Below are 62,342 nucleotides of genomic sequence, written 5' to 3'. Positions count from 1 at the left end.
GCTCCGGGCGCCAGATTTTGGGGGCGCTAAACTGACTAAATAAATGCTTAAATTTAATTTTTTAAAAAAGGACAAGTTATAAGAAGACTCCCTCCCACTCCCCCCCCCCCCCCCAAAAAAAAACACGCTGTGCAGGCGCTGGCAGAAAGTTTGCATGGTTTAATGTGGATAAAGAGTGGGAAGGATAGAGAGAGAGGGAGAGTAGGAGGGTGCAGTAAATAGCATGAATGTGTTTTCTCAGAGTGACCAATACTTGTTATATCTTATCTAAGAATTGTCCTCTCGGAGGAGGAATATGGGAGCTAAGATGAGGGAAGTACACACCAATACAAAACAGCGGAAATGCTCAAATGTCCTTTTTTTACAATTAAACGTCATAAAGCTGTCAACATGATGTCTTCCTCTCAGGTTTTACAATGACGAGAACTTGTCTACCCCACCCCAAGGGCCTAAAGGAAAATCGTTACACTGTTCCCTTAGCCGTAGCCCATGGCTTAGGAATTGGAGCCACTATCTTTATCCAACAGAACATTTCTCTAAATACATGAAATAAACCGCCAGCTCAGTCAATTCCAGCCGAGGACTGCAGTTTCATGCTTATTAGCACTCATTAGCCCGGCATAGGACTAACTGAGCTGGAGGTGGAAAACACCACTGACTGAGCTGGCGGTGTATTTCATGTATTTCTGCCTTAGCCCTGGCTATAGGACGGTATCTTACTGAACATTTCTTTAAAGTCTAAAGAGTATCTTCTCTAGCTCGTACCACGAACTTTTTTTCTGCTTTTTACTCCGTTCTCAAGATATTTTTTGCTCATCTTGTATAGTTTTAAATCAATTTTAAGATATGTCGAAAAAACTATTTGAAGCTAAATTCAGAAAGAGAGCGAAAGACCACGAAAAAGAGACCCCCAACAATCTTAATTTTATTTATCATCGTGGTTAAATGCTAAAGACGTTAGGAGAGCAGATAAGGCATTGTTTATATAATTTGAATGATGAAATACAAATTTGTTGAATTTTATAATTTTTCTCATTCTTGGAAAAAAATCTCGCATTATAATAATGGAGATTCAATTTAAAGTTCGGGAGGCTGCCAATTTTTCTTTAGAAAATACTAGGGTTATTTTGAGGATAAATTGGACTAAAACGATAAATTTTCGACTTCAATATATTTTTTCCACCCACACAATATTTTAAATATGCTTAAACGATCAACGTCAATCAATGTGTCAGAAATCAGCTATTTTTTACGGCTCTAAACTTAAATTTTTCTTTGGTGGATGCGTATTTATAATTACAGTTGAACCTCGTTTATCTTGCTCCCATTTATCTAGATCTCCAGCTTATCCAGATCAAATTTTTAAAGTTAAAAAATATATTCACTGAAATGATATAATTCTAAATTATGATAGCCGGAACGAAACTGTCAATGTACCAAATATTTGCTCTTTATTTTAATTAAGCGCACAACTCCTGCATTGCAGGTGCAATAAATTATACTGCCGTGTGCAGGTAAAGGGCAGTAACTGCAAATTTTTCATTTTTTTTTTTTTTTTTTGCATTTTTGTCATCTATTGTATATTATCTTTATTGTAGAAGCTCGCTTATTTGGTTTCCACTGAAAAAAAAAGGCACGAAAAAAACGTCTAATTCGAACATTTTCCTATTGTTAGTATTGAAACCACCTCATATTTCTTCAAATATCTCGAAAACTTATTTCTGCAGATACTGTCGTTTACCTGCACACGGCAGTATAGTCATCTAATAAACAACATGGCATATTTGGGGTGTCATTCCTACACCACAGCAGCTGAACTATAAATGATTAAGTGTTTGCGAGTAACAATCGTACGCAATTTTGTTACAGCGTTTTTTGCTGTTATAAAAGATAAGTGTATTTACGAATGTGTTTTACAAATTACCCGGATTGCCTTTGGTCCCCGCTAGTTTGGAAAAATGAAGTTGTACTGTAAATGAAAATAACCTGAACGGAAGAGCACTGAAAACATATAATATTTAACATTTTTAAGATATGTGCTTTTTTTTTAAAAAAAAAAAGGTTAACAGAAAAAGTTTTGATCTCAAGCACATTAGGTTTCTGTTTTTCTATTAATTGTTTCTCAGACGTATACTATATACCAGAGTCAGGGGACGTGCGTCCTTTATAAAAATTAGCTCTTGTAATAATTAATATTTAACTGTACAGATTGCGAACATTTAAAATGTGTTGCACATAAAAGTATTAAGATAGAGTTAAAATAAGATAATCTGTCCTTTTGAACTACAGTAAGATGTCAGTTTAAAGTCAAGATAAGCCAAGTATAATAATATTCAATTAATTTCAAGTAAGAAACAAAAACAAACAACCAACAAATTTTTTTATCGGATTTAAAATTATTTCCCGCATTATTGCGTTATGTTGCTCTTTTGTAGTTGAATATTGTAATTTTTCCAATTTTTCTTGCGAATTTCCTCATAGTAGTATATTAAACTGCTGAAAAATAAATAATAGAAAATCTTTGTTTTATTGAAGTTATAATTTTTAATTAATTTTTTTAAAGCAATATTTGAATAACTTCGCATGTAAAGTAATAAATAAAATACTTAATTATTTTTACTTTCTATCGCTATTTTTTAAAAAGCAATACAGTGATAAAGCTATACAAAAACTTATAATTACGTAAAAGTCGCATTTATAAGGCTTATGGCATTATAGGCAGCGGACTCCTTTATCACTGCCTAATTCAAATATGGCTTCCAGTGGTGAAACGGTTCAAAAATGATACCAAATGGAGTGTTATTTATCTAATTGTTCTACTGGTTAAAGAGTACTCCATTACGGTGTAACGAAAAGTTACATTACAAGACATGTATAAATTGCAAATGCATTTTGTGTAAAATTCGTCCTTAGCTCATATGAGGCAGTGAGAAGCAAAAGGGATGTAAGTGGACATTTTCAAGTTTTGAGTAAAACGCTTATAGCCTAGGAAGGCTTTCATTGATTTTTTTTTTCTAAATCATGCTATACAGCAGCACCTACCAGGGCTACTAGTACCCCTCTTGCCCCAAGACAGAGGAGAGGTTCACCTACAATGTGTACTGGTTATCTCCAAATTTTTAATTTTGCCACTTGCATTGCATCCCTTTGCTTCTCACTGCCTCAAATGTAACCGTCTCCTCCGTGATTCTGTTCCATTTGCGTTGAAATTTGATAGTTAGAATTAAATTAAAGATTTATTTAAGATCCTAATTTTAGATTTAAGTTCTTGTTTATTGTATATAGTTTACCATGTGGTGCGTTTAGCCCAATATGGTATTCTGTCGTGCATATACTGGAGCTTAAACACCCTCTTTTTAGTTTGTAGTTTAATTTTTTGGTCTTTTGACCATACGTAGGGGAGGGTGGGGCAAGATGAGACACTTAACCAAAAAACAGTTGTGGGGGCAAATTAAACTCATAAATCAATTAGAAAACTATATCATTATTATCTCTCAAGTATTATAAAAGTATAAAATTTTACTCAATATCCTATTTCCAACAGAAAAATTTTGACGCATGTTTAAATTAGATGAGTCAAAATCCCATCTTACCCTACCAGGTGGGGTAAGATGAGATTCAATGTTTGCCATAAGCCACAAAGATGAGCAGCTTCATCGTCCTCATCCTCCTCTCCTGCACATCAATGGGCCTATTTCTTGCATTCGCAGCACCTAATAAATCCTGCTTTCGATTGGGAATATAGTAAATGTCCACAGTAAAGGCATTCGACATCAAAAGGTTCAGACGACGAAGACTCGGATGGTTTCCCTTTAAGTACAGTTTTTTGTTTTTAATTTTCCAGTCTGTATTCTTTTGTTTTTATCTTTTGACTGGCCAACTTTCATTGCTGTACGAGTTGATGGGGTAAATGAAATAATGTCATCCAAATCCCTTTTTCACGTTTCGTTTCTTCTTTTTTTCCTCGATTTTCTCCTCTTCCTGCTTAGATTTTTCCATTTTATTCTCTTCTCTCTGCTTAGATTTTTTTTTATTTTCTTTCGTTCCTTTTGAGCCTTCACCACAAAAAGTTCCTTTCTTTTAGTCCGCAAGAAGGTCTCCTTCTTCCAAAGAAAAATAGTTTTCATGGGGAAAAAGGCTTAACTAGATCTAAACTTGTGGCTTCTTTATTTGAATACATTTTTCCAGTTGTCGAAACCGTAAGAACACCTCTGTCCAATTGTTGTTTTTTAGATTCTTTCACTTTTCTATGAAGTGTAGCCCGTGGTATATTATAAGTTCGGGATGCTTTCTGAAATCCCATTTCTCCACTCACTATACATTCAATAGCATGATGCATCGATTCTAGTGACCAAATTCCCATATTCGTCTTTCTTTTCACTATCTTAAGAAATCTCAAAAGAATAAAAAACAAATCGCAAGACATGTGGGGGTAAGATGAGATAGTATTCCATCATGCCCCTCGTATAATATCTCGTCTTGCCAAACTGACGCCATTTGGCGTGTTCACTGTCGACTCAAGTTCAGGTTATAAATAAAATTACATTAAATAACTGTAAATTTATCCTTTAGAGTTGCGGATTACGATTATATGAGAGTACAAACGATTAGTAAAATCGTACTCACCAAACTACACTTGGAAAGGTGTTCGAACAAAATAAGAGCACGGCGGCGAAACGCACGAAAATTGAGAGAAAAATTTTATGCACTACAAATGCAGAGCACAACCAGGTTGATTCGACCAACGTGGTTTCTGCTTCACCCAACGCAACAACTTGACTACTTTTCCGCTAGATATTAGCACCCACCTTGCTAGGAGCTTCAGTATCTCATCTTACCCCGCTATTCCATATTGCCCCACCCTCCCCTATTGAATCCTCCACGGCTGATGAGCTCTTGATTCAATCTTGAAACTTTTTCTATTAACTGCTGCTTGTATTTTTCTTCTTCTCATCATTATTATTCTTAAAAATTGTTTAAAACTTATTTGACTCGTATATTTTATATATATACTCGGCTTTTTAGTTTTGCTGCGTTGAGCATCTATGGACTTTTGGGGGGTTTGGTCTTGTCAATATTCTTCACTTGTATCATAATTATAATTATATATATATAGGGAGTGTGTATTTTCTCTGTAATGTACGTGAGGGGCCCTGGTGTTGACGTTAAGAAGTTTCTTGGGGATTTTTTTTTGCTTTGTTTTGTATGGGGGGGGGCGCCGAAACGAGGTCTTGCCCCCGTTCGAAAATGATCTAATTACGTCCCTGATAGCACTTCCAATTGTGCATTGATTCTTTTTTTCACAATACCGCTCCGATAATTTTCTGCATGTTTCAATTTTGAAAAGCAAAAGAAACAAGCGGATCCTGAGCTTTTCATTGACTGACTACAGAATTTCTGGAAGGAACGCCGCGGTGTCTGCGTGTTTAAAAGTTGAATTTTCGTGACTTTTTTGCCGTTGTGGCGTTTATGATCGACTTTTCTTTTTATCGCCCCGACTTCAGTCCTACTGTTTTAACGAACTAGAAAGAAATAGACACTGGCACATTCCAATGCAATTATATATTATTTACCCTTCAATTAGAAGCTTCAATTAAAGTAAATCGCCGACGGTTCAAAAAGTGCTGGAAAAGCCGAATTTCCTATTCGCCAATTTTTTGTATAGATGATTATAAGTGAAATGAAGCTCTATTTAAACAGAAAGGCAATGTAAAACCTTAAAAGGAACGTAAGGAAGCAAAAAATGAAAAACCTGTACAATGTACATATTTTATTGATGTTAGTACAAAATAAAAGCAACAGATAACAGAAATTTGCAAAAACGGACCACTTCAAAAATATTCGCGGAAACTAGAGACGTACCGAGTACTTGGTAACTACTCGGTACTCGGCCAAATTTTGATCAGATACTCGGCCAATACTGAGTAGTTGTAAAAAAATTGAACATTGTTCAAGACAGATTTTACAATTAATAAAAAAGTGCAAGCATGTGATATACTGCAATCATTTACAAGTCAAATTTAAATTTTGCGAATAATGAAGTTTGTTTTGCTTCATTCAGTAAATCTTTATTTTAATGTCCCCAAAGTTAAACTTATTTATTGAAAATGGGGCAAAAAAGGTTTGTATAGAAAACGAAATTTTTACATTATTAAATGGATTTTTGGTACAAACAAAAATTTATAAGAAATATAAAAATACCTTTGTTAAAAAAAAAAGCAAATAATACAACGTTAAAAGCACAAATGTGCAGGAACACTGCAGACACGTGTTTTGGCGTTACAAGGAATGCCTTTTATGCACAAAATGTGAACTTATGGATTTAAAGACATCTGACAAATTCGGATTTTTTTATCGGATGTCTTTACATTCATTGGCTCACATTTTAGGCACTGAAAAAGACGTTCCTTGTAATGCAGAACTACGTGTCTGCAGTGCTCCTGCACATTTGTGCTTTTAACGTTGTTTTATTTGCTTTAAGAAGTTATTTATGCTTGGCGGACTAGAAATTTTTTAAATAACTTTTTTTGTAAAATTTTTGACCGAAACAATTTTTTTAAAAAAAATGCGTAGTTAAATTTCAGCTGGTATTTCGTTTTAGGAACTTTTTTTGGACATGGAGGTCTATACTACTATTCCAGTGAGTTCAAAATTCATCACGTGCGTGTCGGTGGTTCTTCTTAAAACACATTGGAACTCTGTACTCGGCCAAAGTGCTACTCGGTACATCTCTAGCGAAACTAACTTTTATCATATATAATATGATTATTCTTCATTCTAAATCAGAAACATGATTATAAAATTTATAAATTTCATTTTCTTTCCTTGCAAAAAGTGTATTTACAAAAAAAAAAAAAACCACGGAAAAACCTAGTTGGGCAAAACGTTCCTGATATTTGGAGAAAAATTGGAAATCAATATAAATGCGAGATTCCGTTTTCTTCTCCACATTTTCAAAAGTGTGGGGGATAGAGCCACATTCGAATATGTACTGTGTTTTTTTTTTCTTTTTAATGGGTATTTTCTACTCAGATATATGATCAATATCGAGGAGTTGCTCATCATTTTCATGTGCAGCATTTATGGCAATGCAGCATTTCTGAACATTTAAAATTTTTTTGACAGACTCGTATTCTTTTCGGGGTGCGGCAATTATACCAATGCGGCGTATCTACTTAAGTTATCGTACTCAGGGCGCCTGATCAAAGGGAGGGGGGGGGGAGAAAAAGATATATGCAGGCATTTGATGCCAGGTGCTCCCCCTCACTCTCAATTTCGTGAACAATTTCCGAATGAAAATGTTTGTTGTATGGTGAGGATGGAGAGAAACTTCATGCCTTCCCTTTTATGCACAGAGAAACATTAGTTATTGTTTTTTTTTTTTTGGTTTCGGTAAAAATGTTATGTTTGCCATGCATGGATTTTTCCTTTTTTCCATGACAAAAATTTTGGAACAAGGAGGAAAAACATCATCAAACCAATAAAACAATATTTGTTCTTATTGCTTGATTAAAATTAAAACTGGCCCGTCATTTTGATTTTTCCCCCGGGGGGTGGCTAGTGAAGGATGTATATTGAATGCAAATTTTATCTGAAAACAAAAACTGCACAAACTTGTATAGTTAAGCATTAATTTTCCAAAGCCAGGAAAGGGAGAAATTGACCCCACTGACTCCCACAAATGACGTGCCTGAAACAAAAATTTGTTGAATGCTGAAAATACATAACATAATACAAACTCTTTAGTTTACTTATTTCGTTATTTATTTAGTTTAATTATTTTATTATAAATTTTATTTCCCATATTTAAGAATAAATTTATTTTAATTCTGAATTTTCAGTCTTTTTCCTTTTTTTTCAAATTTAAACATCTGCCCCTGTTTATGCAAGAATGCGTGTCAGCTTCTGATTATTTTTAGCTAAAACTAATTTAATATTTGTTTTGCCAACTGATAAATGGATGCTCTGGAAGGAATGTTTTTGACAAAACAAATCTTTAACAAAAATGGTTTTATTGCACCAAAATATGAGTTTTATTATTATTATTGTTTTTTTTTCTTTTTTTGCGATCGCTATATTGCATTTTATTCTTTCACACTTAAAATTTTTATTACTGTATTGTTGAAAAGTGCTTCTTTGTTTGGATTTTATTTTCATATTTTTGTAATTAATATCTTGGTTTCCACGAGTTTATTTTTCATACTGATGATTTTCAGCTTGTTTCTTTCATTGTGTTTCTGCGACTCAGTCTTTCATTAAATCCCTTTATTACTTCAAAAGTACAGTTAGTTTATTTTTGGAACAGTTTTAAATAAAAAATACTGTTAGTTTATTTTACATTAGAAATAAAATTTAAGCTAAATTCGTTTCCTCTTGATGTGTGTGTAGTCCTATCTCTTCCTATTTTTTCCTAATTTTTCAAGTGCTTTTTTTCCTACTTTTTTAATTTTCGATTCCTTATTTCCTACTCCCCCCCCCCCAAAAAAAAACCACTTAGGGGTCTGCTATTTTTACACTACAAATTCAAAAATTGTTTTCCAGAAAAAAAACTAATTTTAATGCAAGCATCCTTTATATGCAATAGAAAAAAAAACTGATGATTATTTGCATTGGCTTATGATCAACGGATGTTTATTTTTTTAATATGCATTATATGGTATGCTCATCAATGCAACAAGTCAAACATATTTATACTGAAAAATAGCTTTGTACTTTGCTCAATATGTATTGTGTTACATACTAATAAGAAAATAAAAAGAATTGTAAATCAAAAGCGGAGAAAGATTGCTGCACGATTACAGCAAAACGCTAATACGCATGACAAGAGGCATCAAAGAAAAGCTAAAATAAGTTGAAAGTACTTTGTTTTCAACAAGTAGTAACCAAATAAAAACAATTTTGAACAAAATGTTTTTAAAAAAAACTTAAAATTGTGAGAAATTTTTTTTAAAAAAATCAATTTTTTTTTTTAAATCTATAAGTGGAAAAGTTGCAGCTCATACACATTGCTACTTTAAACAATTTTGATTTTGAAAATATTTTTACTTAAACTTAGTTTTGAATGAAGCAAGTAACCTGGAACGTTCGAAAAAATAAAATGAAAAATCTAGAAATGTCAGGGGATTTTTTTTTAAAACCACAAGTGTATGAACCCTGTGTATGGTGTTAAAAAAATGTATCTAAACCAGGGGTGAAAGTTCTTTTTAAACAATTTTGAAAGAGAATAAGGCTGAGCAAGATAAAATTTAAAAGTCTGGCAAGTTCCAGAGCATGGTCTTAGCTTTGTAACATTGAATGTCCAGCCATAGGTTGGGCACCACTGCCATAACGGAAGCTCTAAACTTATGTCATGCAGATATAAAAGTCTCGGCATTTATAAATACTGCCCAAAATTATACATTTTTGAAATATTTTTCTTAAGTAATATAACTTGGCAAAGTTTTACTTTGAATATTTATTGTCAGACCACCTTTGAATATGTATACTAGACATACACCCACCCACAAATGAACAAAAAGCACTTTAATTAAGGATTTTTTCCTTTTATATTTCAATTCCTCCAATTGTTATGTAAACTGTACTTTCTACTTGAAAGTTGATGAAACTAGTAACACACAACATTTTGACTTGATCTTGTACAACTATGATGAAAAAGACAAATAATTGTCAAGAGTATTTATAAGAAATAGGCCAGCCAAGCTTTTTAGGGAAAAAAGGGGGGAAACAAACGATTGAAAAATACTTATTATACTAATAAAACATTTTCAAATGAAGATTTCCAACTTTTATTATATTTTTCAATGCAATTGTATACATATAAAAATAATTAAATAACATGATTTAACCTTTTCATGTGCTTATATAAATTGTTCAAATGCAAACATACATGCTACTTAAAATATAAACCAGTATATAGCAACAAGGTACACCGGTATTTTTGTTGCATTTTAACATTTGATGCTATATATATATATATATATATATATATATATATATATATATATATATATATATATATATATATATATATATATATATATATATATATGATAGATATGAAAGATATTAATGCACACATGTAAATGAGAAAAAGTTTCAAGAGAAAAAAGATCCATCTAATTACTGGCCGAAATATTAGATTTATTATTTTACATAAACTCATTATATATACTTCTATAATTTTAATATCGTATATGACTTTGATTTAAGACAAGTTTTTACACAACTAGTTTTTTGAAATAAAACCAGCAATGTGTAAGTGTAAATTTATATACTACAACCATTAAAAAATAGTAATTTTCTTAATATCAAATATTATAGAAACAATTTAACAACATATGCCTGTACTACAAAGTAATACACCTTTTATAAACTGAATAAAAGAATTTGAGCACATTTCATAACGTTGAATTGATTTTGTATTCATTGTAGAAGTTTTAAGGGACACCAGCTTTGTCTTTTTCAGATAGATATTAGTCTTTGAAAAGCAACATTAAAAATAAAGTTTTAGTTCTTTTTGAAAAATGCACCCTGAAAATTAAATTTTATACATATGTTTAATATTGAAATTCTATTTGAGGATGCATAGTGGATAATGAGAGGAGTTCCAATACTTGTACACATGATGGTTAAAATAGTTTTCACAATTTTAATATTAGGCCAATTTGGAATTGTCCTGATTTAGCTTTAAAAAATTGAAATTTTCGAGTATGCCAAAAAAAAAAAGCATTCAACACCATTGGAATAAATTTAATACTGAAAATTACTGAAACACAAAGCTCTCGGGAAAAAAACAAGAATTTTTCCTTGAAAAACTTACTAATTCGAGAAAAATAGTTAATGCATTGTCTATATAATTCTAAAAGAAACAAAATACCTTCATTTCTGCTCCATTTTGTACAAAGGGAGATTGAAGTAAAAAACGCAATAAACGTGTGAAGTAATCGGCTCTCTCTTTCAAAAACATATTTTGTTAAATGCAAATCTGAACATTAGTTCAAAAGTTTTAGTACATTATTTTTGAAATTTGCAATGTTTGGGTCATTTTATAGCACTTACAAGAAGAGAAATGATAACTTTTCAGCCAACAGTAATCTAATGATAAGTCCTATCCTTTTTTGATTATGATTTGCATACAAGTTTGTGTGCGGCAATATTTCATACGTATGTGCAAACTGCATGCACTTTCAATACAAGAAAACTAAAACATGTAAGGGACAATACAAAAAAATGAGTACCATAAACTGTATAAAATGTAAGTGGCATTCCAACTATGGAATTCATTTTTTTATAGATTAGATAGTGACTAGCAGTACCCGCACAGCGATACCCGTGCTAAAAATTTAATGGAAGTCTGTTAAATTTTAAAAAAAATGACGTCCCCTCCCTCTCTGATGTGAAATGATCATTTTTCTTTGTATAAAATGTGTACACAACTATTCAAAAAAAAACAAAAAAAAAACAAAGTTTCTTTGGAATTTAAAACTTTTAGTCGAATCATTCAATTAGATTTACAGTTGCTTTTAAACACTATTTAGCGAGTGAAGTGGTTTTTACTGTAATTTAAAATATTTCGCCAAATAAGCAAAAAATTACATCAAATAATGTCTTTCAAATGTAAAAATAATTCCGCAACTCTATTGTTTATCGCCAAACTCGCCCAGCAACCACGCTATGACAATTCATCCGTCTATCACCTTTTCTAATGGTGTCAAAAAGAAAACTGTAGGACAATTCCTTCACTTTTTATTGATAGATTTAATGAAGAAAGTAGTGCCTAAATTTCAGCTAAGCCAAAAGTTTGAGCTAAAAACGCAAATTACTCCCGCCGTAATTAAGTTAGAGCATTGAAACAAATTGTTTAAAACTCGGATAATTCAACCCTTTTCAACGATATATAATATTAATATGTGCAAGTAATTTTTCACTCCCTTATACGGGAATTTATGTGAAATTTGGGCCTAAATTGGAATAAAAAAAGGACTCTTTATCGGATTTTTTCGAATTATAGCCTACATGTCACTCAGCAAGAAAGCACTTTTTATATAGTGAAGGAATTTTTCAAATAGGTGCAGTGGTTTCGGAGATTACCTCGAACATATAAACATACAAAAATCCACCCTCTCTCTTTATAATATTAGTGTAGATGTGAAAAATATTTTTAAATGAAGTTTTAATGAGCATGAACTTTTACCTGACAATTGCAACTTATTCTAAATAACATACATACCAGCTAATGATGCTACTATGCTAATAAATAAATAAAACAGCCAGTTATATTTGATATGCAATGTCAGGTAATTAATCAGCCTATGCTACAACCTTCTTACAAGATCACAATTAAATGAATAAATGTTCATAGAATGAATGTTTTCCTAATTAAAGCACGTCAAAAAAGTAAAACATTTAAATAATTTTTTCATTGAATCAGTTAAAATACATCACAGTACAAGAATACGATAGGGCTATTATAGTACAAAAAGGACATAGCTGCCATGCATAGCAATATATTTACAAACAATTATTAAAGCTTGACCCCAGAGAGATGACAGAGGACTTGAAAGCAGAAACAATAATATGTTGTTTGTTATTATTTTGTAATACATAGGATTGGCGACAGGCGCTTTCTGGTTGATTCTACCTATTACAAATGATAAAACTTATGTTTCTGTTTCAAGGTCATTCGCCATCTCTCTGTGGTCAAGCTTTACTTTTTTTTTTGCTACATTGTTTACAATATCATGATATGTACGTCTTTATACATGTGCTCATAATCAAGAAAACTGAACCTTAGCTGAGAGTAGAACATTGCTTTAAAATCAAAATAAATACATTTTTTAAATCACATGGTAAATAAAATTTTATAACCAAGCACAAAACATGATCTCTATTAACAGGGTTCGCCGATATATGTCACCATTTGTATCTAGTATTTATTTTGAAAATATCATGATGTTTTCGATATTTATTTTTTCAATTACGGTATCCACTATAATATTAAAATCTGTTCGCGTCTGTCTGTCTGAAGATCTATCTTCTCGAGAACCGCTGCGAATCGAGAGTCAAATGAGGTACCGATCAATTCGAAATTTTCCAAAGAAAACAATAGGGCCAATCTCGTAATCGTGCGACTTTAATTAGCGGAGATATTAATTAAAACGTTAATTAACATAACGTTATTCAGGAATTTTTATTTCTTTCCTGTTGCCATTTTGCATATTGGTGAGCAAGTAAAATTCTAATAATTCTTTTAAAAGAGATTTTTTGGCTGCTGTCCAAATCTTAAAACAACGTTTCCATCTGGAATTTTTATTTTAAATTAGTTTAAAATTGGTTGCACTATTCGGACATAGCCTTTATTTTATCGTCTGTCTTTTTTTTAATTTTTACATTCAACGTTCTTAACTTTTTTCAGCATAGGAAAGTTGTTTCTTTAGCTATCTTTATTGATTGTAGTGTAAGTTTATCATTTGCCGGCTTCATATTTTGGTACATTTAGGAGATGTGACTAATTATGTTTATTTTGTTGGACCTTTTCCGTTACATGGGTGAGTTTTCGAATTGTAATAACTCTCTTTTTCCTTCCTGTTTCTGTTTTTGAAATACAGTTTGTATCGTTAAAAGAACATGTTAAATTAAGATTGTTTGGATTTCTTTAAGTGAAACAGAATTGAACAAAATAGATTGTTTTTAAGGAATTTAACTAAAGCTAAATTGGAATCTGATGACTTGGTATTAAATTAATGCTGATTGGTATTTATAAAGTCTTGGTGCTTTAGTTTCACGTAAGCAACCAAAAAGTATGTGTCATTTTATGTAAAAAGCTGATCTTAATTGTACATACAAATGTTTCAGGTATAGTCTATCAGATTTCATTCAGTTTAAAGTGAGCACAGATTATAATTGATAATGCATATATTTTCATCTTTTGTGCTAACTGAAAATACTCATAACTTGCATTATTGATAACTATGATTAACTTTAAATAGATTTTTGCCAAAAATATGCTCTACTGGTGTTTTGCAAACCTTGCATTACGCGTATTTATTTACTCCTTAGCGCTTTAGAAACTGATGTCAGAGTAATACAAAAACATCAATTGGACATCTCTTTCATTTTTTAAGTAGCCCGTGCAACGCCGGGCACGCAGCTAGTTTTAAGTATAAAAATCGTACTAATCATAGTATCATTGTTCATTTATTATTAAAAATAATAAAAAAGTTATGTACTATATTTTATGATGTATTATGCATCATTAATGTAACAAAGTAATATAATGTTCCTTTTTATTTTATATTCATAAGATTATTAGTAATGTAACAATTTTAAGTCATATTAAAAGTACCTAATTAAATATTTAATATTATTTTAAAAAATGTTGGTTAGTCTCATGACTGTGCACCGATGAATGCATATTTTTTATTCCTGAATCATATAACTTTAAAAAAGTAGCTAACAGAAGAAAAATGAGTACAACAGCTAATGCTAAATTAACTCCACTAAAATTGATAAAAATGAATAAGAAAAGAAACCTTAATTTTAAGTCTACATATTGTAATAATAAAAGAAAATAAAGAGGGATTTGAGGATGCATTTACTTTTTTGGAGACTTAGTTCGACTAAAATATCGGATATACATATCAAAATATTGGATTCAAAAATATCATGATGTTTTCGGACCCTGTCTAATAATGATATAAAATTAAGAATGTCCTTAAAATAAAAAGCGGGGAAACACTTATGCAGAAGAAAAGTATTAATTACCTAATAACTTCAATACTTACTGAAATAGAAATATCTACTAAGTAAAAAAATAAACCTCTCATCTAAAATGAAACAATCTTAAAACAGCTATCTTCCCCTAGCCGTTAATATTTTTCAATACTTTCATTTCATGCCACAACAGATTATGAGAAAGGTTTTAGGTCATTTGTTTTAAAACATCATATTTTGTCATAATTTCACTTGTGAATCTGTAGCACCAATGTTTTAAACTGCATACATTTGTTTTATTTTGTGTAAAAAATGTTTATTTTATCAAAAATTATTTTGTGTAAAAATAAAATATGACAAAAATTATGTCAAAAAATTATTTTGTGTAAAAAATTTTGCACATTTTTTTAACAAAATTATTAATTAAAGCATAGAGAAACCAAAAAAGTTAAATGTGAAGTTATATTTCAATAATAATTAAAGTTTTTGGCAAGTTTATTATTGTATGGCATTTGGTATTAAATATATTGTACAGTGGCAGTAGGAACTAAAGAAAAAGAAGTTTCTGTAAAGTATGGAATGAAATTTAAAAGCACGAGATCAAACATGCATGAAAAGCCAACACAGACAGCAAAAAGTTAAAGAAATAAAAAATGTAATCTGGTTTCAATTAAAATATTTTTATTTTTAAAACTGTTTCTTCGGTTTGTTTATATTTAATGCAATGTTTGTTTATATTTGAAAGATCTATGACAAATATCAAAATTTTTTGTGATTCAAAACTTCATTATTCACCACCAAAATAACAACAAATTGAATATTCTTCCTCCTTAGAAATATGATGATCACATGAGTACTAAAATTTAGGAAAAGAGTTCATTTTAAGTTTTAAATTCCACACAAGATTTTAATCTCAACTGGAGGGCTATGGAAAATGCTTAGGGGAACAATAATTTTTAAATATATTTACTGCAATTAAATTTAAACAGAACTGCAAAATATGCATGAAACATTGTTTTTTTTTTCTTTAAAAAAAAAAAAAACCATGAAGGATGCATGGTTTAACTTCATAAAGACAAAATTCAAGCATGTTAAATACATTTTTTTTCTTCTTAAGAAGAGATTACTTAAATGATGATGAAACAGATCACATAATGAAATAAGTAGCTGCAAGTTTCAACAAGTACTTAAGGAGTTTTAATAACCTAAATTAATTTATTTATTGTCAAAATATTTTACGAAAGCACACAGAAAAATATACTAAGTATAAATTATTTCTATATGACTTAATTTCAAGGGTAGAATAATAAGGATTTAAACTGTCATAGTTTAGGACAGTCGATCAAACTTCTAACAGAACCTTTCACTAAATAACAGCAATAAGGCAATTTATTAAAAGTCTTTTAAAACTCTTGTAAACATTTTGCTTCATAAGCATGCATGAATTTTTTAGTGCACTATAACTTATTTTTCAAAACAAAATATGAAAAAAGAATATTTGACCATACTATGTATTACTTTAGTACTATTTCTAGGTCCATACTTAAGTACTATTTCTAGGTCCATACTTTAGTACTATTTCTAGGTCCAAAGTGAAAGTTGTGAACATTTACATTCCATAAAATAAAGTTAACTCAATTTTACAACCTCCAGACTAAAAACTACTTGATTTTTATGTACATAAAAAATATTAAACACAAAAAATAAAAGTACAAAAGAGAAATTAAAAAATGAATGAACAAACACTTTTCATATGATATAGAAAAAAATAATGCATTGAAAATTCTGTAATTTTTGTTGCCCCAAACATATCAGACCTTTAAAACATAAAATAATACAAGTAAATATACAAATAAAATAACAATAAGATACAGTCAAGAAATATTTGGAATTTAATTTATAAAATTTTTACAACATTACATGATTAATACTGTACTCTTTATGAGAAAAATACCCGTTCCTAGGTGCTTTTTTTAAAAATTAGGTAACAATATTACAGTTAAAGTCACTGCGGCAGTCGTAAAAGTAGCAGAAAGTAAACTGTATATAAATTTAAAAATAACAGGGTATATGGTAAAACTTTATAAGGGAGATAACTTAGACTAAAATGTAAGTAATGGGTAATAAGAATTTTTTTCTTAAAATACAACCCTTACAGCAGAGTGAGATGCAGATTTGTTTATAAATTGTGATTCGAATAAGTAACTAAAATTAAATGATGACAAATAGATTAGAAAAATAAGACATTTATGCTTATTACATTTTGCTGGGTGATATTTTTTAACGTTACTATTTTTAAGAAACAATCGGAATAAAAAATAAACACTTTTTCATTTTGTAATGACCACAAAACCACAATACAGTTCCATGGGGGGGGGGGGGAGAGTAACCCAAAACCTTACTTTTGACTATAGTTTCATCAAAAATGTATAGTCTGTTTCATTATAAGTATTTTTACATCGGCAGTTATTTGGTCTAGGAGGGGTTCAGGCTCTTTTACTTTGTCATTAGCTCTAATGCCTAAATGGTCAGTCATTTCATTGCTATACAAATATATAGAATATATTTTGAATTCAATGCTAGCTATATATACACATTGTCATAAGCTCTATTTCAACAAATGTGTTTGGAAATATTTTTTACAACTTTTCTGCAATTTATATTAAAATTTTGAGCTGCTATTTTTTTTATTATAAGAATTGAATTGAATTTATATTTAGTTAGCTATTAAACTATAATATAAAAAATGTTTTGCTAATTTTGAGGGAATTATTGTCAGGTTTTCCAAAACTAATGTAGACAGAATGCCAACTATGCATTAGACAGTTAAAAATTAAAAAAAAAAAAATCATTTTCAAAAAAGGTTAGTAGCTCTTGTTCAATCACATATATAAATTCCATTGCACTAATGAATATTATTGGATGTAAATACACGCAAAAGTTTAGCATTGGAAAAGTAATTTAATAAAAATTAATAAAGATAGTCGAGATTCTACAACCAATAAATGCATTTTTGAAAAGATAATAAAAATAAAAATCTAGGCACTTCAATAGATCAGAATATAAATCCATCTCTCATGGACTATTATACATTTAAAATATTTATATTTAAAATAAAGTATATGAAATACATAACACACATTTCTACAAACAAAACACAGAATGAAATATGAGAAAATGGCTAATGAGCAATGCAACAACTATGCAATTTTTTTTTTTTTTTGTTGTATACTAAAACAAAAGCTGCATGAAAAATTTTGCATGTTAAATTGCTAGCTCTTAAAATTGAGAAATATAAGCTCTATAAACCAGTTTCCTGTATTTCCTTAAGCTCTTCTAACCGAGCTTGCATCCATCTTCTTCTCTGTTGATACCTGCAATAGAAATGTATAACAAAAATAAATAAATAAACGTTATAGAATTGAAGAACATTACAAAGTAGATGTGACAAAATGTACAACATCACTGTTAAAAGTTGCTGTTAATTACATTACATTAGTTAGTAGTTCTATAAGCAGTAAACCTTTTAACCTCCCCCTCCATGGGTGCAAGACCTTCCGTCTCAGGACGGATTTCTGTCTTTGACAAAATTTCCGAGACGGAGGTCGGGACGGAAAGCAATTCGATGGCTTTTCTTTCAATTGCTTCTTAAAAAAAAAAAAAAAAAAATGAGTGTTTGAAAAATATGCTTTAATTACTGGACTGTTCCATAACCACGAATTGAATTTAATTGAATTTACATCAACATTCTTTCCATTTGCGGCCATAGGCTTGTTTTGCTTGCATCGTGCTTTTGGATGAGTGGCTTTTAGACTCGCGCCGTTTGACTTTTTTTTTAGGTTTCTGTTATTTCCAACTCACTGCACTGCAGAAGGAGGTGTTGCTCGCTATTCTCCCTGATTTTTCGAAATAATCATCTCTATTGCTTGTCCTTTTCTCTTGCTATTTTTAATCATCCTTTCATTCTTTTTTTATTTGCGTTTTTTCTTCTTTTTATGAAAACTTTTACACACAGAAATGAAAATTATGTGCGCTCTTATAATGTCTTTGAGTTGAATCTGAATCACCGATTGAGAGTGATTGCTGACGAGTTGAAATAATTACGCCACAGCAAACGACGTCTACATACCAGGTAAAATGGGAACTATCAGGGGTTTTTGAAAATTTTAATGAAAACGGGAATTTTAGAAAGAATTGGGGGGGAGGGGATTTCAAGCTGGTTTGAAACATCAATGGGCAACCATTCCTGCATTTTTAACAAAGACTTGAGGAACCACTAAATTCCAATGTCCTTCTATACAACACTCGCTAAAATATATGGGGGGAGTGGGAGAGAGAAAGAAAGGAAACGAGAAAAATTGCGGCAGCACGAGTTTGCGAAAAAACCCTGCTCTTGCAGAGAGGGTAAGTCCGCAAATTAACCCTCGGGTACTGAGGTCTTAAAACGTTTATATCTTGGACAATCTGGGGGGGCAGCTACTCAAGGGCTGCAGTATAAAATATTGAAAAACTGAATTGAAAGCAATTTTTGAAGCTAGGAGTGGTTCGGGATTTCTCCTCTGCAAACTCTTAAAAATTTAAAAGTCAAAAATGTTTAGGCTGTCTTTAATGATGTAAAAGTGTGGAGAGGGAGGTTTTTAAAAAATAGAAAACTGGAGTCTTAAAAACACTAATTTAGGCAATCTTTGTTCACTTTATGAGAGATGATTTTGGTGTTCTAACTTGAAAATGTTTTGTAGCTGATGTATTAAAAACTATTTGAGTCTATACTTAAATGACTTAAGGGCATTTGGGATCCTCTACAGAAAAAGTGTTTGTAATTGAAGTCTTAAATTTTTTAGGCTGTCTTTGGCAATGTCAAGAGGGAGGGAGGGGGCTCTCTTTAAGCGAAATTCCGAAATTGGAATCTTAAAAATGAAACTTTAGACTGTCTTGGGGTTCGGGGTTCCCCTTTCTCAAAAAATATTCATAGCTGAAGTATTCAGAACTCAGCTTTAGGTAATCTTTGGAAGACTTAAAAAGAGGGAATTCAGAGGCTTTCTCTCAATAAATTTTGAACTTAAATTCTTAAAACTACGGTGATGAAAAGGGGGAACCGTAAATTTAAGTCAAATTTAGTGAACTTAGGGGAAGGAGTTCGGGTGCTCTCTTCCCCAAAAATTTCACTGTGTTGAAGTATTAAAATGCTATTTTGGCTATTTTTGAGTGAGTTAAGAGATACGGAATTCAGGGGGTGGGCTGGGGGGTCTTCCTCGAAACATTTTAGAAATTGAAGTTTTAAAACTTTGGGTTGTCTTTGGCGATGTGGGGAGGGGAGTTGCTCTTTCAATGGGAAAATAAATCTTAAACACAAACTTGCAGTCTTTAGTAAACACAATGGGGGTTCGGGGGGATTCCGCCGCCTGGCCCGAAATATTTCCGTTTCTGAAATTTTAAGAGCTTTGTTTTGGGCTATCTTTGGATGACTTAAAAGGTAGGGTATAGGAAGCTTCTTTCAAAAAGTTTCAAAAATTAAAGTATTAAAACTTTTAGACGGTCGTAAGTCATGTTTATAAATAAGGAGGGTACTATTCCTAGAAAAAAATTTAGAAACTGAAACCTTAAAAATTCAAATTTAGGACATTTGTGGTGAACTCATAGAAATGGGGTTCGGGAGTTCTCTTTCGAAAATTTTTTGATGCTCAAATATTTAAAACGCCACTTTAGGCTATATTTGAGTGTCTTAAGAGGGATGTGATTCGGGGGTCCTGCCTGGGGTAAGGATTCAGTTCTCGTATTTCTTTTTTTAATTAATGAATATTAGAAAGTGTATCTGGTTTAAAAAATATATCTACCTCAGCAGTTTTTTTATTGCTAATTTCACCACCTGCTATCTTATAAAAGCTACCTTTTTCAAATGAAAACTGTAAGGTCCATTATCATTAATCGCCCATACATTTCCCCAACCTTTCCTTCTTTTCTGGTTTGTTGGCGCTACCTTGGGTAGACTTTCCGATCAGAACTGATTTATGTTGCAAAAGCGAAAATCTTATGTCCCAAGCGATTTATTGCCGCAATAAAAATGTTTACGATCGGCAAAAAACTAATTGCAGGGAGCTGCGAACGCTTTTACCCCTAATATTATCCAACATCGAATGCTTTTTACACCTAACATTATCCAACATCGTCTAAAATGAACTTCAATTTCAAAATATTGCCGAAGGAGGGTTCCTGAACTCCATCCTAAGTAATTCATTTTTATCAAAAGAAATAAACATTGGGCTTTGAAATTTAAGATTGATAAGAAAGAGATGATTGAGAAAACTTATTTTTTTTGAGGACTTGCTCAAAAAAAAAAAATAAATAAATAAATAAATAAGTAAAAAATAAAGTAACCTGTCAAAACAATAAAGATTTTTGTTCAAAATTCAACATTAGGGGCTTTTGCAACAAGTGATTGAAATAAACTGTGGGAACACTACTTATTGATATTTGAACTTTCACATTTCAATTTAAATACCATCAAGCCCTCTTTCATTCACCCAGATCTGGAAAGATTTGGATAATAGAAGAATAGATAAGAAGGCTTTAAATGTGCTTTCAACAGTTGATAACGCACAAGTAAATTTATGCTTAGTAATTATAGCATTGAGGCAGAAATGAAAGAATACTTACTTCAATGTTATTTTACGTTCCTCCCGTTTTTCTTCTTCATTAAACTTGTGTAGAAACATTTTTAATTCTGTTTCTGAGAACTTTATATATTGTGCTACCTGTTTAAAAGATTTTCAAATCAAACTTTATATTTTTGAAAACTTAAAAAAAAAAAAAAAGAAAGAAAAAATAAACAACAAAAGAAACATATTATTTTAATTAATTATTAATATCATTGTAACAATGAAATATCTGTCAAAATGATTTTATATAAACATTTTTAAGTGGCATGATTTGTTTACACATTGAAATAATTATTTCCAATTCAATACAAAAAGTTTCAAATATTTTTCAATCACTAAATTCATTAACTTAGGGTAAGACTTAAAATAATAATACACAGTTGGTAAATTTAAATAAAATACTTGCTAATGCAATTTTCAAGCCAAAACTGTAATTGTACATAAAATCTTCCTATTTATTTTTAAAATATAAATTACAAATATGAGGAAAAAATGTTCAAATTCAGTTTTTTTTTAACAAATTAGTGTGAAGAGGAAAAAATGTAATGATGAATAAAATGTTAAACTGTTGAATGAATTTATCAAACTCTTAGACTGAAAAGAAAATAACTAAATATATTTGTAGAATATGAATGGCATAAGCTTTTACTTTATATATTCAAAATGAATATTACATTGCATAGGCAGCGCCGTACTTGCATGGGTGACACCCGGGGCAATAATATTCTATGTAAATATGAAATGTATGTATGAAATTCATACAATTATCAGAAACAACTAATTTAAGTAACAATAAAACTTTAAGTTGGCTAATGCACAAAAGACAGTAAAAACTATCATTGCCTTTTATATAACTTGCCCTATATGCATAAACACAAGGCTGTCCCGAGATTAAAAGAGAAGGGGGTGTATGAAATTAATTGCCCTTAAGAATTTCAAACGTATCTCAAAAAAAAAAAAAAAAAAAAAAGAGGTTCAGTTTCTTGGTTTAAGAAGAAGTCACTACTAGGTCTAAATATTGACAATATGAATCTAATCCTGAGTATAATTTTCAATTTTCACCCCATGATGGGGAGAAGGGGGCCTCCCCCCAAAAAATTTCCAATTTGTAGTCTTAAAAATGTATTTTAGACAAGCTTTGATAATGTTAGTAGAAAAGAGGTTAGGGAGAGCTCTCACGTTCATTTTTTGAAATTGAAATATTAAAAACGTAAATGTTATTTTAGGGTGTCATCACCCAGAGACGGGTGACACCCAGGGTGGACTATCCTCCTGTAACGAGGTCACTGGCATAGATTTTTTGCTTATTTTTCAAACTCAGGTGGGCACATCTGTTTGAATTGCTGTACAAACAGCTAAATATGAACTTGGGTGAAAATTACGGTATGAGCAGAATAAAAACAAAATTGCACAAATTTATGCATGTATATTTCATCTCAATATTCATACAAGTATATATTTTAGACAGATTTCATATAAAATATTTTTGACTAAAAACTTTATTTTAGATGTTGTGAGAAGGCTAGAATGTTATAAAAAGACAACCTGCTGAGGTCCAAAACTTAATTTCAATGGTTTTTAAATCGATGACTAAAATGCATCTAATGAACTCTTAAACATTCAGTGTATGGAATGCAGGATAAAAAAGACTAGCACAGGTTAACAATGAGAACATTTTGAAAAACCAGCGTTTTAAAGTGTACAGAAGATTACATAAGTTTAAGAATCAAAAAGTTTATCACAGTAGAAGAAATTTAAGGAAAACTCTATTAAATCCATTTATAAAATCAGTTGGAAATATACATTAGAAAAACTGTAGGCATTCGTAGTACCTGTAATGTTAACAGAAAAACAAAAAGGAGAGGTTTTTTTTCCCCATCAATCTAGGCAATTATTTTAAGAAACTAACTATATTCATTAAAAGAGGAAAGGTATCAGAACAAACTTAAATAAAACATTACAACATTTCCCTCAAAAGAGAAAATTTTTTCTCACTTAGCTGGATTTTTTATGCTAATTAAAATTTGTACCTTGGTGGACCACGATTGGAACTGGTACCAATCGCTCAAAAGGCACTGGTATAAAGAGTCACAACTTGATTCTACACTATTTATGTGAAATACATAGAAATAATTGACTAAGTTGATTTCTTTCAATACATATTTTATTTTTGAGGAGAGACTTTTGAATACCACAGTAAAATGTTAGTATAATGATAAATTTGTGGAAATAAAATTTCCAGGACACTGTCAACAACCATCATAAACTTTAATACATATGAACTGATGTTTACTTACCTCACAGGTAACTTCTTCAGTCTGATATCTATTCATTATAAAAACTTTGGCAACATCCTCACTGGGACCGAGCATTACTCTTACCAAAAGAGGATATTCATGTTCTTGAATGCAACGTCTTTCTATGAAAATAAGACATTTTGAAGAAAATCCATTATGTAATTTTATTTATTAACAACACCCTCTTTACTAACAGTCCAGTCATATTAGACATTAAAATTGCGAAGTGCAATGTAGTTCTGATTTTTTAATATGTTGTTTGGGTCAGTTAGAATAGTGTAAACCTAAGTTTGCAGCTTTCAAAAACCTGTGCTCGCTGCAAAATTCATGAAAAACTGAAATTTTCAGCCTTTTTTTAGGCTTTCCTTTCTAACTCCTAAACTATACAACTTCTGATACTAAATGTAAATACCAGTTTTTAAAGTACGTTAAATTGTGAGCAATTTAAGCTAAAATAGCGCTCTGTACGACCAATAGTTTAGGAGATATTGTACTTCAAAAATTGGCAATTTTTCGCAAAAAGTGAAAAAATTATGCTTTGATCACATTTTAGGTGAAATATCGAAATAAATTCCTACTCTACAAGAAAAAAAATGGATATACTGTGGCAGTAAATTTAATTGGCTTTCATTTAAGCCAAAAACAAAGTCTGTAGATTCAATAGTTCCTTTACAATCACAAAACAAATAAATAAGCGGAAAATTCAATTTTTGAAGAAATGAGACAAAACACTTCTAAAGACAATATGGAAGATCCTATTCTAAACAAAGGGGCAAAGAATGATATAATAAGACTCTAATGAGTGTTTATATAAGTTATGTGTGTTGGCAAAACATGACGGTTATGGGGAAAAAAATAGGCCAATAGTTGACTGTGATATGCAGGTAAGGTAAACATTCCTTTCCCTACAATACCTTTCACATTAATAAATTTTTGGCTGTATTTCATTTTACAACTTGAAAGTTACCTACCAAGTTTTATTTTGAATATAGAATATTTTTGAACAAAAGACTTTTAAAACAAAATGCTACCCTTTAAAATAAGGGACATTTGGACAAAAGAAAGAAAGCAGAATGATTTCAAAAGGGTGAAACTAAATTTTAGTTTTATCATTAGAACATATTTTGAAAATTAACTACACTTCATGTTGTGGTTTTAGGATTTCCTTGATGGGTACGATCGTACTCTCGAACTGAAAGAAAGGAGGTAGTGATAGATTGATTTTAATTCATTTTATTATTTTTTCCCCATTTTTATTGATTAGATTTGCAAAGATAAGGTAGGGTTTTTTCAAATGGCAGATTGCACCAAGCTGTGCAGCTAAGACCGGCTTTGCAACAAGAGCATGCTTCCATACATTCCATTTTGTACTAACATGAAAGAAATCTGAAAAGAACGGATGAGGCTGTTTCTCTTATTGTTGTGATTAGTGAAGATCCAATCTTAAAATTTAAGTTGGGCTTCGATCAATTTCACTCTGAGGTATCCTTCTCCTCTGCCAACCATTTGTTTATTTGCTGGTACCTGCGGTTTGAGTGGAATGAAGCTACTCTTTTGATTTTAGACAAACAAAGACGGTTCACATTTGCATTACATGCTGCTTTGATGAACAGGTGGAATTGAATACTGTCACAAGGTATCGGTGGATACCTTATTTTTATACAGAATATCCAGCTCCATCTCTACAGCTTCGGCTAGGACTTTGTGACTCACTTCAGGACGGAAAGTTATAATGGCCAGGTCAACCCAACCCTGGTTTGTTTGAAAAATACTGCACAGTTTCCATTATCTTAGCCAGACATGGGAAAATGATATAAAATCCACTAACAGCGTGAAGATACGGTACGAATCCAAGAGCTATTCCATTTTTTTTTGGTTGAAAAAAAAATTATGAAGCCAAAAAGAAAATAACTGGACTTTGGTGCTTTTTGGGAAAGAAATATTTTGAATGTTAGAGACAAAAACAGCAAAAAAGAACAAGTAGATCCACATCCTCTCCATCAACGATCATGACCTGTAGAGATGAACTTTTTTCGATGGGGGTTAGCATGTTTCAATCTGTTTTTCTTGTTTTTTTCAATGCCCTCAAGTCCAAAAAATAGGGTGCAACTATCTCTAAAGGTGTCGCTGACTACATGCTTTGGATAATTTTTTCCTGGGGCACTCAGATGTTGAGAAGTCAAATATGAACATATTGTTCTAGCACAAAAACAGAGACAAATGTCCCAGAGCTATTCCAGTTCTGCAATAAAGTTTTACATGAACACAATTCATTAAACTCACCAAAAAAGCACACAGTTGAATTGTTGAATATGTTAGAACTTCGGATTAGTTCTTTCAGGCTCTTCATTAGTTCCAATAGAATCTGTTCATTACTCAAGTATGTTCACAAACTAAGCAAGAATTTATTGTTTCGCAAAAACCGTGACGTTTCTTTCAGAGTACCTAAAAAATCTTTTGAATCCATTCCCTTTCTCAGATCTCTTGTAAATATAGGCTAGCGTTTTCTGTGTTGAAAACTAGAGCTGCTAAGTGAAAAAATGGAAGCACTTTGGTTAATGTTTCCAGGTGTATTTCTATTTTCCATTCTTTCAGCTTGAATAATTTTTCAATAACCAGTTTTTCGATAATATTGCACCCAAAGTGTACCAGAAGGCTCTTTTCATTTTAGGTTTCTCGCTGAAGCTTTAAGCTTGATATGATGAACCTGTACAGTTTCATTTTCTTTTGCAAAAAGAATGAGTGAACTTTCATTCTCATTTAATATTTTCTTTGTTTCTCTGCTCGTCGGTCTTCGGATAATTGAATCGCATTACAAAATCGTCTGATATCAAAAGTATTCTCTATTTAAAATAAAATTTGGTAGGTAACTTTCCAGTCGAAAAACGAAATGCGGGCGAAAATTCATCAATGTAAAATGTATAAATACATAAGGGAAGGAATGTTTAGGTTATCTGCATAGGGCTGTCAACTATCGGACTATTTTGTTCCAATTTTATAACAGGCATGTTTTCCCAGCACAGATAACTTATATAAACACACATTTGAGCCTTATTACATCATTCTTTGCTGCTTTTTTAGAATAGGGACGTTCATATTGTCGAGAAGTGCTTTGTGTGTTTCATTTTTTCAAAAATCGAATTTTCTGATAATTTGTTTGTTTAACAATTGTAAAAGAACTATTGAATCAACAGACTCCGTTTTTAGCTTAATTGAAAGCCAATTAAATTTATTGCTACAGTATATCCAGCTTTTTCTTGTAGAGTAGGAATTTATTTCGATATTTCACCTGAAATGTGATCAAAGAATAATTTTTTTCGTTTTTCGCAAAAAATGGCCAATTTTGGAAGTACGATATCTCCTAATCCATTGGTCGTACAGAGCGCTCGCTACTTTAGCTTAAATTGTTCACAATTTAATGTACTTTAAAACTGGTGTTTACATTTAGTATCACAAGTTGCATAGTTTAGTAAAAGGAAAAAACAAAAAAAAGTCTGAAAATTTCGCTGCTGTTTGCGTATTACGCAGCAAGCACAGGTTTTTGAAAACTGCAAACTTAGAATTACACCTACCTTAACTGACCCAAACAACATAATAAAAAATCAGAACTACATCATGCTTTGCGATTTTAGCCCCTTTTTTTGTACAATATGACTGGACTATATTATAACTTCAACTTTAAAAAAAATTAAATAGCCATGTTTTATTATACAATCTGCAAAATAGTATTTAATTTAGCTAACAATGTTGTACAGTAAAAAATAAAAGAAAAGTTTAAGAAAATATTACAATACTAAATCTCAGAAATTTGTAGCAAACTGCATACACGTGTTTTAGGGTTAAAATGAACCTCAAAACTGGTGTAGCAGTTCTCTGCAAATTTGTGCGATATAACATTGTAATGTTTTTTTTATGTACACTATTTTCGGTTAGAAACTTTATGAACATGAGTTAAACACTTTAATTATCATAACTAAGTTCCTAGATGGAAATAAAATGATTAAAATGAAAAATAAGATTCTCATGGCTAAGAAAAATCTTCAGGGACAAAAAGGTTTGCATAAATTAGATAATCCTTCCAAAGGTTTTTGGTGTGATGGATAAGGGGGACAGACTAACAAACTGAATAAAAAACATTTCTACCTTCTCACACAAACCTACTTTCTCTGACATTATATTTATTTAAAAAAATTTATGGAATTAATTCAATTTCAACTTTTCTTTCTTTTTTGTTTTCAGAGATATTTTCATACAAGATTAAGTCTACTTTCAAGGGTCTATTTCCTTCTACTTTTATCATTATATATGTTTCAAAATGTATTCTATTTTTAAATCATTTTCACAAGAAAGTGAACTAAAAGTAATCAATAAAATATCATGCACAAAATTTGGCGATATAATAATAATAATAAACAAAAAGAAATTAAAGAAACTAAATTATTCAATAAAAAATATAATATTTACAGCAAAAATTTAAAATGAATTATTATTTTTTCAAAATAAGGAATCTAAGAAATTTAACTGATTTGACTTTTAAGCATAAAATGCAGTTTAATATACCTCCAGTATCTCGTACGACATAAAGAGCAAAATCCCCTGGATTATTCACAACTTTAAATTTGTCTAAAAGCATATTTATCACTTCTGGTCCAGTTACTAAACTTGTCACCCAAACACTTGTAATACTGGCATAGGCTGGCATAAAAACACTAGTCTGTAATGATGTAAGAAACAAATACATTAAAACTTTCAAAAATGGTAATTTTCAAATTAAATGCTAACTTACAATCATGAATATTAAGAACCGTTTTTTTGCAATTTAAATGCCAAATTAAAGGAGAAGATTTAATAAAGTATTTTTTTTTCTTTTTGTAAAAGTTAAAAACTCTCTGGCAATCTCTGAAATAGTAGTAGTAGCATACTGATGTAAAAAAATGTGAGTCTACTATGAAAATAACTTGAATAGCACGGAAATACTAGTAATTTAGCTAAACACTCAAAAGTTATTACAATTTAATCATACTGTGATACAAATTTCACAATTATGCAATTATTTTTAAAAATGCATTAAGATTATTTAACACATACCTCTCTATTGTAGAAATGTCCATTAATGGACTAGTAAGCTACTAATTTAGCTAAACAAACAACAAACTTTAGCGAAAAACTAGTAATTTAGCTAAACACTCAAAAGTTAACACAACTTAATCATAATTATGATTGAATACAAATTTCCCAAATATGCAATTATAAAAAAATACACTAAAATGGTTCAACACATACTTCTCTATTGTAGAAATGTCCATTAATGGAACATCGTCTTTTCAGTTTTGATTTTTGTACTCGAGGTTTTCTTCGTAATTGTACAACATTTCCACAACTGTCTTTTAACGTATTGTCATTTACAATAGGATGAGTGTTATCAGACCTGGTACTTTTTATTCCACCGGCTGGTAGGGTTTTATAATGTGAAGGAGATGTAGCAGTTTCTTCTTCAGCGTCCTTTTCAACAGTTTTGACATCAAGGTCAATTTCTGAAAGTGGCACAGCTGATTCATTCATAGGAAGAGATAACAAGGAGTTTAACAAATTAGGGTCCTTCTCAACAATTGCAGACTTCTCTCCAGCACTCAAAGCTTTCACATTTCGGTGAGATTCCTTAAATAAATAAGTAGACAGAAAAAGACAACTCAATATTACACAAGATCACATTTTTAACATGAAACATCTTAATAGCTTAGAATAAAAAAGAAAAGAAGGGAATAATTTCATAATTTTCTCCCTCCACGTTATGATAATTTGCTGGGAAAAAATGTTCTTAAAATTGGAATACAAAGAGAACAAAAACAAATTGTTGAAAAATCAATTTGAAGTGCACACCCCTATACTACAAACTAATTTTGTGTCAAATTTCATGAAAATCGGCATAACGGTTTAGGTGCTGTGCACATCACAGAGATCCAGACAGACAGAGAGCCCGATATCCAGACAGAGATACTTTGAGCTTTATTATTAGTAAAGAAGATAAGCGTCTTGTGCATTTACACAGCTTGCAATCTCTTAAGGCCAATCCCGCATATAGTATACATTAAATATGTAGAGAAATGTAAACATGAAATATATTAATGAAGATATTTTTTTATGTCCCTAACTCTAATAAATGTCAATAAAATAATCCGTATATACAGGAGCATGCACAGAGGGGGGGGGGGACACCTACTGGCCCGGGCCCGAGCCTGAAGGGAGCTCAATATTTTTGAGGGATGAAATATAGGGGTAAACAATATAAAGGAGAACCCGCAGAAGTCATTTGTGACGGGCCCCAAAGTTTCTGTGCATGCCCTTGCGAATATGCATTAATTTGTATAGACATGAATTTACTACAGAGCTTCAATATGCAACAAATATCTATATATCTTACTAGCATTAAAAAGATAAACGATTAAGACTCATAAAAAACACATTTTGCACAATTTTTAAATAGTGAATTAAAAGGACATTATACATTTCCCCCACAATAGTATCTTATCTGAGTAATAAAGATGTTATGAAATCACTTTCATACACTATGGTTAATGGAATGCAAATGAGAGTAAAATTTGAAGCAAAGTTATCATGTTGTTGCTAGCAAGAAAATAGTCAAAGATTACTTATTCCATACACAATAGATTAAAATATTTACTTTTTGAGGCACACGTGAGTCATAACAAATTTGAACACTGTTCCGCCGCCTCACTGGCATTCTGTCATCATGATCTTCCTTTAAATGAATAACTTTATTTACGCCCCAATATATTCTCAATGAACCTTCTAAGATTAGACGACCATTTCGCTGCAATACAAATGAAACATTTTAGAAAAAGTAAGTTGAAATGGAATGATTAGAGTTTAAATCTCTCAATTCTATTGAAGAGTTTGCAATATGCATTTTTAGATTTATAACAATGTATCAAAAAGAAACTGTGAGTAAAAAATCATGCAATTGGTTATTAAATATTTTACTTTAAAAATAATAATTGAATTTAAATACAAACTATTTGGTAACACTATATTGTTTGAAATGAAACTTTTATTATGTATGCAAACTGACGCTTTCAGTTTTTAGTGTGGTCAAAATGTTTTTCTGCCTATATCAAAGAATTTTCAGTATTGAGCAACATTTTTCAACTCATTCATCTGAAGTCATTGCTGAAATCTTTACTCGTAAATTTTCGAATTTTTCAGCACAAAGGGAGCCCCTTGTTTATTTTCAGCCATAGTTGAAGTTATGATATTTTTGTCGCAAAACAAGAAGATAGATTTTGCTTTAAAAACTTAGTGTGGTTATTCTGACTTCTCACCTCCTTGAGTATGAATTTCAGGGATGTAAACCAATGTAAAAAAAGAAGTGAACATGTTTTCATATGCTCAACATGTGCAGATTGTAGTAACAAAGAAAAAAAAAATTCTCTGAAAAATGTATCTATTAGGCCTATATTGATGAGAAACTCCTCAACTCCGTGACAATGTGTCTTATCAATGTCATTATTTCTGAGGTGAAAATAAATGATGGAGGGGAAATACATCAATAATAAGTATTCTACCAAAAATATAAATTGCCAGTATATCCTCAAATTTACTAAATACTATTTTTTAACATACATTTGAAACTACTAATTAAGCCGTACTTTAAGAGAGCTTAATATTATATTCCCACCAATAATTAAAATAGCTGGTTGTTTGCACAATTAACAAAATTATTACTTTGATATTAAATTGGCCTCAATTTTTAAATATTAAAAGTTTTTTCTTTTTTTTTTTTATATTTCCCTGAACAAGGCATTTTTAAATTTTTTTTTAACTTATGAATAAAATAATTTGAACTTAGCTGGGTCATTGGTTTGTGGTTACTTCTAGCAGGTAACACTTTCATGCAAGAATGAAAAAAAAAGTTTTCAATATTGAAAATTTTTTGCGTTCAAAACCTAGGGTAGGAAGAGAGCTAGGTTTTCCATAAAAATAGATCATTCCAATCCAATAAAATAAGCAAAGATTTTAAACAGACTACCAGGTTGGCAAAATTGGGCTGCTGTAATAGTAATTGATTGCTTTTTAGGCACTTTTTAAAGTTTCTCAGAAAATAAAAACAAAATTGACAGTGAATATTACCTTAAAATTAATTATTTAGTAAATTTGCAAAAACGAAAACTGACTAAATTCTGTAAATACTGATTAATACTGACCAATTTTTAAAATACTGACTTTTACTGACCAGTTTTTAGAAGAGGGGCAATGGTAAATAATATAGCCGGAAACTGCATTTTGTGATAAAATCATGAAACTTGGCATGCATGTAGACAATGTACTAACAAACATTTTTGGAAGGGGAGGCAATTCAAAATCCCCCCCCAAACCCCCTGGCAGCCATTTTTGGTCAAAAATCCAAAACTACTTTTATTGTTATTTTTTGAAAAATACTCACTGTATCTTCTTTTGGGAGTTCTATTATGCTTACTAAAGCGTAAAAAGTCATCAAAATATCTCTAAACCTCCTAATTTTAAAAACTTGATTTTTTTAAACAAAACTTTAACTAATCAAAGTCTTTAACATTTCCTGAGGGATCGTTTTAGAAATTTTTTTTATGCATTTTAAAGCACTGTGTTAAGGAAAATCAATTCATTTACAGTAGAACCCAATAATCCGAAACATCAGAAAATCCGAAACTATGTTTTAAAGTTTACTATTAAAAATTGATTACAAAACTAAGAATAAAACTAGAAATTAAAAACCATAAACAAAGCTAGTAATTTTTCAAAACTAGAAACAAACATTTGAATTGTTGTTTAAGAATAAATACAGCACTTTGATTAGTTAAAACAAAATCAATTTTCATTATCGGTGAAAAAAAAAAAAAAAATCAAACACTTGGAAATGAAGTATGCAATTTTTTGGAAGTTTCACTCACATTCTGCAGTTTTATCAGTCATATGTGCACTTGAAATAAGGGGGAGGGGGCACGGATGTTGTTTTTACAGAACTCCAATCTTTATTATTATTAAACGCTTTAAAACAAGTTTTAAGTTTTTTCTCATTAGACGATTTGAGGCGTTTGTTCTATGTTTTAAACGATGTAAGAGGAAAAAATACTTAATTACTACAATAAGAAGTTTAGTGCTATGTTAATAAAGCTAGCAATATTTTTACTATTAATAAAATTGTTATTTATTGAAATTAATTCAGTGTTACAAAAACTACAACTAAATTGCAATACAAATCTGATTAAGTGATGCATACAACGATTATATAGAAAGCAATTTAAAACGTTTGAATTTACAAATAGTACATAACATTTTCCGTAGCAGTATTTACACATAGGTGTTTAGATAAGTCCATTTTTGAAGCACCCACAAGTTATTTGAGAGCAGTTTTTTTTTTACACTTGCATAACGTAAATTCGCTTTCAGCAAGAACTTGAAACTTCGGGTAAACTCAAACAAATAAGAACGTGCTTTTCATCAGTAGTTACTGTAAAACCCCAATCATAAATTGAAGTTAAGGCTAAATTTTTGGACATACTGCCCCACTGATGTTCACCTTGATAAGCACTAAATAACTTGCCTTAGGACTTCAGCTGTGGGTGGTAAGTTATTCATTGATCATTGTTCGCTGGTGGAAAAAGTTTCCAGCTTCATTTACGGACGGCAAGTTGAATGCAGACAAGTAGTAGCAAAGATTGATGAATCGCTAAGATATTTGAAAATTTTCATTAGGTGTGCATTTTTTAGTTTAGGATATATATATATATGAAACTACACCAATAACATCAGGATAGTCTTTTCATCATTTCCACATCGTCACTTTTTTTCGACCTGCAAGAAAAGAGGTAACCATGAGAGTTCCACTGAGAATGAGTGGAATTCTCATAGAACGACTGATTTTTGCTGAATGAATTCGTACGCTAATTCTTAGGCTAGTATTAGTCGAAAGTGTTTTCCAGCTCCAAAATCTTCTTTATCCCCTTTTTGTACAGCTGATGGAAGCATCGTTGTCAACAGTTCCAACGAATATGCTCATGTGTCCTCTTATTGCAGCATGCAAAACATGAACAAAGATCCAGAAATTAGCTTCCTCATGATTTTATGGCATTAGAGATGTCTTATTCGATGAAAATCACCGTCACATCAAACATAAGATCATACAGCTAGTGCAATCATGGAAAAAAATTCTGTCTTATCTGTGTTTTGTAGAAACTGAACCAGTTCTTAGAAAGCAAACCATTTTCTCTAAAATGATATCTTTCTCTTATTCCTCTTATATATCTTACTTGTTGTATCCTGAAAAGAATGCAGATACTCCACAGAAAAATATTCTGTCTTAGGTTGTCCTATGTGAACGATGAAAGAACCATCATAGACAATGGCGTCAAAATGTATCTCCATTGCACTTATTTTAAAATTAGCATTCATCATTTGCATCTTCATCATCCCATCTTAACTCATTTTCTTCTTCTCTTTAGTTGTTTTCATCAGTAGGAATACTATAATTTAACTCATTGAACAGGAATGTTATGGACCAGACTCATTTCCCGTTCAAAGAGCTCCATTTGTTGAAATCGATGGAGGGTGAGGTTGATTTTCATAGAGGAGAAATTCAACTAGGTTGAAATTTACGGTATTGCAAATAATGAAAAGCTTTGAAAACGAATCTGTATCGGATTTTAATCTTTTTAGTAAAAGAGCAGACTTACTGATTTTTCTGGAAAAATGAAATGGTAAAAAGTTATTGTTTTTCTGCCTGTGAACATAAGTGACTTTTGAGTCACAACTCTTTTCTCTATAAATTTGTAGCACTGTTTTTTTTCCCTCAACTTGCCCAATCTTCATCAGTTGCTACACATATTCTTCGTCTACTGCTACATTCGTCTCCAATGAGAACAATTCTTTCGATGACTCTAAAAAGGGATTCTCATGTTTAGCTATTTCTCTTCAAGACCTTTCTTGAAAATATGCTTTGGAAACTTAACATTTCTTCACTGCACACATACAGCGTTTCTTTAAATCAGCAGAGGTAACTTTTTCAAACTGTGTAATTAAATCGATAATTTGAAGACCAACCATCCATCTTCTTAACGCAGTTGGATCTGTGAAAGACCAACAGCCCCACCATCTCCTTTCACTATCGCATTGTTTTGCTAAGCATGGTCCGATCCAATTACAGAAAACACGTTCATTGTCTTTTTTACAACAAACGCTCCTTTTTCAAAGGCTTTGTGTATGTCTGGAAGGTGTGGGTTACAGAAAAAGATCTTGAATAAAAACTGGTAACCATCCAGCATAGTTACCAAATTATGTGTATAGCATATAGAAATAAAATGAAAAACACACACACACACAAAATCAACTCCTTCAAAGTTTCAGTAAAGATATTAAAGTTGGTTGAAATCTATGATCTAATAAACTTGAATTTTAAAAGCACCAGCTTTATTACGGTGCTCCAAAACTTGAATTTGTTTATATATATATATATATATGCTTTTTTTTCTTTTTTTTTTTAAAATAAAATGAGAGAAAGCTTACTGATGATCAATTGGGTGAAGGAGAATTAACAACAGCAACAATAGTAATAATAATATTCTTTCTATTAGAATTAAGTTGTCTTGAAATTAATTTCTCCCTTTTCTCTTCAAGTCCTTATTCTATTATGCCCTTCGCAATTACTTTCAATTGTGTGCTCAGTCATTTAAAACTAGGGGCATCATGGCCGGATAATTGGACAGTTCGAGCAATTCGAGTTTGGATAACTGGAACCCTACTTTGATATAACACTAATGTAATGTACCTTCAAATTCAGAAACCTGTAACTCTGTTATGGGGGGAAAAATTCACTTCAGAGAACTCACAATTTAAAAATATCGATTTTTTTTTTGAACCACTTTTTGTGAAGTTATTTCTGAAATTAGACATTTTTTGGAGTTTTAAATAATAAAAAATGTAATAAACATCCCTGGAATGACACAACCAATGATTTAAAAAATTATAATAACGAAAATTTAAAAAGAATTCTCGTTTTTGGTTTTGGACCAAAAATGGTTACCAGGGGGGTTTGGGGGGGGGGATTTTGGAATGCCTCCCCTTCCTAAAATTTTTGTTTATACAATGTCTACAAGCATGCCAAGTTTCATAATTTTATCACAATTTGCAGTTTTTTCCCCCGTAGCCCCCCGACTATTTATGCCCTGAGCACCAAACCAAGACCTAACCTTTCAATTAACATTCTGTTTATGGAAACTGGAAAAGTTGGAGTTCAGGAAAGAAGTCAGCACTCATCTTTACTGGGCCAGCATATTATGGATAATGTGAAAAGTAACACGTTGAATTTATCATATGGGTTCTGAAAGCTTACATGGCCTCTCTTATCACATGAGCTATCACAAACCTCTGAAGTAATAGAAATTTCATGCTTACTGTGTGTCTTACTCAAGGATTGAAAGAAAGCTCCTGATCAAATTAAATGATTGAATTATTGTCAGTGGTCAAAATTATTCGTTGATGGAAATGGCATTGAAAACCGTGATTCTGTGTTCTTTAATAGGAAGACAATTTTCCTCTTGTAGACTATGTTAAGGTCATAACACAAGAACTTAGCCCACCAAAAAATACGCACATCTGTCACGAAAAGCCTTTACATCTGGCAAAAACTCCTAGTCCTGGCAAAAAATTACCTTGATCGCACTACAAAATAAGAGCAACTGAACTTATCAGTGCACAGAGAAAATGAAAAGAAAAATGGTACTTCATTACAAAAACATAATATAGCCAGAAAAGTTGTACTTGAAATTCAGTTATTTTTTTGAATAAAGTATTTTTAATGGGTTGCATAACATTTTTTCACCCTGTACTTCATTAAAAAGATTCTCCAGATGTTCTAAGAAAAATATTATCTAGAACATTTAAGAATTTGGAGTTAAAGGCAATAAGTAGTTTACTTTTGACTAATGAAGCAATTAAACGATATGATACATTAGCATTTTAGCACACCAGAAACCCCCGTACATTCCAATTTGCCTGAATTCAACGGTTGAGATAGGTCTCGGAAATGATAATATAAACACATACACGAGATGAGTTTTTCATATTTCAACACATATGCAGAAACATTTTAAATTAAGCAAAAGAAATGAAAAAATTACTTCACGACTTTGAACTGTTCCACTTTTTCCATCAAAAAAGCTGTTGTAAACCCGCAACTTTGCTTCTAAATGCGACCTGAAAAAGTAAAGGGGATTTTCTTACAACAAATACTATCCAACTTTTGAAGAATATAATCAAAATAATTTAATAAAAAATCAAAAGTAGCTCAACATAAAAGCTAGTAGACAAAAGTAGCTCATCATCTCAATCGAATACAATGTAAGGAAAATGCACATTTAATAGCAGGGATATTAAGCAGAGAGAATGATGGATTACAGGAGAATTAGAAAAAGAAAGCCTGAAATAGATATAAAGAATGATGTAATTTATGTATACTTCCAAGGGCAAAGTTTAAATCGCAGCATTCTGTAGAATGCTTAGGCATAGCATATAATGCTAAAAATTAGTCAGTAATACATAAAATGACTCATATTTCACATTACCCGGAAATTTTACAGATGCCAAATGAGAAATCGGCAAACTATGAAGTGTAATTTGAATCCAGTGTAATTTGAATATCATGTGGCAAGGCAGCAAACAAAAGAAAAAGGTGAAACTAACCAGATTTTGTAAGAAAAAGAGCCTGTTTCACAAAAATATGGATGAGATTATAATCGGTAGTGGGGTCATTCCATAGTGACGAACGTAACATTCAGAGACTCTGTTTTGTTGCATATCATGAGTTTAAAATGTCTAATAATCATTTGCTTGTGGTTTTGCGAAATTTTGTGAAAGAATAAAACTTGTGTAATATTTATGTAATAAAACACAGTATAAATCACATAAATTGGTTTTTGAAACTAAACTACTATAGTGTGACGAACGTAACATTTTTGCAACCTTGAATTTGCAACATGAAATTCAGCTCTCAATTTTTCTAAAGTTTAGGTAGATATTATTGTAAAAACAGTGCAATGTGTTATTTTCATTTCTTAACTTTATTTTTCATGCAGAATAATATTCATTTTTCTTATAGTGTAAATGAAATGAATATTTCTTCAAAATATGACGTGTGACGAACGTAACATTGAAGACGGTAACTCTGAAGTTACGTTCGTCACGGTGATGACTCGTGTAGTTTTTTCAAACCATTACGTGTCTAAATGTTAATTAATAAGTAAGCACTGATACTTTGTCTTAAAAGTAACACTTATATCAACATTTTTTTAAAAATGAATTAAATAAATGCTTTTCTATTAACTTTGTGGAAAATTTATTTCTGAAGAACAAAATAACAGACATTTACCTGGGCTAAATAACATTTATGTGGAAGCTCAATATATAGGTACCAAAATATCATTATCATCTGATGTCCCTAATTAGAATTTTAGTCTTTAATGGTCTGTCTAGACAGCAAAAATAAATAAATACATAAAATGTATTTCCAAAATAGATTTTTACAATGCTTTAAATACCCAAATTTGAAATTAAGTTTCATTTTTGCTTGATTACATACATTAAAATGTTTCTTGCATAGTTAAAACTGGTCCCCAGCATTTTGCATCATTACCATTACACAGTTTTTACACAGGCTTTCAAAAGTAAACAGAAAAAAAATATACAGGGTGCCCACAAATAACTGACGGCAAAGTTCATTTGCGCATAATTTGCATTCAATATGTTTTTTAGTGTTGGCAACACTTAATAGTTTTAGTTTAATTATATGAGCAATAGTGCAGACGATTTTTCGAATTAAAATCCGTTTTATTCTTTGCATTATTAAGATGGATGTTAAACGATGTTTAATTCTCGAATTGCATTTAAAAGGTAGGCAGAATGGTGAAATTTTTAAAAAATTGAAGAATTTAAATGTGTCAAAGAGATTAATTGAAAGAACTTCAAAACGGTTTAAAGAAACAGGTAGTGTAGAAGTAAGGTATAGTGGTGGAAGAAAACGCTGTGAACAAACAAAAAACTTAATAAAATGTGTCCGCGAAAGAATTCGAAGAAATCCTGCACAATCTGACAGAAAAATTTTAAGAGACCTAAATTTGTCAAAAAATATGCCTGGAATCATAAAACAGTATTTAAAACTAAAAGCTTACAAGAAAATGACAGTCCATGGATTAACAGAGAAAAATCAAGTTGAAGGAAGAAGAAAGTGCAAGAGCTGCTGAAAACACATGCTGCTAATGAGATAACTTTTTCAGATGAGAAATTATTTTTTCAACAAGCATCTCATAATAGGAAAAATAACAGGATTCATGCAACACCATTGTAGAATATCAGTTCAACTAAAAAAGGTTCCAGAAACCATTTTCAGTAATGGTTTGGGATGTTATAAGCAAGAGAGGAAAACTGCCAGTTCTTTTTGTTGAAAAAGGTGTGAAAATTGACAAAAATTATTATTTACAAAAATTATTGAAATCTCACATGATTAAAGATGCCCAAAAATTATCTTAAATGTATTCTTTTCACATTTCAGCAAGATTCGGCACAAACCCACAAAACAAAGGTTGTTCAATAATGGTGCAAACAGAATTTTCCATCCTATCCTTTATTTCCACAGAAGAATGGCCTGCATCCAGTCCTGATCTCAATTCACTGGACTATTGCATATGGGGATGTATTGAGAATAAATTGAAAAACCTATAACCAATGTCCACAATTAAATTTAAAAATTTACTACTAAAGATATGGAATGAAATTTCATTCCCTGTAGTGCATGCCGCTGCATAAGCCTTTCCAAAAAGATTGTCATCTGTGGTTACAGTTAAAGGCGCGAGAATGGAAACCATTATTTAAATATTGATCAACAATGATGTTACTTTTATTTAACATTTATTTTATCATTATAGAAAAATTTGTATTACAGTAATAAAGTTTTTTTTGAACCGTCAGTTATTTGTGGGCACCCTCTATATATGTCAGTCAATACCAATTTCCTCCACAATGAGTAGCTTTTAACATTGTAAAGTTTTGTTCTTTTTATACTCATAATGAATGAACCTTTGTTCAAGTTATGCAAAATTTTAATGAAGGTAGCCATATTTTATGTCTTGGCAGGTGGAATACTTTAAAATGTCATTAACATCCAATGCAAAAGTTATAAACATGTGGATGATAAAGATAGACGGAGGATAAAATGATGCTAAGAGCATCATTTATGATATTTAAGACGCTTAGTTTTTAGTACATTAGTATTTTATATTTTTTTTCTCAAGTTTAATCGAAACTCATTCAAAAAATTAGTTGATAAGAATTTTTAAAATTTCCTCATGTTTTAGCAGTTTTTGTTTATATATACGTATTGATTTTAGGTAATAAATTTTAAAAAGCATTGATTAACCAATTGATTCACAAACCAAAGTGAAAGAAAACAAAGGAAAAAAAATGCACTTAAAGTTTATCAAATTTAACCTACAATATGTCTAAAATAAATGAAGATGTTATGTGAAGTTTTGTAGTTTAACAAAAACATATATCTTGCCTTGTTAAAAAATGCTAAAGTGCACCTTTTATAAAAAGTTTGGAGCACAAAATAACCCCTTTCTAGAGTAGTCCATATGCATAAACTTTTCAGCCAATAATTGAATTTTCTGCCAAATTTCACTCTGGTCTATAAAAGCCATTTGGCTTTGTTTTCTAAAGAAAATACATAGATACACTTTGGTACACAATTACACACAAACACAGTTCTTTTATGTGTATGGATGGATGAAACAGCTTTAATCACAATGTACATACCTAGGTACAGGTGTTCCTTGACGATTTTCAATTTTTCCGAAACTGGTGTGCGCTTCGACTTGCGATCCATGGCCAAATAAAGTAGGACCAAACAGAACACTGTAGCATGGGATATGGCAGTAAGGTACACCTTTGTGCTACATAAAAAGGAGAATTAAAGAGCTTGTGTTTTCAATAACTAAAAAAAATTAGTTTACAAAGCACTGATTTAACTACAGCAAATAGGATGTGTATTAGTATAAGAATTTTTGGATTTTACCAGAGATTTCCAAACTTTTCTGATTCAGGGCACTCTTTGAAAACTTTTATTCTTCTCAAGGTACTCTAGAATATCTCTTTATATACATACGTAATGATGCCATGTACACTTTGTGGAACTCCTTGCTTCCCCCTGTGGTCCAGGGTTTGACAAACCAGCCCATAAAAACATGTGGCAGCACTAGCTCCAAGCCACTCACTAAATGCAGAGAAGTTTTTAATCTGGAATCCGCCAACGCTGCTCTCCTGGTACATGTTTTGATCCTGGCCTAAGCAGTCATTATTCTTTGCCTTGCGCTACTGACATTTGCAAATACGAAAATACTTATAAATGTGAAAGTTTCCCTCTTATTTACAGACTCCTCTTGTGCATCCCCATCTATCAACATCTCACTAAAAACCAACCTGAGCCTAAAAATCACTTGAAAAACCCACTATCTTGAAAAAGTAGGTTTTTTTCACAATTAATTGCATACTGAAAACATTTACTTCAGAGGCAAACTAACGATAACTACATTGATCAATACCAGGTTCAGAAATTGCTATTTTCCATTCTTGACAATTTTTTAAAAATTAAAACTACATGATGAATTTTATCATTTTTTTTCTTTTAATACTTAGGAGACCAAAATAAGCAATTCTTATGTCAATCTTTTCTCTCTCCTTTTTTTTTTTTTCATTGATGGAGGCGAATGCTTTAAATAAAACTAACAGGTAATCTCTTCTTTAACAGCAGCTTAATTCAAAGTTGTCAAGTGAAAAAGGTTAAAGGTATTATACAAAACTACATGAAATTAGGCAACAAATTTTTGTAACAATGGGTTTAATATTTAACCATTTAATGGGGAAATTACATGAAATTTACTATTTTCCATCATAACTTTTTTAAACTAAGTTTTTTAGGAATAAATTATAGCCTAAGTTGCTTGCTGATAATATAGCTATCTATGGTGAAAAAATTGTCAATATCGATCCAGTAGTTTTGAAGCTTACCCCGGACATACATACAGAAGTAGCCATTTATGTGTATAGATAAGCAGGGGAGCCCACATAGGGGGGATCATGGTGCAGACCTGTGAAATTAAAATTTTTAGAAGGGGTGTTTTAAGGGTTATTTATCTCATTTTTTGGGGGGCTCTTACTTTCAAAGGGTGCACCCTTTGCCCTTAGGGAGGGCACTCCTGTTATAAGGGAAATTTTTTGCATGTTTACTCTAAAAAGAGGATTTTACTATTCTTGAAATTTTCCTGGGGGGGGAAGCAGCATGGCCCCTTCCTTGGATCTGCTCATGCCGTACTACTATATCTAAGCAAGATTTATTCTGTGACTTAGCAACTAATTATAATATTGTTCAAATGTTTATTTTTAACTTCTCGAGCCATTAAATTGTAAAATAATTGGTATTATTCATGTTTATAATTTATGCTGCCCTTTATCCTTAAATTTAGTCGTAGGTTGTGAAAATAAATTTTAAAAAATATATTACTAAGTAGTGTATTTCAGGATTAAAAGAGCAATGTTTTCAAAATGTTAGTAGTTGGTTTCTGAGTAGAGGTAGGTAACGGGACGCGGGAGTGTCCCGGCCGCCAAGGAAACCAAGCGTCAGCAGCCAACAAAAACAAATCCGCCGCCAAGAAAGATGAAAGAAAATAAACGCGACTAAGTACAGTTTACAGGACAGAACAAGTTGGGGGTTTTCTGGGTTTTTCACCCCTCTGTATTTCAGCCTCATGAAGATCCTCAGAGTTGATTTTCGGTATACTCAATCTCTAGTGGCCCTTGACGAGGTAAACCAAAATATGATCTCCTGGACCATCAGGGGGAGGAGGGATTTAAATTAGAAAATCGCTGTTCAAAAAAGTTTTTTGAACAGCTTTACAAAATGAAGTGGTTGCTTGGTGAGCAAAAAGCTTCCCGCCAAGCAGGATAAATAATTTAAAGGATCTATTTATATTTCTGAGGAGTTAAAGGTGGGAGGAGGTTCAAACGGAAGTAGGTGTGATGAAAGAGGAGAACACGGAGGATGATAGTTTGGCAGATACTTCGCAGGCAAACTAGATATGACTTTTTAAGGCTGAGGGTTTTTGGGTTTAGGATGAAGGCTTTGTTTTTTGTGCGGAAAAGTTAAAGGTTTTCTTGGCGGGGAAAATTTTACAACAGGGTTGCTTTTGATGAGATCTTTCTTTCTTGAATGATCATGTTTTAAAAAAAAGAATTTTGATAACTGTTTTAAAATTCATATTTTTTAAATTTTAATATTTTTTTGCAGTATAGTTCAGTAAAGATAGATGTCTGATTCAAAATACAGTAAAGCACGGTTTATTTGTTTTTGGAGGGACTGTATGAAAAAAGCGTACAACCGAAAAACGTATAATAGGTATAGGTTAATGTGTATTAAACTTTGCAGGGACCAATTTTGAAAATGTATAATTGATAAAAACGTATAAAAGAGAAACGTATGAACGGTGCTTCACTGTAATAAAAAGCTCTATGAAAAGTGAAAGTAGCAAAGCAGTAGTTTGGCACAATGTTTAAAAAGAGATTGAAATTAAAATGATTCTTGGGGGGGGGGGGGAAACAGGTAATTGAACAAAAATCCCCAGGTAGGTTGGGCTTTATTAAGGGGGGAAAAAAACAAGGTTTTTCTAAACCCTGTTGGGGCATCCACTTTAAGAATCCGTGGATTATACATTAAACATGTTAGCTAACAGGTAATGCAGTTACAATGCAGCAGGCTTCTTGAAAACTTGCAGGTACAATGAAATAGATGAAAATGGACAAACTCCATCCTTTAGTCCGGATACATTTTCCATTTCCAATAATTACAATTTTAATCACAAAAATGAATTTTTGATCACAATATGATCAGTATGCCATACTTGTTAGACATTAGATGAAAATAAATTCTGCATCACTCAAATTAAAACAAAATTATTTAACATATCAGCAAATTGTCAGGTCTTCATAGTAGAATCATCCAGAAATAGAAAGAACAAAAATCTTCCATTCTTTGATTTTAAGCCAGAAAAATATAAATGACTATCTTACTAATATTATATGTGCGAAAGTTTGTCTGTATGAATGTATGGATGTTTGTTACTCTTTCATGCAAAAACTACTGAACGGATTTTGATGAAACTTTACAATAATATAGCTTATGCATCAGAATAACACATAGGGTAGTTTTCGTCCCGTTATGGGGGGCAAAACCCCCTTAGGGGGGCAATAAAACACAATTTTTGTATAAATTCTCTAATATTGGGATGAAAAAATACTTGCCCATATTTACATTATATGTCCATCGAAAGCTCCGATTTTTCTGCTGAAGATGGCACGTGTTTGAAATTTCTAAGTAGAATAAAAAACGAGTTATGAGCTTTTTAGATCCATGTTCGAAGGCTTTCCTCAACTCAATACAGTATTTAGTTTATCATCTCAACTCCCTGTTGATAGCGACAATTGTTGTATTGTTGACTTTCTTTGCTTTTCTTGATTGTTCAAGGCTTTTCTCAAGTCAAATCTTGAAGTAAGATTTTTGCACAAGATTGGCAAATGATACATGATTTGGCTGATGATTTTCCATTTAAACGGAACTTTAATGTAATTAATGGTTTTTATTATTATTTATGCTAATTGAACACTTACTCATTAAACAAACAACTAGCAGATCGCCAAAATTTTTGCAGAAAGATTTAGGTAGCTGATGCATTTGGCAGTTTTTTCAACGTTGCTGTTTTTGAAGCCGAAGACTGCATCATAATGTTTCTCAGCTTTTACCATGTAAACAAAATATCGCCAATCAAAGAATTTTCAAAAGACTTTTTTTACTGTGTTAAATAATCCAGCAACTAAATTAAGCAAATCCATAAACAGCACAAAAACTTCCATTAATTTTCCTTTTTGCACAATTTCAAACAATCACCAAATTTTATTACTTATTTTGGTAACATTTCGGATGAAACTGTTTAGCGCCATTTTATGGTGACCAAAAATATCTCAGCATCTGGCGACGATATCTCTGTAACGAAAATTAATATCATATCGTTTTACAAAGTAAGGAAAGAATGGGGGAGCATCATCGAAGGTACCCCGAAACGACTTTCGCAAATTCGGTAAAATCGCACCAAGAGCCACAATGATTGAAATTTCCCGAAATAACTACAGCAAGTATAAGGGGATTACGAGCACAGCTACTTTTTTTTAATCACTTCGTACTTCATTAGCCATACAGAGAAGGTTTTAGACTCCATGTTAAAAAAAAGTATCAACAGATTAATCTTTTTAAACATGAGAAGATTAATTTCTTGTTTTTTAAATTTGTATATGCTTAAATATAGTGCTTTCGTTTCTAAATCAATACTACTTTGTTCTTTATACTTATTGCTATTTTAGTTTTATGGGTAAGGAAGAAACTCTATTTTTAATCACGTCAAAAAGATGTGTTTTAAATTCTTTCACTTAAAACAGAAAACAAAAGCAAGTAACGATTTTTTCTAATAATTATTACTGACCCAGGCAACGCCGGGTATTTTTGCTAGTATATAAATATAGTTAAGACTCAAAGATTTAAAGGAGCCCTGGGGCTGGGGGAAACTTAGGGCACTGTGACACAACATGTCATTTGTCTGACCACATGACATACAATAGTAAAAATGCTCTATCAAAGGGAAAGATTAAACAAGTTGTGTTTTTTTTTTACATTTCCATGCTTAGAAATGCCCTCAACCAATGAACAGACTATGCTGCTAAATTATATTGTATCCATGGGCGTCGCCAGGATCTATCTTAGGGAGGGGCAAGCAGAGGCCCAACCACAAGAGGCTCAACCAAGGGTGTCAACTATGCGGGAACAATTACAATTTAATGTTAAATATTCACAAAAATATATTAATAAAATAAACCTCAGCATGTTGTCCAGGATTCAATCTTTTCCCACATTCTTCACATCTTAGGCATTCAGGATGCCACTCATAACCAAGAGATGTTTTTCTTTCCGCTGAAAAATTTAAGAAAAGTGCATTCGATTTCAAAGCATAATTTAAAAAACTCAAAATTACTTAACATATATCATGAATTATGTCACTGAATAAAAAACAGTGCTCAAAAGGCGCACGAAAAAGTTTTTTAATGCATTGAAAAACCAGCAACATCGGTCTTTTTTATTTCATGAACAAAAATACATTTATATCTCAGGCATAAACAACAATTGGATACAACTTTTTTCATTTCCTAAAAACCAAAAATTTATAGGGAGTAATTTTTGTACAATTATATATACAAACCAAAATAAACGGGTTTTCCACACTTATGACACTTCCACATGTTTTCGAAACTAAAAAGATATGCGTGAGTTAACAACAGTTGTCAGGAATTAAAAACGAAACCTTTAACTCATTTCACAACCTAAATTGAGTTAAAAATCATGTCCTCTTAAAGTTTTAATGAAATGACTAATATGACATTTCAACGCGAAACAATGCGAAATGAGACATAAACAGACAGAAACACGAAACTTTTTTTTTTTTTACTACGATCCTGCCCTCAGTGTTGCCACTTTGAAATAAATCTTCAAAAATGTACTCATTTACCAAGGCTTTTCTACTTTTTTACGAGAAACCCAAAATGGTTGCGTTCGATGAGCACGACCGAGAGCGACCGGTTAGTTAATCACGTGACAACTAATGATCACGTGCTCCAATCAACCAATCAACTGCTTAGAATGGTAACCAGTGAGGTAACCGGTTGATCATAGAACGCTGCGGTAAGTAACCAGTTACTTACTGGTTAACCGGTGAGGTTCGTCGAACGCACCCAATATGAGTTGCATTCAAACAAGAATTATAGCATGAATGCATTAATAAACAATTATCATTCTTAAGGTTCGTTTATGCTTCTGATGACCAAATTGCTAGATTTATGACAGATTTCTTTAAATTTTAAATAATTATAATGGCAATTTTCAGCAGCTGCGTTGTCATTGCTGAAACGAGGGGTTAAATCAAGCCAAATCCCTCAGTGTGACGTCATTACAAAATTTCCACACTGTGAATTCTGAATTCACTGCTACCATCTAGTGGCTACTTTTGAAAATAGTAGTTTTTAAATTAATATCGAACAAATTTTAATGTTTTCGCGAAAGAATTTGGAGGGGGGGGGATAAAATTAATTTCATAAATGTTCTATTTAAAGGTAAGGAAAGAAAGTTAGCGAGAAGTGCCGAAGCTTTTCTGGCTCTTTGTTCATCCATCTTCCGAACAATATTTGACGAGAAATTTAAAAAAAACTAAGAATGAAACAAAGGTGCCCATCAGCGCTCACGAGAAAAGGTCCATGGCGCAGAAAGTGCCCTTAAAGTTTTGAGGGAATTTCAAAGGTAGATTTCTTTATTTCTCTCTCTCTCTCTTCTTCTTCTTTTTTTTTTTTTTTTTTTTTTTTTTTTTTTTTTGAGCAATCACGATTACTTATTGTTCTCACTTGACGGTTTTGATGTTCCTATGATTTTATTTTCCCACCACCTCTCTCTGCGGCACTACCGTCGGCCGGCCGCCTCACGATGCTGCTCCTGTAGCGAAAACCATCTCCAGGTTGCGTCCATATCCTACACACATACGCATCATACACATATCTGCATACACACACACAAACAGCACATACACACAACTACCCTCACGCACACACAAACACACATGCCTACACACACATACACATATACCACACACACATAAACATACTCCCCCCCCCACACACACAAACACGCAGGCCTACATATACACACACACTCGTGATTGCAAAAAACATAATTTGAATTCAAGATGGCAAAGTTCAAATTAACTTTTTTTTTGAGCAATCACATTGCTTATTGTTTTCATTTGACAGTTTTGGCGTTCCTATGATCTTATTTTCCCCCCATCTTGCAGCATCATCGTCGACTGGGCTCACGATGCTGCTCCTCTATAGCGAAACCCGTCTCCAGGTTGCGTCCATATCCTACGCACACACAGGGCCTGATTAACGCACGGTCCGGCGGGTCCGCGGACCTGGGCACCACAAATTTAGGGGCACCAAAATAGCCTAGCCTAAATTCACTTACTTACTTTTTTTTAAAAGCTTATTTTACTTTTTCTCAGCTTTAAGGGAAAGGAGGCTCAATTTTTTTTTAAAATCAGCTCAAAACCTCATAAAGTTAAAAACATTTCGCGTAAAGAAGTCGTTGTCCCCTAGCTCCGGAATTTCAAAATAATTACTCAGATGACATGTATGAACGTTTTCCAGAAGAATAACACACTTTCAAATTTTTGCAAAAAGTAACCCTTCTGGGAATGTTGAATGTTCCTGGAGAATGTTTTAGAAGGATAAGATCATTAAACATTACACATACATTTCCAAATGTGGATTCAGCCCTGCAGCTTCTTCTTACCTTGCCTATCAGCAGTTCTTCCAGTGAATGTTCCTTTTCCTTTTTGAAAAGAATCAAAAATCATTTGAAAAGCTGCGTTTCTCAGGGTACTTTACAGGCGTTTTCCTTATTGATCATTAAAAATTCTGTGACATCAAACATAGATTTCGATTATTTGATCAACACATTTGCCTCTGTTAAAGCCAGAAAGAAGACTTTTTAAAGCTCGATGTCAAAATTAATAAGATTTTTTTTTTTTTTTTGCAGTTTTAAATTGTTTTTTAACTTTTTTTCGTCTTAAGGTAAGGCAATTTTAACTGCGATTAGTGTGGTGACCATCAAGTGTTTGGTATTCAAATCCCAGGCTTCCTTTCAAATGTAGTAATGTTCCTTTAAAATGTAGTTTCTAGTATATTAGGTTTCTAGTATGAAATACTGACTTTATTATGGTGTGCATTTTCTCATGGGGGGGGGGCACCAACATCTACTCAGGACCTGGGCACTAGTTAGGCTTGATCGGGCCCTGGCACACACACACATACGCATACATGCACACCTACACACACATATGCATACATGCACACCTACACACACACACATACGCATACATGCACACCTACATACACACACAAACATACACACACCTACACACACAAACCATACACACACCTACACACACACATGCCCACACACTTATGCTTGCATACAAACACAAACACACACAACACACACACACATACCCACACACTCATGCCTGCATGCAGACACAAACACACAAGCACACGTGATTGCGAAAAACATAATTTGAATTCAAGATGTCAAAATTCAAATTAATTTTTTCAGCAATCACGATTGCTAATTGTTTTCATTTGATCGTCCTTGATGTTTGGTTCCTTTTTCAACCCCACCGTCCTCTGCAGGAGCGACTCCTCCCGGTAGCCGCTGCTCCTGGTCGGTGGCGTCCATGTCCTACACACACGCATGCTCATACACACTCACGCACATCCACACACGCCAACGTGCCTACACACAGGTCTACGCACACACAAGGGCGCCCATATAGGGGGGCAGGGGGGGGGGCTAGAGCCCCTCCCCTTAGAAATTAGAACTTCCTTGTTTTTAGTGTTATTTTCTTTGCAAAAATGTAAAAATATTTCTTCTCCAGCCATTAATGAATAAAAAATGTCCAATTCTAATGCCTCTAATCTATTCTGAAATTGATTTTCATGGGGAGAATATCATGTTAAACCACGGTTAAAATATCTGAGTCTCCCTTACAATTTTGCATATGGGCGCCCATGCGCACACACACAAGCCTGCACATACACATACACAACTGTACACACGTACACGCCCAAGAAGAGGGACAGGAGTCTTTTCTAGAAACAAGTGAGTAAGGTAGTAACCAATGAGTAGGGTCCTGTCGCAACTCGTAATTGCGAAAAACGTAATTTGAATTCAAAATTTCAGAATTCAAATTAGTTTAGAAAATTCAATTTTTTTTTTTTTTTTTTTTTTGAGCAATCACGATTGCTTATTGTTCTCATTTTACTGTTTTTGGCGTTACGCTGATTTTATTTTCCCGCCAGCACCCTCTGCAGCATCACCGTCGATCCGCCGCCTCACGATGCCGCTCCTATTGCGATAAAACCTTGTCCAGGTTGCGTCCATATCCTACACACACACGCATACATACACACACCTACACATACACACACTCCTACACATACACACACTTCTACACACATTCATGCCTGCACACAGACACAAACACACATGCCTACATACACACACACACACACGAACGCCTACACGCACACACGAACGCCTACACGCACAGCCCTGGATACAAAACACTCACACACATGCATACATACATAGACTCACACACACGCGCACCCACACATGCGCCTACACAAACACACACACATACGCCTACACAAACACACACACTCGTGATTGCGAACAACATAATTTGAATTCAAGATGCCAAAAATTCAAATTAATATAATTTTTTTAAAAATTATTATTATTATTTTTTGAGCGATTGCCTATTGTTCTCATTTGACTGTCCTTGACGTTACGCTGATTTTATTTTACCTAGCTCTGCAGCAACACCGTCGACCGGTCCCTCCCGATGCTGCTCCTCTAGCAAAAATCGTTTCCAGGTTACGTCCATATCCTACACACACACACACACACACACACACACACTCGCGCATACATACACACACCTACACATACACATACACACTCAATCCTGCACACAGACACAAACACATACGCATACATACACACCACGTATACACATCACACACAAGCATACATACACACCATCTACACACACACACACGCTCGTGATTGCGAAAAACATAATTTGAATTCAAAAAGCCGTAATTCAAATTAATTCATCTTTTATTTATTTACTTATTTATTTATTTAAATTTTTTTTGGAGAAAGTGGAGTTTTGCATCTCATATAACCGGGGGGGGGGGGGATTGCGAGTTCGCTTTTGATAGCTCCTAGTTTCCACGTAATTTTATTATTTGAAAACAATTCAAGCGTCCCACGAAAAAAAAAATCATGAAAGCAAAATTAATGAACGAAAATTGTCCCTAATGTATTAGAAAAATACTTAAATTAATTAGTTCATGTTGCAAAATTTTTTTTCATCAGTTTAAATTATTTTTTAACTTTTGACGGCAGTTGCCAAATATTTTGGAAGCTGTACTTATCAATATATTAATCTAATACGTCAATGTGTTTTGAGATTAACGTTTTTATTTTTCACTTCATTTTTATTAGAACTATTGCTTTTCGTTAAAATATCAATGAGAAAACAAATAAATAGAAAGAAATCTATCAATATTTTTATGAAGGAATTTTAAACTACTTTCTCTGCCAGGGTGCCAGGCCGGCCATTTAGGGGGCAGGAGGAGTGGTTTTTGTTGTTTTTTAGTTAATTTTCCCCGAGTTTGCACCCATTTATCCCCCCCCCCCGGGAAAAGTTCGAAATGATGAGCCTTGCTCTCCCCTCCCGTTAAAAACAATGAAATTTGCAGAAGTTTAACTAATTTTTGAACACTTGTAGAGTTGAACAATAGATGGCAGCATTAATAACGAATAAAGCCGATTTTTCTGATGCCGAGTTTCGACGTGACGTCGCATGCTAGAAGACAAGGCTTAATTTAACTGTTTGTCGCAGTGTTGCCAATTTAGCCCTTTTGGGGCTAGATCTAGCCCTTTTTCGGCTCGTTGAGCCCCGAAGAAGAAAATCTAGCACCTAGCCCCGAATCTAGCCCCTAACGCTTTTTTATTTTTTCAATAATGTTTTTGGCTGAGTTAGTTTATTAACCTTTAAAAATACATCTCCCATTTTTGCAACATCAGAAGTTCTATTTGAACTTCATACGTAAACTGTAACCGACGTGCCAGCATCGGTTACAGTTTTCCTAGATGAGACAAAAGGTCGCAGACGCGTTGGCATCGCGCTACCAGTCGATTTAACTGGTTGATTGACATTTTTGAGCAATAATAAGTATTAATCATCTGTGCAAGTAACTACGTTATCAACCAAAATCGTTCCGCTATCTAGATAGGCCGACACATCAGCTTAAGTTTAGCCATTTTGGATCAGATTTTTCATTGTTGCGCTGCTAGGGTTATCACAGCCAAGTTTTGGCTTTCGCCAAATTTGCCGAAAATAATATATACGAGCCGGTGCATCAGCTTAAGATCAGCCTTTTTGGATCGGAGCGCGTAATAGAGTGGTTGTCTTTTCTGGCGAGTAATCGAGTTTGGTGATTGTACACTGCAAGCGATTCTTAGCGGCACGTGAATTGTTTATTAAATAAAGTATTATTTTCGGCAAATTTGGCGAAACCCGAAACTTTGCTGTGATAACCCTAGCAGCGCAGCAATGAAAAATCCGATCCAAAATGGCTAAACTAAAGCTGATGTGTCGGCCTGTGCGGCTCTAGTTCCATGGAGCATCGGTTGGTGCACCATTGACGTCATTAACTGTCAGCGATCAACAGACTGAGTTCGACTAGAAAACACATATCTTTTTAAACATTTATAAAAAAATTATATTAGTTTTTATTATTGACCTTTATCAACTATTCAGTTAATAGCTAAACTAAACTTAAGTACTCTGCTACAAAAACTGCTACATTATTAAATATGCTACTTTACTAAGGTATAAAAGTTGTATCTACATAACAACTTAGGAAAAAACGGGTAACTGCGCAGATACTACATTAAAGGCTTAGTATTTGTCACTTTGCCTTAGAAATATGCACCAATTATACCCTAAAGCTTTTTTTAATATTTTGCGTTCGCAAATGAACCAATAAAAACTTGAGGTTTAGGTAAACTAAACTACTAAACGACCGGCCAGCGACAGTAATTAATTTTTGATAAAATGTGCGGATACCATATTTGTGCTTACGGCAGTATACTACAGATGGCGCTACTGAATCTAGCCCCATTCGTCCATGCCATTGAGCTGTATAGTAACCCTGGAGTGCGGATCGGGTCGAATCGGATTGGGGTAGAGTGTAACCTTCGAATCTCGCCAATGTTCCCCTCGTTAGGCTTAGGAACTGGTCTTAGCATTGGAGTCTACGAGGACGCTCGCAAGCTTTAAAAAATATTTAAAAATAACCCATTTGCTTTTTGTTATCAAATGACCGGTTTTTAGCCACATCACGTTGTCGGTCGGCTGAATATATACATCATTAAACAGAACAATTCTTTACTTTTATTTAGTATTAGAATAAAAATTTGGCTACTTTTCGGCAACCATTATTGCCAAGACTCGGGTTGACGTGAGATGACGTAGAAGGAGAGGGAGGGAACTTCCATCTCTCGGAGCGCTCGCAGATATGTTTTTCTTTCCCTTCGTTTTTTGTTTGTTTCGCTTAATAAGAGTAAGAATAAACAGATAATTTGTTCATGAAAATTTTAATTGTATAATTAAAAATGTTAGTATTTTTCATCGAGAACGTAGGATTATTTAATACAGTACTTCTTAAACAAATGCAGATTTATTTCAATTTATTAACCATTTACCTACTGTAAAAGCACTTAAACGAGTCGTAATTTTTGCGAAAATGAACGTATCGGTGACTTTGCGAGATAAAAAATTTAGTGAAATGTATGTGAATAGAATAGAAAGTTTAAATATTTCGGCTTAAATTTTCGCGATAATAATGAGCTCGCGAAAATTAAAGTAAAACGAAAACAAGTCTTTTTACATTCACAGTATTGTTTTTGTATGTTTCTCTCTTTATCTCTTTTCTACAAGGAAATTTTAGGTTTTCTTTCTCAAGTATTCAGCAGATATTTTTTTGTAAGTATTGTGTTGTCTTCCTAAAATTTATTCAAAAAAAAAAAAAAAAAAAAAAAAAAACCAACATTATCAGAAACATAAAAAAAAAAAAGGTTTTTAGCTAAAACTATGAGGTATAATAATTTTTGAATCACAGATTTTTTTTTCCCCCCGATCGTCAGGAAAGAATTTATTGAAGAAAAAAACTTATAAATTTTCCTTTTACACAATTCCGTGTTTTTTTTTACAGATTTGTGACATATCGCATTATATTTTCATCTTTTTGAGAACTATTTCTTTTGCAATGTAAAGAAATAGTTGGAAAAAATTAAAAGAAATTATGTTTAAACTCCCAACATTATTATTAATTATTTTAAAATCATAAACACTTAGAAAGTTTAACAACAAAGTTATCTAAGAATAACAAAAATCAAAAATTTTTTATTCTCATAAAAGATTAGCACTTTCTTCTTCATTTTCTTCAGTTTTATTCTATACAGATTTGGCATTTAAAAGCTGTGGAAACTAAACTTTTTAAAACTAACAGGAATTCAGAAATTAAAAAGTACTTTTAAAAAGCAGTCGTATAGCATAAAGTCATAATGTGACGGTACTTTTCCCAATATGGAGTATCTACGTATTTTTCTTAGATTCATTTACATCTACAAAGAATGTCGGAACTATATAGGCTTGGATCTACCTAAGCTACCAGCCTATGGGGAGGGGGGGGGGGCTCCATTAAGCCCCTACAGATTTTGTTGCAGGGGGACCTAAAAAGTACGGATACGAGCCTGGAACCATAGCTGTGCATATCAGTTGATGCTTTGTGTTGTGACAAGAAATAATTTTCTGAGCTTCAATTGTGGAGGTTCTAAGCAGGTCCGAATCTACATTCCGACATAATTAACTAGCTGCTTCGCCCTACTTTGCAAAGTCTACCTCGGAAATGAAGGTTATGTCAAGTGACGTTCAACAATCAGGCTTGAACAAGAAAACTTTTCAAAATTTCCCGACAGATTGCGGAAAAATAACCAAAAAGGAAATTTTTAAAATTCCTTGACTTCAAGAAAAGCCTCAAAACAAAAGCTAGAATTTCAGTATTTATAAGATTGCAAATATATTTAACGCATGTGAATAAGAATGAGAACCAGGTTGGAGAAGAGCATAATATGGTGCTGTGTGCATATCTATAGAATGGTGCGCGGCTCTTGCCCCTATCACAGGGCTAAAATTCCTTACACTATGCCATTTACCAAACCTTTAAATTAATTTCTCCGTAACCCCTCTTCCCTTCCGCCCATTAGCAAATATTTTTAAAACATTTCTTAAACAAGCACACACACAAAGCATGATCAAACAAAATCACTTTGGTTTGTCATAAGATTAGTATATAATTGCCATAAGTTAATAGAGAATGGATTGTTGGAATGGACCCGAATATGGATACGTTGAGAAAGTGGACGCTTTGAATCAACCGTGAGAAAGTATTTTTCTGCAGTGACCAACGCTTGTTTTTCTTCTTTTGATCAAAAGCATCCCATTGCTGAGGGTGTGTGTTCTTCGAATGAAGCCCCCCTTCCCCGATTGAAGATAGCAGTACAAAGAAAACAAACCCCGAGGCAAACGCTTAAAAGGTCCTCCTTCCCCCAAAACCGTAATAAAACTGTCCTCTTCATTCTTGCGTTGACGAATTGTTTTCCGCCTATTTCCGTGGGAAAAGTAGAAAAATGGTTAAAAATAAAGGCACATTTTAAGCCTATATCCCAATCCTTTATTTTATTATATAAAGTTGAAGAAAGAAGTTAATAAAAATGTGTACGCAAACATAAAATGAAAAATACAAAATAAAATTAAAAAATGCGATTTTGTAGCTGTATGAACTAAAAAGTAAAAAACAAATATCAGTAGCGAGATCCTCAGTAATGAACCTTCCCGTATTGTATTTAATGTATATTTATATTTCTGGGGTAATGCAACGTCCCCATAGTCTATTAATTCTTGCTGTATTAATAAACTATGCTTACTATACATAAACTATTACTTACTGCTGTAATAATAATACCCCCATGAGTGAGTATCGGATTGGAGAAGGGGGGTACTCCCTCATGGGCGGTAAGCAGGGACGTAACTAGAGGGGGGCAGACGGGGCTCGTGCCCCGGGCGCCAGATTTTGGGGGCGCTAAACTGACTAAATAAAAGCTTAAATGTAATATTTTAAAGAAGGACAAGTTATTAAAAGCCGCCGCCCCCCCCCCCCCCAAAAAAAAAAAAAAACACGCAGAGCAGGCGCTAGCAGAAAGTTAGCATGGTTTAATGTGGATAAAGAGTGGGAAAGATAGACAGAGAGAGAGAGAGAGAGAGTAGGAGGGCGCAGTAAATAGAATGAATGTGTTTTCCTAGAGTGACCAGTACTTATTTTTCTTATCTAAGAATCTCCCTCTCGTAGGAGAAATATAGGAGCAAAGCTGAGGGAAGTACACACCAATACAAAACAGCGGAAATGCTCAAATGTCTTTTTTTCACAATTAAACGTCATAAAGTTTTCAGCATGATGTTTTAATCTCAGCTTTTACAATGACGAGAACTTGTCTACCCCACCCCACGGGGGGGGGGGGGGGGGCTAAAACGGAAAATCGTTGCACTGTCCCCTTGGCGGTAGCCCATGGCTTAAGAATTGGAGCCACTATCTTTATCCAACAGAATCATTCTCTAAAGAGTATCTTCTCTAGCTCGTATCACTTACTTTTTTCCTGCTTTTCATTCCGTTCTCAGGATATGTTTTGCTCATCTTGTATAGGTTTAAATCAATTTTAAAATATGTCAAAAATACTATCTGAAGCTGAATTTATAAAGAGAGCGAAAGACCACGAAAAAGAGCCCCCTAACAATCTTCATCTTATTTATCATTGTGGTTAAACGCTGAAGTCGTTAGGAGAGCAGTAAGGCATTGTTTATATAATTTGAATGATGTAATATAAATTTGTTGAATTTTACTATTTTTCTCATTCTTGGAAAAAAATCTCGCACTATAATAATGGAGATTCAACTTAAAGTTCGGGAGGCTGTCAATTTTTCTTTAGAAAATACTAGGGTGTTTTTGGTTATAAATTGAACTAAAAAAAGAAATTTTCGACTTAGTTTCAATACATTTTTTCCACCCACACAATATTTAAAACATGCTTAAATCATCAACGTCAATCAATGTGTCAGAAATTAGCTATTTTTTACGGCTCTAAACTTAAATTTTTTTTTTTGGTACTTTTGATGTATATTTATAATTACAGTAGAACCTTGTTTATCTTGCCCCCGTTTATCCAGATATCTGGCTTATCCAGACTTATCCAAATCAAATTTGTAAAGTTAAAAAATATATTCACTGAAATGATAATTCTAAATTATGATAGCTGGATCGAAACTGTAAATGTACCAAATATTTGTTTTTTATTTTGATTAAATGCACAACTCCTGCATAGGACGTGCAATAAATTAGTCATCTAACAAACAACATGGCATATTTGGAGTGTCAGTCCTACACCATAGCACCTGAACTATAAATGATTGAGTGTTTGCGAGTAACAATCCTATGTAATTTTGTTACAGCGTTTTTTGCTGTTATAAAAGATAAGTTTGCTTATTAACGAATGTGTTTTACGAATTACCCGGATTTTCGTTATCCGGATTGCTTTGGTCCCCGTTAGTTCAGATAAATGAAGTTGTACTGTAAATGGAAATAACTTGGACGGCGCACTGAAAACATATAATATTAACGCTAAGATTTTTTTTTTTTAAAAAGGTACACAGAAAGAGTTTTGATCTCAAGCACATTAGGTTTCTGTTTTCCTGTTAACTGTTTCTCAGATGTATACTATATACCAGAGTTAGGGGACGTGCGTCCTTTATAAAAATTAGCTGTAATAATTAATATTTAACTGTACAGATTGCGACAATTTAAAATGTATTGCACATAAAATTATTAAGATAAATGTCCTGTCCTGTATCTATAATCTGTAATTTCGAACTATAGTAATATGTCAGCTTAAAGTCAGGATAAGCCAACTATAGTAATATTCAATTAATTTCAAGTAAGAAACAAAAACAAAAAACCTACTAAATTTTTTATCGGATTTAAAATTACTTCACGTATTATTGCGATATGTTGCTCTTTTGTAGTTGATAATTGTTATTTTTCTTGCGAAGTTCTTTATAGTAGTATGTTAAAATACTTAAAATAAATAATTGAAAATATTTCTGTTTTATTGAAGTTATAATTTTAAATTTATTTTTTAAAAGAAATAATGCAACAGTTGTTAATTACTCTTGTGGAAATACAAAAATTATTTTCCTTGAATAACTCGTATGCAAAATAATAAATAAAATACTTAATGATATTTACCCCCTATCGCTATTTAAAAAAATGCAATACAGTGATAAGATAAAGCTATATAAAAATTTATAATTACGTAAAAGTCGCATTTATAAGGCTTATGGCATTATAGGCAGCGGACTCCTTTTTCGCTGCCTAATTTAAATGTGGCTTCCGGTGGTTAAACGGTTCAAAAATGATACCAAATAGAATGTCATTTATCATTTCGTTTTACTGGTTAAAGAGTACTCCGTCACGGTATAACGAAAAGTTACATTACAAGATATGTATTTAAGTTGCATAGCATTTTGTGTGAAATTCATCCTTGGCTAATATGTAACCGTCTCCTCCGTGATTGTGCTCCATTCGCGTTGAAATTTGATATTTAGAATAAAATTTAAGATTTATATTTAAGCTATTAATTTTAGGTTTAAGTTCTTGTTTATTGTATATAGTTTACCATGTGGTGCGTTTAGTCCAGTATGTTTTTATGTATTGCATATACTGGAGCTGAAACACTCTCTTTTTAGTTTGTAGTTTAATTTATTGGTCTTTCTACCATACCTATTGAATCCTCCACTGATGATGAGTTCTAGATTCAACCTTTCCTACTTTTTCTAATAATTGCTGCTTGTATTTTTCTTTTTCTCATCATTATTATTCTTAAAAATTGTTTAAAACTTGTCATTTGGCTCGTTACTTGGCTTTTTAGTTTTGCTGCGTTGCGCATCTATGGGCTTTTGGTTTGGTCTTTTCAATATTCTTCACTTGCATTATAATTATAATTATTATTATTATTATAAATTATATATATATATAGAGGCGTGTATTTTGTTGATTTTCTCTGTAATGTACGTTGAGGAGTCCTGGTGTTGACGTTATGAAGTTTATCAGATATTATTTTTTTTTATGGGGGGGGGGGGGGCGCCGAAACGAGGTCTTGCCCCTGTTCGAAAATGACCTAGTTACGTCCCTGGCGGTAAGGAGGGGTCCTTACCACAAATGTTCATGTTTTGAACGTTTTACCTCTCTTGCACCTCAAATGAATGTTCTCTTCCTTTCCAAAAAAAAAAAAAAAAGATATTTAACTAAATAGTGGAAACTAATTAGGGGGATGCTACTTCGATAAATTTTAAGTGAGGGGAGGGGGACGGTGGTCATATTTGGATTCAGGAGCTCATTTTTCCACATGCATCAGCAAGAATGATGTGAAAAGAATTTTTGAAGAGGCTTTTTCATTTCTTTTCTTTTATTATTATTATTATTATTATTAATTTGATCGCGCAGTGTTATCAAAAAGAAGTATGTTTTTCTTTAAAAAAGATACAGTTGTTGCAAATCAGCAAGTTGTGGTAATCGTAAAATAATTATGAAAACAAAACAAAACATGAAAAGAATTCGCTTAGAATTACAGTCCCTCAATATTTTTTTCGAGCAACGGGACCCCGGAGGAAAAACCAAAGACGGGGCGACCAACCGCTCGGTGAGCATATGGGTTTCAGCGCCCCCACACGATCGTCGCGAGAACCTCCGCAACGCTGTAACAGGGCTCGGAGAGCGCCTCCTAGTGATTTTTTCCAGGAACCTTCGCAACGCTGTAAGAGAAACGGGCTAGGAGAGCGCCTCCTAGTGGTTTTTTCCAGGAACCTTCGCAACGCTGTAACAGGGCTCGGAGAGCGCCTCCTAGTGATTTTTTCCAGGAACCTTCGCAACGCTGTAACAGGGCTCGGAGAGCGCCTCCTAGAGTTTTTTTCCAGGAACCATCGCAACGCTGTAACAGGGCTCGGAGAGCGCCTTCTAGTGATTTTTTACGAGAATCATCTTAGACCTGTTCGCGAACCTTGGTCATCGTCCTTAAACAGCGCCATCTGCCTCGTTCACGACGCCACCTCGCGAATTTTTACGAGAATCATCTTTATACGCGAACCTTGGTCAGCTTCGCCTGGAAACAGCGCCATCTGCCTCGTTCACGATGCCACCACGCGATTTTTACGAGAACCACTTCAGACCTGTACGCGAACCTTGGTTAGCCTCGCATGGAAACAGCGCCATCTGCCTCGTTCACGACGCCACCTCGCGAATTTTTACGAGAATCATCTTAGAACTGTACGCGAACCTTGGTCAGCTTCGCCTGGAAACAGCGCCATCTTCCTCGTTCACGAGGCCACCTCGCGATTTTTACGAGAGCCACTTCAGACCTGTACGCGAACCTTGGTCAAATCGCCGCCATCTGCTCGTTCACGAGGCCACCTGACGAATTTTACGAGAACCATCTTAGACCTGCACGCGAACCTTGGTCAGCCTCGCCTGGAAACAGCGCCATCTGCGTCGTTCACGAGGCCACCTGACGAATTTCACGAGAACCACTTCAGACCTGTACCCGAATCTTGGTTAACCTCGCATGGAAACAGCGCCATCTGCGTCGTTCACGAGGGCACCTGACGAATTTTACGAGAACCACTTCAGACCTGTACCCGAATCTTGGTTAACCTCGCATGGAAACAGCGCCATCTGCGTCGTTCACGATGCCACCTGACGAATTTTACGAGAATCATCTTAAAACTGTACGCGAACGTTGGTCAAGTCGCCTGGAAACAGCGCCTCGTTCACGATGTCACCTGGTGAATTTTTACGAGAATCACTTCAGAACTGCTCGCGAACGTTAGTGTTTGTTTTCGATTCGAACGTTGCTTTCGGTAAGTTCACGCAAACACGGTTGAAGAAAACGTACAGTCCTTAGATCTCTTAGAGGTTCTGGACCTCGGGGGTTCGGAGGAAGAGAGAATGGCATTAAGAAAGAAAATTGAAGTTTGATGAAAATCGGAATACGGATCCAACGAGCCCTCAAACATTCGAACTGAAATATTTTTGAAGTTTGAAGATTCGATTAGGAATGAGATTCAAAAAATTGAACTTGTATTTTTTTGGAAATCATCAACGTTAAATGACGACGATCGCTTTCTTTTGAGATTGTCACGTTTTTTCAAGTCAAGTGTTTTTTTTCCCTCAAACAACTTACATTTTTACTTCACGTGTTGAAGATGTTGGCATTTTAAAACTTTACGACTCCAAAAATGACAAAGTCCAGCATTTGCGAAATAAACGAAGATTGAAACCTCCAACAAATAGCTCAAAAAAAAAAAAAAAAAAAAAAAAAAAAAAAAAAAAAAAAAAAAAAAAAAAAAAAAATATATATATATATATATATATATATATATATATATATATATATATATATATATATATATATATATATATATATATTTTTTTTTTTTTTTTTTTTTTTTTTTTTTTTTTTTTTTTTTTTTTTTGTATTTAAATTTTAGGTTCTTGATCTTAGGGTTTCAAAAAAATGGGACTTTGAAAATTTCGAAAGTTTACCTCCAGGCCTTACAAACATTACAAGGGCATTTTGCATTCGCTTCCCGCAGCAACTTCTCCATGTTTTTGATGGCCGAAATATTTTCCTCGTACGTCTTGGCGAGTGTCCGATAGTTCTGCGAATCGAAGAAATTTTTCGTCGTCCTGATCCGGCATCTACTACGGCCACCACTCAAGTCGAAGCAACGACGACGGCACAGCGGGCACATCCGGTCCGAATTCGTCCTCTTGGCAGTAGCGAACCATTCCGAAATGCAAGCCCAATGAAAAGAGTGACCGCACGCTAGTTTTTTCCCGTCGCAACGGACGATCGCGTCCAGGCAAATGGAACACGTCAATCGTCCTCCCCTCCGCTCTCTCGCTGAAACGTCGCGAAGCTCGTCCATGTCCGATACTTCGGCGACGACCATCTCCAACCGATCGTCGGGAAATCGTTCCGTGAGAGCCTTTCTCGTCTCGTTCAGTAGTCTATTCAAATCGAAGTACGTTAATAGGTAACGATCGGGATAGATGCTAGTGGCGAGGAAGTGCTCGATTTTGCTCTTGAAATCCAATTCGAAGTCCTCCAATTCCCGCAAAACTGCGTTGCAAGCGGTCAATTTCGTATTCCGAATCATGACGGAAATCGTTGATTCGAAACAAGCTGCTGGAATCTTTTGTAGCTCACAAAGGTAGAAAAAAAAAAAAAAAAAAAAAAAAAAAAAAAAAAAATTAAATTTAAAAAAAAAAAAAAAAAAAAAAAAAAAAAAATTTTTTTTTTTTTTTTTTTTTTTTTTTTTTTGAAATTTAAGTTTAAATGTTTTTTTTTGTTTTGGGGAATTCGAATGTTTCTTTGTGTTTTGGGAGTTTGAATGTTTTTTGTGTATTGGGAGTTTGAATGTTTTTGTGTTTTGGGAGTTTGAATGTTTTTGTGTTTTGGGAGTTTGAATGTTTTTTTGTGTTTTGGGAGTTTGAATGTTTTTGTGTTTTGGGAGTTTGAATGTTTTTGTGTTTTGGGAGTTTGAATGTTTTTGTGTTTTGGGAGTTTGAATGTTTTTTGTTTTGGGAATTTGAATGTTTTTTGTTCTCATTAAAAAACCTTAGTCGGTAA

The 62,342-nt window shown here is 32.8% G+C and overlaps 1 protein-coding gene across 1 annotated transcript; it reads right to left on the bottom strand.

Annotated features, from left to right (window-relative positions):
* Window positions 1–17,952: 17,952 nt before the first annotated feature.
* On the bottom strand, window positions 17,953–46,283 carry LOC129217005 (ras association domain-containing protein 2-like). The gene is made up of 10 exons (XM_054851233.1): window positions 46,063–46,283; window positions 45,682–45,776; window positions 40,523–40,659; window positions 36,835–36,910; window positions 30,348–30,497; window positions 28,949–29,323; window positions 28,226–28,379; window positions 23,666–23,787; window positions 21,367–21,464; window positions 17,953–18,086 (listed from the first exon to the last, which is right to left on the bottom strand). Exons 1-10 carry the CDS (start codon window positions 46,100–46,102, stop codon window positions 18,014–18,016), a joined length of 1,320 nt encoding a protein of 439 aa, XP_054707208.1. The 5' UTR covers window positions 46,103–46,283; the 3' UTR covers window positions 17,953–18,013.
* Between the last annotated feature and the right edge of the window lie 16,059 nt (window positions 46,284–62,342).

The sequence above is a fragment of the Uloborus diversus genome, chromosome 2 (genome assembly GCF_026930045.1).
Source record: "Uloborus diversus isolate 005 chromosome 2, Udiv.v.3.1, whole genome shotgun sequence".
In the NCBI taxonomy this organism is placed as follows: domain Eukaryota; kingdom Metazoa; phylum Arthropoda; class Arachnida; order Araneae; family Uloboridae; genus Uloborus; species Uloborus diversus.
This window is presented reverse-complemented; position numbering and strand designations above follow the sequence as displayed.

What these genes read in the sequence shown, in the direction of transcription:
- LOC129217005 (XM_054851233.1), bottom strand. Translation starts at nt 46,102, where the DNA reads ATGTGGAAGTGTCATAAGTGTGGAAAACCCGTTTATTTTG. An exon ending in GACATTTCTACAATAGAGAA is followed by an intron (nt 28,380 to 28,948) that starts GTATGTGTTGAA and finishes ACATCATTACAG; the next exon opens with ACTAGTGTTTTTATGCCAGC. An exon ending in TGTCGTACGAGATACTGGAG is followed by an intron (nt 23,788 to 28,225) that starts GTATATTAAACT and finishes TTATTTTCATAG; the next exon opens with AAAGACGTTGCATTCAAGAA.